The sequence below is a fragment of the Peromyscus leucopus genome, chromosome 10 (genome assembly GCF_004664715.2).
Source record: "Peromyscus leucopus breed LL Stock chromosome 10, UCI_PerLeu_2.1, whole genome shotgun sequence".
NCBI lineage: Eukaryota > Metazoa > Chordata > Mammalia > Rodentia > Cricetidae > Peromyscus > Peromyscus leucopus.
The window spans coordinates 16,309,301-16,381,389 of NC_051071.1; the positions used below are offsets into that span (position 1 = coordinate 16,309,301).

Consider the following 72,089-nt stretch of genomic DNA (forward strand, 5'->3'; position numbering starts at 1 on the left):
ATATTAAATTATAAAAGGCTTAAAATCTGTACAGTATGTTTAAAAACAAAAATTTTTAATGGAAAAAAAAGATACATCATAAGACACATTCTTTATACCTTTTAATATCTGAAGTAAGGATATATCCTAAAAGAAATGCCATGAAAAAAATAAAATTCACAATATTCTCTTTCTTAGTGGTACATGAATAATGATAATTCTTGGGCTAAGGATGTAGGCTGCTGGTAAAACATCTACCTCATACACACAGGGCCCTGTGTTCGATCCCCGGGAATGCAAAAATAAATATCTAAGTGAAATTTAAGGTTAGAAATTTTAATAATTGATAGCTTCTCGGTTTCAAGGAAACATGTTAAATAGTCAATATTATTCCATGGTATAAAATGCCATCTATGAGTCACCTATAGCAAACAGATGTGGCTTCTAGAACTGTTTGTCCAGTTCATTTGTTAACTGTACAGTCCCAAACATGTTGTAACACAAGGAGAGGATACCCACGACTGAGTCAACAAATAATACATTTTAGTTTCTCAAAAACACTAGAAGTCGATTTCTCCAGTGGCTTTTGTTTGTTTGTGCTTGTTTTTTGAAGAAGGATTTCTCTGTGTGACAATTCTAGCTGTCTGGAACTTGCTTTGTAGGCCAGGGTGGCCTTGAGGCCTTGAACTCACAGAGATCTGCCTGCCTCTGCCTCCTGATTGCTGGGATTAAAGGTATGAGCTACCACCACCTGGCTCTCCAGTGGCTTTTTAAGGAATATAACTTGATGGTTCCAGTCAGCGTCCCCATTGCTATTCCTGACACTGGTTCAATTTATTTAGAGAGAACTGTTTAAGTGTAACTCCTTCCAGAGTATTTAGAAATCATTCTTTTAAGTTCAGGTTTCAACCTGGAGTTTGGGGAATGACAGGAGTTTAACATACGAGAGCGGTCTTTACACAGAAAGAAATAATGCATGGATTATTCTGAAGACAGTAAATTTTTTATCACAGTTTTTCTGTGACTAAGGACCTTTAACTGCATTGTTTCCACTGAGTCATTCATAGTGGCCCCAAGAAAATGAATGCTTCAAGACTGCTATTGGTTCTGGGCATCTTGGATAACCTGATGTTGGTCTAGACAATGCTTTATCAGGTCCAATGTACGGCGCCTTCCACATGCACGGACATATTCTGTCAGTGACACCCAGTTTCCATGTAGATGAGGGCCAGTCTGGCCTCTCATGGGTAAACACTGTTAAACAAATAGCTTCAAAGTACACCATGGAGTGTTATTAACAAACAGATGGGCAATGTATACATTCAAGTTTCCTGGCTGAATTTGGTTGCAACCCTTGCAGATCAGGTTAGCATGTGCAAAGATTCTTTCTTCATCTCTGCATGAAGCAGCAGTGTACCTATATACCTTTCTATGGCACATCCCAGGTTCTTTTAGAGAAGTACTTCCATACTTACTCTCATCTCCGAGACACCAAGCTCTATGCATTAGAAAATTAGGATCTTACTTCCAAATTTTTATTTTTGAATATTTCTTCTTGATGTAGAAAAGTGCATAACCAGGTGTGTAATGGCAGAGGTCTAAAGTGACAGCACTCAAGAGGCAGAGGCAGGAAGATTGTCACTTAAGTGTAGATGTAACCAACCGTCTTATTAAATAAAAAACACAGAACCAATGCAAAGAAGAAAGCCAAGAGGTCATAGATAGGAGCTAAAATCTTACCCTTCCTCCTGCGGTGGTCCTACCTCTCCGAAAGAGAGCTACTTCCTGTGTTAAAGTCTTTATATAGACTTTCTGTTCTGCCTTCTCATTGGTTGTAAACCCAAACACATGACCACCTTGTCACTGCCTGTATGTACAGATCTCTAGGTCTTCTATGGTTGGTATTGAGGTTAAAGGCGTGTGTATCCAATGCTGGTTGTATCCCTGAACACACAGAGACTTACTTAGCTCTGCCTACCAAGTGCTGGGATTAAAGGCGTGCACCACCACCACCGCCCAGCTTTCCTATGGCTTGCTAATAGCTCTGACCCCCGGGCAACTTTATTTATTAACATACAAATAACATTTTAGTACAAATAAAATATCACCATACTTAAGGCCAGCTTGGACTTCATTGCAAGACCTCATGTTTTTGTTTTTTGTATTTTTTAAAGTTCACAAATGATAAGCCTAGTGAATTTTCCTTAGGTCAATCTCTCACTGTGTCCAGCATTCTGCGGACCCACAAAACCCAACTAACCAACCAAACAAATAACCAACCAACCAACAAACAAACAAATAAATGAACCCCCCTCCCCAGGACATGTTTAGCTCTTCGGTAATGTCCCTTATATTCTCAACTCAAGCATCCCACTAGGAACTTCAGCTGCACTCAATTTTATCTCATCAATGAGCTTCATCCACATTTTGCCCCATCCCATTCATTAACTCTTCATTTCCAGTAACTGAAATACCAAAGCTGTCCTGTTACTTCTGCATGTCTCAAAAGTGTCTCTGAGGAGCTGGTAGATGTGAGGGGAGGGAGAGATCCCAGGCTTTCTTCTCCTGGAAATCTGTGGCAAAGTGTAGATACAGGTTTCCACCAAGATCCTTTCCCATGGCTGTAACTTCATGTTCTGGTTTCAGAAAGAGACTATTTAGAAGAAATAAGGTAGGATATTTTGGGAACAACTCTGAAAATGGAGGAAAGGGAGACAAAAGGATTCTACCAAGGCAAAAATACAGAGGTATGGATTGCTGCAGGTGTCTGAGTTCCAGCCGATGTAAAGCTGGGATTTTTCTGAGTCAAATAAGCAAGCCTTTAATGCATTAAATACTGGAACATTTATAGGTAGAAAAAAAAATCTAGGATAAATAGCTCTTTGAGTGTCCAAAGGAAATGTGAGCCTCTTTCTGCAGCCACAAGTCATGTAGTCTACATGTGATCAATGCAGTGACTGGAAGAATTATGTCGGGAAATAGTTTGAATTGCCTTTCTTTCTGCTGTTAATGGGAAACCGAAGAGGAAGGGAGTGGGCAGACAGGGAAGGGAGGTCAGTGAGTCCCAGTCTCCATGCTGATGGGTGGCCATGGAAGGAAATGGACTGGAACCATAACCCCTTTCCAAGGGCTTGTCAGCTCAAACTTTAAAAAAAATAATTTGAGAGATGTTACTATGTGACTCCAAGGCTTTCAGCTGTGTACAACCTAGAAACGGGGGTGGGGGGTGGGGGGCAGGGCAAAGTCTGCCACTGAAACTCATAGTAGACGCATGTCTCCTGTGTTGAGAACTGTCTCCCTGCCTGTGTGATTTAGCATGACAACCGGATTATATTTATACAATTAATTAATGTTTGCTTGGCCACTTTTATCCAATTTCTTTCCATAGCACATAAAACAGAACCTGACATAAATTTTTCTTTCAAAACAATTGACTTAGCAACTGCTGACCTTCTGGTCTGTCATTCTAAGGATTGATTGGATATTGTTGAATTGTTTCACTCTATAGTAATTAAACATAAAATTAATTATGCCAGTAACCCATTATTTCTCTGACTGAAGGACTAAGTCATTCATTTTCGCTTGGATACTCTGAAAAATCTGCTGCTAGATGCTTAGGGAAAAGAAAATAACACTATTGCAAACAGAAACTGTGCTTTAAGACACATTTTAGTGCCTCAAATATAATCTGAAGGCTTCTAATTTCCATATGCACAGCATACTGAATTTGTTTAATGTAATTTAGGCTATAAATCTTTTACCTTATGATACGGTCATTTAAATATTTTCTCATGTGACTAATCATTTGGAAAACATGCCAAAGAAGAATATAAGTTAAGAAATGGAAAGAGAAAACAGGAAGCTTTGGTAAAGCCATCACGAATCTCTGATTCTTGATTTGGTTTACTGCTCATCTGAAAGGAAATTTATTTTCTTTGTTAGTTTTGTGTAGAAAATGCTTTAAATTACCGTGATTTTTATGAGCACCGACTCTGTTCTGGGGTGGGGAGCACAAGCCTGACAGGACTAAATTATCAGAATGCATGTGCTGATAGAAACCAAAATAGGATTCTGCGGTTTTCATTAGTGCAGGTCATATTAATTTAATTAACATGATTGAAGATATCACCGGATGAGCCACTGGATCCCCAGCCTTGGCCTATTACTCACTCACAGGCAATGAAATGATGCTCCTGACAAATGGGTGTGCTAGCTTATATTTTTCATATTTGGAATTTGCCTTTAACTGCATTTCCCTGGGGATGTAGAAAATGTTGTGCATGCCATTAGATGAAATTCTTGATGCTTTTCAAAACTCACAGCCTGATCAAATGTTGACCAGATTCTTGAATTATAGTCACACTTCATGCCATTTGAACTGGCATAGCTGTTATTCAGCACACGGAACATCCTATCCCTTGTTCTCACAGTTATGTCTCCTCCTTACACTGGACATTTTCATCTACTGGATTCTAGTTGGGGCTATGAATTATAATACCCCAAACATGCTGGCCACAGAGGAGAACATAGGGATCACAGAGACCATATGAGCCAATCAATGGCTTTTCTAAGAATTTGTCTAGTTGGAAAATACACATCAATGTCCTCATGGCAGATAAATTGTCCATCCAATATTTGTTCTGTCAATTTTTCCCTTTTGAAGAAATATATATACACACACACATATATGTATATATATTTGAAGAATGGCAGTGTGTCCCATTGGAAAGAAATATCTGATATCTGTTTCAAGTTTGATACCACCAAGTTTAATGCTATCATTGTCCTAACAAAAAAGATCAAACTCAGTGAATAAGTGATTTTGGCCCTTTGCAGTTGACTTTTTCTGCCTGAATTTGCATGCCAAGAGCTTCTCCTAAGCTGGCTTGTAGCAGGCTTTCTTGGACTCCATGCCCCCAAATCATGACACAGAGATTTATTAGTAATTACGAATGTCTACTCTTAACTTAGGCTTGTTTCTAGCTAGCTTTTTTAAAAATTAAATTAACCCACTTTTACTAATCTATGTGCCTCCCAAGGCTTGTTTACCTCATCTCCATACTGTCCTTCCTGCTTCCCTGCTTCCTCCATGTCTGTCTATCTGGTCCCTGGTGGGCTGACCCCTGACTGGCTGGCTGATTCCCCTTTTCTCTCTACCCACCAGTCCTGCCTATTCCTCCTCTGCCTAGCTATTGGCTATTCAGCTTTTTACTACACTAATCAGGTGCTTTAGGCAGGCAAGGTGCAACAGCAACACATCTTTACATAGTTAAGCAAATGCAACATAAACAAATGCAGCACATCTTTACATAGTTAACAAATATTCTATTCCACAACCAAGAGTGGTGGAGTAGAAACTGGAAGGACCCTGGATAACTGAGGCTGGCTCTGTAGTGGTGCCAATCTTGTTTTATGGCTTTCAGAATATTGCTAAATGAGATAAAGAAAACTTCCACTTGGTAGGTCATCATCATATTCAGTATGGCACAGTTCTAAGTTGCAATCCTTCTTCAATACTAACCTGGCTTTATGAAGAACGGAGAGCCTATAAATGAGGTCAGTTTACAGTTTAGAGTCAGGAAATCAATAGTAAGTTTTGCTTTCATGCCCAGAGTTTCTGAAGCTGAGGGTTGTGTTACCTTTTTCTGCTGATGTTTCCTAGAATTGGCTTTTTTTCACTTGCACATAAAATAATTCCTGGAAATGTGATAATTCAAATGCATTCAGCATGCAGTAATTATCCCAAAGCTATAAAAGCTTCTTTTTGTTTCCTGTCTTTGGGAGCAGTAGGGAGAGGAAACAGAGATTCTTGATCTTACATTTGAAAGTGCTGATTTGGGCCTTTTGAATCACCTAGTGTTTTGACCCTTAGTTTTATCATCACTCAAAGGCAAGCTGATTAGATCTCTGAAGTTCTTCCAGTTGTTTTCACATGAATGAGCTGGGAAGAAAGGAAGATAATGTATAAATTTATGTTGAAAAATACATACTAAGAAATATCCCACAGTCATCCATTACTAAAATTTAATAAGTAAGAATGATAGAATGTCAAAATTAGTCAGAAGAGATGAAGGTAACTTCATATTGACTAGGGGGATTAATCTATTGAGAGCATATTAAAATTCTATATGCACCAATTATTAATATACTCAGCTTCATAAAACAAACACTACTGAATATAAAGACACAGATTGATCTCAATACAGTAATAGTGGGTTGCTTCAGAGCTCCACTAAAACCAATAGGTCATGCAAACAAAAGAACAACAATATCAGAGTTAAATGATGTTATAGATCAAGTGTATTTAATAGATTATATAACATTCATACAAGCACTAAATAACATGGAACTTTGTAAAATAGAACACATGCAAGGACACAAAGCAAGTCTTCATACAAGAGAATTGAAGTAATTTCTTATATATGTATCACAATGGAATAGAGTTATAAATTAGCATTAAGAGAAACCTACAGAAAATTAAAAATCATGGAGATGTAACTACACACTACAGAATGATAAATGGGTCATCGAAGAAATCACAATGGATGCCAAAAAATCCTTATAATCTAATGAAAATGAAAATACAAGATATTAGAATAATGAAAGAGGTTCTAAAAGGAAAATTTTTAGCTGTAAATAACCACATTAAAAATAAACTAAAGCAGTTGGATTTAGTGATGCATTCCTTTACTCTCAGCATTTAGGAGGCAGAGACAGGTGGACCTCTGAGTGTTCAAGGCCATCTTGCTCTACATAGTGAGTTCCAGGACAACTAAGGCTACATAGTGAGATCCTGTCTTGAAAAATGAACAGATAAACAAAACAAAAACACTAAAGAAAATATCAAATAAATAACTTAATGGTGCACCTCCAGATTTTAGAAAAACAAAAACAAAACAAACCCCAAGCCTGCATGTTGAAAAAAATAATAAAATTATGGCAGAAAACAACACAATGAAAACAAGGAGAGCAACACAAATAATCAATGGAACCAAGAGTTGGCTCTTTGAAAAGATAACTAAGATTAACAAGCCCCTTCATCAAACTACCCTGTAAAGGAGAGATAATATTCACATTAATCAAATCAGAGATGAAAATGGAGTCATTACAACAGGTACCAGTATTGGAGAAATTATTTTGGCCACTCCACGTAGTTAAAAGGATATTTATTTAATGGCGTAACTCACAAATTAAGTAATGGGTAGGTCGCAGGGTCTGGGGAAGGTGTCACGCAGTCCAGCGGTGTTCTCCGGAGCTCTGCACAGTCCACCTTCACCGTTCAGCATCCCGGGGAGAGAGAGCACACAGAGAGAGCGCTCGCCCATCCAGCTCTCGGGTCCCGTGTCGTCCCGTCCCCCCCCCCCCCTGCGCCTCCCCTGGCCCCGCCTCGTAGGCGTGACAGTTGCCAGAGTCTCAATGGGGGTTGGAACTTCCAGATCCAAGCTGGAATGGCTACCCACTACATACCAGTATAATGCAGAGGACCACTAAGACATACTTTGAAAGCTTAGCTACAATAAATTAGAAAATCTAAAAGAGATGGATCAATTTATAGTCATATATGACCTACCAAAATTAAACCAAGAGGATGTAAACAACTTAAACAGATCTATTATAAATAATGAAATTAAAGCAATAATAAAAAAGTCTCTCAAGACCCAGGCTCAGATTGATTCACTGCTGAATTCTACCAGACAATTAAGGAAGAGCCAACACTAATGTTCCCCAAACCATAATATAGAAAGGGAAATAATCCTCCCAGACTATTTTTATTAAGCCAATACTAGCTTGAAACTAAAACCAGATAATGAATAACAACAACAAAAGAAAATCATAGGCCAATCTTCCTCTTCCACACAAAAAAATTGCAGAAATTCTTAACAAAATAATTACAGGCTAAAATTAACTACACAGCAAAAAGGCCATTCAAAACATTGACAAGTGGGCTTCATTTCAGGATGCAAGGATGGATGGTTCAACATATCCAAATCAATAAATGCAATTCATTACATTAATAGACTCAAGGACAGAAATCACATTATCATTTCAATAGGTTCAGAGAAAACATTTGATAAAGTTTAACATACTTTCATGATAGAAATTCCAAAGAAGCAAGGAGCAGACTGAACCTCATCATAATGAAGGCAAGATTGGACAAAGCTATAACTGACGTGCTAATGGTGCAACACTGAGAGCATTTCCTCTAGAGTCTGGAATGAGACAGAGGTTCACTCTCTGCTCAGATTCAAGAGTGCTTTCAACCTTGCCTAGAGAGATGAGACAAGAGAAAGATGTAAAGGGACACAAGGAGGAAAGAAAGACATGAAGTTATTCCTGATTTTAGATGCTATATTCTTGTAAATAAGAGACCCTAAATACTTTACCAAATGACTTTAAGAGCTAATGAATATTTTAAGGAAAGTAGAATGATATAGGATCAACATACAAAATCTACTAGCATTCCTTCATATCAACAATGAAGATGTTGAAAAAAGAAACCATGAAAATAATTTCATTTTCAATAGCATCAAAATAATGCCTAGGAGCAATTCCCTCACAAGAAGTGACCTCTGTAATAAAAAATTAAAATACTGAGCAAAGCAACTGAAGAAGATGGAAAGACAGTAGAAGATGGAAAGACCACCCATGTTCATGGATCAGTAGAATTAATATAAGGAAAATGGCTGTTACTGAAAGTGACCTCTGGATTCAGATCCAATGACATGTTCAGAGAACTAGAAAAAACAATCCTAAATTTCATATAAAAACACAAAATTACTAGGTAGCCAAAGCTTTCCTAAACAGAAAGAACAATGTTGGAGGTATCATAATATCCAACTTCAAGTTATACTGCAAAACTATAGTAATGGTGTAGTCCTGTAACCAAAGCAGACACATAGATTAATGGAATGGTGTAGAGGACCCAGAGTAAAATCACATAACTATAATCATCTGAATTTCGACAAAGACACTAAAAATATTCATCAGGGGATGGGGGAAGATGGCCTCTTTAACAAGTTGTGCTGGGAAGGCTGGGTATCCATATGAAGAAGAATAAAAATTGGTCCATATCTTTCAGCCTACACAAACAATTCAAAACAGGTCAAAGACATTATTGTAAGATCAGAAACCGTTAGAGTGAAAAGTAGGAAAACCTTTAAGAGATAGGCAGAGGTAAGGACTTTCTGACTAAGACTCCCCTGTTCAGGCAAAAAAGCCAGCAATCATGACATTACAAAGCTTCTTTCTAGCGAAGGAAATAGTTATCCAAGTAAAGAGGTGGCCTGAATTGGTAGGAAAGCTTTATTAGACATATATCTGACTGGGGATTAATATCTAGAATTATCTAGATTATTTAATGAGACCTAAACTAAATACCCCAAACTCCCAAAATCAAACCAACAAATGGGCTAATGAATAAAGGGCTCTCAAATGATGAAGGACAAGAGGCCAATAAACTTGAAAAAAAAATGTTCAGTATCTTTAGTCACCAAAAAATGCAAGTTAAAACTACATTGAGATTCTGTTTCATCCCAGTCAGAATGGCTATTTATTTTTACTACGAAACCAACAAATGCTGACGGAGATGCTGGCCACATGGAACCCTTGCATGCTGACGGTGGGAACTGGTACAAGTGCTGTGGAAATCAGTATGAAGCGGCCTCAGAAAACTAAAAATAGAACTACCAGATGAGCACTTGTGGGTGTTAAGCTAAAGGACTCTTGAAGTCAACAAAACCATGTTTACTGTAGCGTTAGTCACAATAGTCAAGTTAGGGAATCGGTCTACATATCTGTCCATAGATGAACTGACAAAGAGAATTAGTAGTAGAGTTTTATTTATCCTTAATTATGTTGTTTGCCAGGAAATAAATGTAATTGAAAATCATCATCTTGGGCAAATAATGCAGACTTGGAAAGATCGATTCCACACTTTCCCTCATTTATGGATACTAGATGTATATAAACACACACACACACACACACACACACACACACACACACACACACACACACACGAGACAGCAAAGCACAAGGGGGACTTGGCAAAGGAAAAGAACTGTCAGAATGGTGGAATCTGTGGCCGGTCAGTGTTCCAAGGTCCCTGGAGGGAAGCATGGGAAACTGTATGTATCTAGTGAGGACAGAAATAATCAGAGGTAGATAGCGTCTTGTTTTATATCCAAAGTTTGAAAAGTGCTGAAAGTAGACTTTAATTAAAGAAGATTTTAACTAAAACTAATTTGTTTCTTCGGCTACTGAACTTGGTTGTTTTCATTTTCCAATGGGTTTCTCTGAACATTTGGGCCCATATGAAAATAACTGTTGGCAGTGTTACTGAGTTGATGTCTGGGCTTTGTTTTTTTTTTTTTGTTTGTTTGTTTGTTTGTTTTTTGTTTTTTTGGTTGTTCTAAGAGGTGGTTGTCAGCCTCTTGGTTTGGCGTCTTTTGGCACAGGAGGTAGAGCACCAGAAGGCTGATTTATTTTGCTTTGAAGAGAAGGTATAAGTGAAATTATTTCCAGTCACTCAAGTGAGAGCAAACACTTGTAACTCAGGGTGGGGATTGGGAATGAAATCTTATTATCCTACTTCCCCAAAGGTGGTAGATCCGTCTGGACCCACCTGAAAAATGACTGCGGTGCTGGACACAATCCTTTTTCCTTCTCCTCAGTTCAAGACATGGACATTTTTGCAAACATCCAGGGACACAGATCACTAAAATGTCCTCTTGGTAACCCTCTTAGCCCATCTCAGTGCTTAATAACCCTTTATATAAGCATGCTTCCCTCCAGAGCAAACTTAAATCATTCATCTGCTGGCTAATTCCATTTCCTCTGTTTTCTCTTGTGAGGAGAAAGAACAGCTGTTCATCGTCTTCCCACAGTAGAATAGAGCACACCTGACTGGGGCAGGGGTATGCATCCAGCCACCCTCAGAGTCTCACCATCCTGGCAAGATAGCACACATGTGTTAGCCTTGCTCAAGGGGTCTCTGAACGGTGGGGGCAACAGCTTCTGGGAACTTGCAAGGAATGCAGGTTCTTACGCCCCAGCCCAGACCTACTGCATCAAAAATTTCATAAGTAAGTTTGGCAATTGGTGGTTTATCAAACATTCTAGAAGATTTTTATGTCCCCTGAGGTTTCAGAATTATTGTGTGGTAGGTCTCTTTATCAGTAATGGGAGAGTATTATCAATTACTCTATTTCTGTATTTATATTTGTATAGATTGGATATGTTATGTAGATTCATGTGGGTTTTTTTGGGGGGTAGTTGTTGTTGTATTCAGATTTCTGTGTAATTGAAATCTAATTGACATTTACAAAGGTATCTTTTATCCAGACAAAATGTTAAAATTGGCAGTATGGCTTGTATTCAAATAATAAAAATAAAACATGAAGAGAAAGAAAATTCCTCTAAATTGATGACACTACTTTCTTTTGTGTGCTCTCTTGGACTTCTGTATCTTTTGTAAAACAAATAGATATGTTCTCTCAGATGGAAATGTATTATATGTCTGGTCCTGTAGTTTATACTTTGTACTAAATAGCCAATGAATGCCACCGACCAATCCGCAAAATACACACGAAGAATAAGTTTTCATAGCTGGATCACTGGTTGCCTACTAATTAGGCCTGTGAGTTATTTACAATTTATGGTGATATTTTATTTATTTATTTGTTGTATTCAGATTTCTGTGTAATTGAAATCTAATTGACATTTACAAAGGTATCTTTTATCCAGACAAAATGTTAAAATTGGCAGTATGGCTTGTATTCAAATAATAAAAATAAAACATGAAGAGAAAGAAAATACTGAAATGTGATTTTATTTGTATATTAATAAATAAAGTTGCCTGGGGGTCAGAGCTAATAGCAAGCCATAGCAGAAGCCGGGCGGTGGTGGTGCACACCTTTAATCCCGATCACATGACAGGTAGATCTCTGTGTGTTCAAGGATACAGCCAGCATGGAGACACATGCCTTTAATCTCAATACCAACCATAGAAGACCTGGAGGTCTGTATAGACAGGTAGTAACGAGGTCATGTGGTTGGGTTTACAACCAATGAAAAGGCAGAACAGAAAGTCAATAGAAGACAGACACACAGGAAGTAGGTCTCTTTTCTGAGGGGAAGGACGACAGCGGCAGCAAAGGGTAAGAAAGGTTTTTTAGTCTCAGCTCTCAGCTACTGCTCTGACCTCTTGGGCTTTTAACTCTGCATTTGGCTCTGTGTTTCTTATTTAATAAGACTGTTACATCTACAACAATTAATCTTTATTTTCTTGATTTTTAAAAACTATTTCTGAAGACTGCAGTTCGATCATACAATGAATAAGGTGATGGAATAGACATCACTGTGCTCAGTCTCCATATGGTTGAGAACTAACTCAATAGTGTACAGAAGCTTTATAAAGAGTTTGGAAGTTGTGTTAGCTGGGTTTCCATCTTGCCCCAGGATCCTCTGTGTTAAGAACTGGGTCTCAGGTGTTAACTTTGTTTATATGTAAACATGATCAGAGAAACTTTCTTTGAAAGTACATTCTGGACAGGAACAGTGCTGCCATTCTTATGATGCATTTTAAAAACTTAACTGATTCGTTTACACTTTAGCTGTTTCACTGGTACATTCCTTCTGGTTGGTTGTATCTGCAAACATCTTTTTAGAAGCAGTGCTTGGATTTAAGATCAGTTATATTTGTGAGATATGACAGAGTGAAAAGGAGAACTGAGTTTGGGGCTCTGACCTCAAGAGCACACAATTGGAGAAGGACGTGAGGCCAAACTTGAGTGTGAATGGTGGTATGCCTTTGGAGGTTCTACTAGATCTCCACCCCCCCCCCCCCCCTCCCGTCTCCTAAGATGTTCTGCCCAAGCACACAGGACCACTGAGGACAAATCTTCCTTATTTTAAGTTTCTTTTGGTCATAGCTAGGTAGACTTAACTAATCCAATTTTCTTGTGCTAGGTAAAGGGAAATAGTGAAAGACTGGGATTCATCTTTTGCTTTGCTATTCAACTGAATGAAATTTTTTATGATGAAGCCATAGAATTTTCTGACTTTATTTATCTATTGTGGTGACTCTTGTTCCACACTATTACAGAAAAATATAAAAATCAAATCAAATCACCATGGTTTTCCACCATATCTGAACTTAATGTGGTAACAGCCTCAAATATCCCCCCAAAGGAGGGGATCTAATCCTATTTTCAACTAAAGTTGGCCAAGAAAGCTCACACAATTAAGTACTGGAATTTTAAGGATAGTTTCAGTGGAGAAAGAGAGTAAGGTTTTATGTAATTCCTTTCGCACAGTCAACAGTTTGCAAACAGAAGCAGAAAAATATTGGAATTGTTCAACACTATTTAGTGGAAAGAACACAAATATAAAGCTGTAAAGTTTTGAACTTTAATATATAAAAATCGTATGCAAATAGAAATATTTTCCAATTTCATATTCTTTCACCATACATTAGCAAAGACTGCTTTCATAGTTTTGACATATGAAGTTAGTTTTACTTCCTCTCTTTGCCTATAAAACTATTCTAAAGTTTTTTTTGTTTGTTTGTTTGTTTTGCAAAATTGTCAAATTTTTCTGTTTTTCAATTTGGAGATTACAAATGTCTCCAAACAGTAATTAAAACATATTTCTAAAAACTCATGAGCCAGGAATGGTGGTGCATGCCTTTAGTCCCAGCACTCAGAAGGCAGAAGCAGGCAGATCTCTGTGAGTTCCAGACTAGTAGCCTGGTCTGCAGAACTAATTCCAGGACAGCCAGGGCTACACAGAAAAACCCTGTCTTGAAAAATCAAAACCAAACCAAATAAACAACAACAAAAACAAAAACCAAAAAACTTTTGACATACATAGTATTGGTATATGTATGACCTCAAGGACATATGTACGTGGCCAGTGAATCCTCTTTTCGGTTTTTTATTTTCCTTTCAATCTTTAAATGAAGTTGCTATAGCATAAAAGTGTCTCGAGCCAGCCAGGCAGATCATGGACCAACTTACCTGAATTTCCAAGTTGGTAATACTCTGCTGTGGAATCATGGGCTGGAAACATCAGGCTGAGGAGGCATGGGTGGTCAGGGATTGGGAAGGTGGGGCGGGTGGAGAGCAGTGCAGGCAGGGAGCAGGGTGTTCCACTGAGCTGCTGCTGTTTCCAGATTAAGATGGGGGATTAAGGAATTTTACTCAGCAATTTGAGATGCTTTGTTAGGACTGAGGAGATTTGAGCCGCTTTGTTCTCAAACCACATGTTAGTGAAAAAGCAAACAGGCACTTAATCCTGACAGACAGCAGAACTTGACATCAATTTGCCCCTGGGGAGGTGACCAGGAGTTCTCTGTGACGGTTAAAATGGCCAGCCCTTGTTTTTGTGGAGCCCTGATGCCAACATTCTATCCCATCCTATATTTCTTAGCAGTGTGACCATGACTTAGTAGAGCAAACCAAGAGTTTCTAGGTATTGGAGACTCTAGCATTTTTTCTAAAAACCAAAACCAATAAGTCTCTTAAATGCAAACAACACACAAGGTATCAATATTTAAATAGCTTTCAAACAGGTCTGATATTTGGGCATGACATCCTGAAATGAAATGTAGAAAGGCCGAGATCTTTTTTTTTTTTCTTTTGAAAATAATGGATAGTTTCTCCTAACAGTAAAACCACAGGCAACAGATGAAGTTGGAGCCACACACAGCTGTGAAATGAAAATCAATTGCCATGTGGGGTTTTGAGAGAGGCCCTACAAGTAACTAGTTAGACTATGAGACCATGCTGTTCAAAGTCACTGGAGTGGGACGAAAGTAAACAAAGTGAATAGAAAAGAAATTGCTGGCTCCTTGAGTTGGATTTCATACGTCAGTAAACATTAGGTGTGCAGAGTTCTATGGTCTGGCACAGAAACTGGAATGATACGAATCTTTCCATCTTGAGTTTGACTCAGACTTAATCCACTGACCTAAAGTGCTGTTTTAGTAACTTATTGATTTAGTACATGTTGGCGTGTGTAGGAAAGCCATTTTTAAAATCAGAATTGAATTAGCTAATTTATAAAGCATGTTTTAAAACAATTCTTTTCTTTTCTTGTTGAACATTAATCTAATCCATAGCACCCATATTTTGTAAAAATCTGTCACATTTTCATAATTTAAAGCAACAGCAAGCTTCATCACCAGAGTTAGGTTGTTACACTACTTAAATACAACTGTAGGCCAAGCCACACCTCTGCTTGGCCAGCCCTAATCCCAGGTATTACCATACAAAGCAGGAAAAACTCCTCCTTTACACGAATATTGTAGGTGGTTTGCTCCATCCTGCAACAACTGAACATTTTCTTCTTGAGTTACCATAGAGTTATTTAAGACATCTTCTTGTTGGGATTGCAAAGCTTCTTTATGTTCAAATAAGACCAGGCTAATTTTCAAATGACTGTAGACAGATGACGATAGAGTGTCTTACATAAGAAAATTGATGACGTCTTACATTTCCTAAGATATATGTTTGTCTTTTTGACGTTTTAGGGATTTTTTTTTGTTGGTGGTGGTGGTAGGGAGAGGGATACCTTTGTGGTGGCTACTAGAACAAATGCATGAAGGTTTTGCTCATGCTTCACTGACAATTGGCAGGACCAGAGGCCATTTCCAATATTTTGCCTGTCCTTAATTCTTTGTTATGAAACCTGTCGGAGAAGAAGTGGAAATTTAAAATACTATGAGATAACTTCATTTAAGGCTGCCTGTGCTGACCTCTACATGACTTTTGAGTGACACTCTCTACTTTTGTGAAGGGTTACCAGGCATATCGTCAGGATCAAACACAGGGGGAGGTAAAATCAGAAGCCCACTATTCATTCATTTAATTCTGGTACAGTAGAGCAAATTCAGGGTGACTCAAGGGACACAATGTCTTGTAAAACATATGTACTTAATATAAGGGTCATAAAACTTATTAAATTAAAAGCTAGGTTAAAAATAGGAAGAAAATTTATGCTGCCGTCTAAAGCAGCCATAATTTCCTCTTGGCCTTTCCCTTTCTGAGTGATGTGGATCTGGTCAGGAGTGTGTGTGGGGGGAGGGGGTGTCAATGTACAAAATCTTCTTTTCGCAGCAACTAACGCAGATCTCGTTCAGCCACACGGTGCTGATGAACAGGCAAACGACAAAGCCACACTGAACACAGCAAGAAGATAAACTGGGGGCCTGATGGTGCACTTGCCTCAAGAGGTCAAGGACATAGCTGGGATTGCTCCAGAGTTCAGACATGAACTCTGGAGCGTGTGAAGGAAGAATAAAGGATGGGGAAATTGGGACAAACTAAAGAAATATCTTTACACCGCTTACCTGGCTGTTGAGAAGCCGGCCATAGGGTGGTGTGAGGCCTGAAGTGTAGACAGTTCATGGCTGTTCAGTGACTGTACCACAGTGCTTCCCCTAGCAAAGCACAAAGCATGAATTCAAAGTCAGGGAAGTCCAAAGTCAAGTTGAGCCTCCCATTTGTGCCTTACTCTGCTGCCCATGGGCCATGCTGATGTAGATAACAATGATAAGTGACTCCAAGGGTTTAGGAGCAAGCTGGACTCTAGTTTTTAAGCACTTGAATTTTTTTCCTCAATTCATTCAGCTAAAATAATTTGAGTCCATTCTAATGTTTACTTTCAACACGGTTGCTATTTTCCTAGATGTTGATCCTTGGTATAGTGCGTTAGGAATTTGAAAACCAACTAAGTGCACATTTTTTTTTGCATCCTGTACTCACACGGGCATTTGTTTGGAATGTTATCTACACACAAGTCTTAATTGAGTCTGCCAAGAAGGGGTCTGTGGTAGTTATTGATCTGTTTGCTCCTAGGCACATGGTTGGCCTCTCTTTGCTCTTCAGTATGGCAGAGTGCTTAATCCTTCAAGGGGTTGTGCTGTTTACCTTCAACCAGGTTCCTGCCACTGAGGCACTGACTGACAGGAAGGAAGGAGGAGGAGGAAGAGAAGGAGAAAGAAGAGTAGGAGGAGGGGGAAGAGGGGGACAAGGATAGGAAGGGGAGAAGGGGGAGGAGGCTGGCACATCAAACTCTTACTCTCCAACCTACATGGGGACGGGTCTTACAATGACAACATTCCACTGCGGTTCCAGACCTGCCATATGCTCTCTGGCTTCCCAGGGTTCATGGCAGGTCTGCACACTCCTGGTATACTCACAGCCCCTGTCTGGGCTTTCGTTTCTTCCTCTCCACCTTTATCTCAGGATCCCTGTTTTAAATTCCTCTGCTGCAGCACCTGCTGTTTGGAATGGGCTTATCTAGAGGAGCTGTGGATGTTAGGAAAAGGAGGCCTGGAGAGTGGGGGCACCTCAGACTCAGACCGAAATCCTTTGACAGTCCAAATCTTGAAGGTGAACAGTCACAGGGAGCAGGAGTGCCCTGCACTTGAGGGCTTGCCTCTGGTGTCTCCCTGGATAGCTGGGCTGAGCCCAGACAGTTCTGCCACTGATGCTGTTGCCAGTCGGGATGAGGGAAGGAGAGAATAATGTGTGCTTCCAGTTCTCAAGCCCTTGGGCATCCCTCACCCAGCAGGCTCACACTGGCCTCAGCCATTTTCCTCAGGCCTGTGGTAGGGACTGGGAGATGGTGGGAATGAGACGCTCTCATTTTGTCAAGTCTTGCCCTAGCCAGGTTTATGGAACTTAAGTGCACTGTTGCTTATGTAGTTATAGATGAAATATTAGGAAAGGGGACTAATTACACACAACGCACTAAGCCCAATTAAAGCAGCCCGTCCCGGATGCAGGCGCATTCTCTTCCACTAATAGGGAATGCTTTTTTGAACAGAGAATAAAATTGTTAAATTGGATATGCTCGTAGAGATTATAAATCTACTATTAGCATATAAAATGAGGATCAACCTTATTTAATCACCTTGTGTCAGATCATCAGAAGCCATGTTGCACTCTTGTGATATTGCTGATTACATCCTGCAAAATAAAAACAAAAAACTAACTGATAATAAGCATAGCTCACTGCATGTTATTTTCATCTGCTAAGTCAAATGTTGAAGAAACTCAAGGATTCTCCTAATTGTTTAACAAAATACCAAAAATGCTTTATCCTATTCATTGCAGTATTATGGCCTGCCAGTGACTGAAAAGGTGCACTGCCCATGCTAAGGCAAATTAGCCTACTTCAAAATAAATAAAATATACAATCTATTCCAACTAGCACCACAAGTGACCTTTTGAAAATGTAAATTAAGTGATTGAAAATACCAAGGGTTTGTTCAAGATGAAAATGCTTGGGTTTGAGACATAGTGCCACCATGACCTCTAGTATTAATTAGCAGACTATGAATCTGGGTTATTTGTCTCTTAATCTGGGTCATAGGAAACTCCATTGAAAATATATCTGTTGATTTTGCAATAAATATGCAGATTTTGGCTGAGCAATTTATAAAGTTTAGCAACAATAAAGGGGGCGAGGCTAGCCAAATTCAAACAACACCCTAGAAATATATAACATCACACTCACAAAAACCAATGAAGCAAAGTTGAAGCCTTTGACATGCTCCTAATTTGAAGCATTTATTTTTAAAAAACATCACCTTTTTGAGAGAACCGTTCCCCTTACTTTGCCTAATCGTGAGAATAACCAGCTGAGCCAAACTGAAAACTCAGAGTATGAAAAAGATTACGCACAAGCAGAAATAAGATGCGAAGGGGAAGCATGCTGCAGAACCTCAGGAGCCTATGTGAGTTGAGTACAGGCCTGAATACAAGACACCAGAGCACAGAGGCCTGCCTGGGAAATTGATATTTGATATATCAAATGCTAGATACAAAATGTGACTTGGTGACATCATGTGCTTCAACAATCCAGTTCAAAGAAAGCAAGCCGATTTATGTGCAGTATGTGCAGGAGAAAGCACAGGAAACTCAGGGCTCGAACTCCTCATTCACGTCAGTACCATGTGCTATTTAGGCTGTTATTAAGGTTCCTTGGCTTTGAAAGTGTGTGTGTGTGTGTGTGTGTGTGTGTGTGTGTGTGTGTGTGTTATGACTTTTTTATTCTATAGAAAGTATGACCTGAATACTATAATAATAATTTACTTTTTAAATGTTTGACATTTGTTTTGTTTTTAACCATGCATCTGTATGTAGGTATAAGCCCAAGAGTGCAGGTGCCTATGGAGGCCAGAAGTGTTGGGTCCCCGGGAACTGGAGTTACAGGCTGTTGTGAGCTGCCTAATGTGGGTACTGGGAGCTGGGTTCAGGCCCTCTGCAGGAGGAGTAAACCATGCTCCTGACTTCTGAGCCATTTCTTCAGCCCTGAGGACCACTATTTTTGTTTTTATTGATCAAGCCAGTGACTAAGAGTTCAGCTTTTGTTCCTTATTGTCTTTAAACTTAATGAAAAGGTATTCTTGCCTTTCAAGAGTCATTTTTACCATTTACTTAAAGTGCTGGGCAAATTAAAGAAAAGCCTACTCTTTTGAATGTTAGACAAGTTTGTGGATTTGTCACGACAGTATCACTTTAAATAGAATGATTCTCTCCAGATCTAGTTTGCATAGCAATTAAGGGTTGCCTCAGAGTTGGTAAGTTGTGGGTAAATGGTCAGGTCATAAGACAGTATCATTTTGGCTTTAGAAAAGCATAGACAGTGTTTAGAAGGGGGAGAAAGATGTTTATTAAAATGATCCAAAGGGACACAAAGACAAAAGCTGACTTTTTAGATGTAGAGATGGGGATCAGGCCTCCAGCACCCGCCCCCCCCTTTTTTTTTTTTTGCAATTCGTTTCTTCCTCCATGCCTGGTGATAGAATTCTTCCACAAGAGACAGACGACTTTGTCAAATTGTAAGTGAAAAATATCTCAAGCTCTCCATGGAAATATATTCCTTGATAGTCCACACATTATTTCTGCTAAGTTATAGTAGCTCTCATTTCCCGTAACTATCCGAGAGAACTTAATTCAGCTCACACCACATCACTTTACAATTGTATAGCTCTCTTAATCAACCTTTGTATCAGCCACAAATGTGCAGTATGACCTAATTTGAAAATGTCTCAAAGTGCTGACTCAAACTGTTAGTGAATAAAGTCTAGTCATTACCATCATGACACTAATGGGATGCAGAATAAAATTGAGTGGCATCAGCTGAACATTAGTTTGCAAAAATATTAGTGATTGAATCCATGTTCTGTTCATATTTTATTTCAACTTACATACATATATACACAGAGTTATTTATTATTTTTTTGAGTTATTTATTTTGAGCCTTTAAACAACAACAAAGAAATTAAGTACAGAGAAAGGAAGCTGCATTTTAGGACTGAAAAAAATCCAGTCAATTAAAGACAGATCGTATGTTTGTATATATCTCATGGACCCCCTCCATCTTTAGAAGGATGGTGTGTTGGTGAATTCTTATGAGAATATGTATACACATATAAGCAATAACATATGAAAATTATCATCATGCCAATGGTGTCAGATTCCAGGATTTTTAAACAACTATAATACTAATTCTTTGTATTGCTAAAAAACAAAAAACAAAAACTTCCAACTTCATGTTTTGGAAAATGTATTTGAGATTTCTTTCTTTTCTGGACTATTTCTGACATTCTTACCTGTTTTTTTTTTTTTTTTTTTTTTTTTTTTTTTTTTTTTTTTTGACACAGAAATACTCATGTCCAGCTCTGCTCATTAATTGTGATGAACAACACAGAAAGTGTTTAACCTCACCGCTACTGAACAAACGCGATGGAACTCAGTGTAAATGACCTGCTTGGGTGTGTGGGGTTCAGCTGCTGAAGAGCAGAACTCACACGTGCTAACGCGACACTTACACACTGTCCTTCCAACTCTCCCCGTCAACTTAGCAACTGAAAACAAACAAATGGAATTATTTCAGATCAGAGACATGATCTCAGTGGTCCATCAGCATTATTTTCTTGTGGTCTGCTTTAACAAACCAAGCATGCAAAACACACAAGGGCTAACGTGGCTTATCGAGGACAAGGAATTTTGGCTATGAAAACCTACCTAGGCTGTGTCATGTCATTAAGGGTCACTGCCACACAAGTTCAGTAGTACATGTTGATGAGTTAAAATGCTAACAAATGTATGCATCTGATTTTAGAAAAACAATTAAAATATTACAGCAAGAAGTATACAAATTTTCTACTTTGTGATAACCTTACTATGTTAATCTTTTTATAGTACATGATGTATGGCTTTAACAGTTCTTATGACCTTTTTTTTTTTTCATATTAAGACAATTTATACGACACAAAAAATTTCAAAGCCGGCTTGCTAAAGCCAGTATTCAGAACATGCTCATTTAGTCATGTGAGCACAGACATATTTTTATCTACCTCAAAGATGAGGGTCACCCTTTGTAGCAAACGCCATACTTCTTTCTTCAGGTGTGTGTGGAGGAAGGTACGTGGGTGTGATGGCTGCGAATGGATTTGCAGCCTTTTAACAGTTCATCAGTGTTAAAGGATAGGAGTGGAGTAGCACCCTTCTGAGAAAAACCTCTCGTGTAGATTTTACTTCGTCCATGCCAGAACAAATCGTGTGCGAAGTTGGAATAATTTTGAAATATAAGACACCTCCATGACGGTCCTTGTAGGGACAAGGAGTCCACAACCCTCTTTGGAAGACAACAGAGAATGCCCCTTGGCCTACTAATTGATGATTTACTGTGCTTCCCCCCGGGGGCCACAACTGATGATCTGTAAGCGTGTTGAATTTTGAGGCAAATACTAAATATAATCAATATATAAAAATTTTAAAAAGAGAGGAAAACATGCAATGAAAATTTATGACCTTAACATTCTTTTGGGTCAAGCAATTTATCAAATTCTCTCACTCTCTGGTTTCAATTACAGAGCCGTTGTGGAAGGAAGTTATTTAGCGGGTTCATTTGCCTCAGTGGGGAATGCAGGACTTTGGCCCAACGCTTCACCTTCAGCACAGTCCATTTGAGCCTGAGAACAAATACCAATCATCACTCTTTGGGCAAAAAGAATCTGCATGGGCGTGGCCTGTTGGAATGGAGTTTCTGTCCAGGGAAACGGTTGTCAGCGATGGCTGTGGTAGAGTAACGATAAATCCCATTTTATTGCTGAAAAATTCCAGCTTCTCTCCATGCCTGACAGCTCTCCACAGTCCCATACCCATTTGGGCAATTTCTGCACCATGTCCATCTGGTTCTCATTACCTTTCAACCTGCCTATGTCTGATCTAGAAAAAGTGTAGGTCAGAAATGGGAGGGGATGTGACCGAAGTGATGGGCAAAACAGAAAGCTGGAGCTGGGCTGTGGGGTCCCGTTGGAGGTAAGAGAGCAACTGGGGGTGAGCGGCTGCCAGCTGAGGCTGTGGCAACCTAGAAGGGCCAAGGAGCTGTGGATGTGAGAGAATGGCGATCACAGAGCGACCTCAGGCGCAGGCTTTCAGAGACACCTGTTTCAGGTTGTAGGCGAGAGAGGGAGAACACCGTGGGTATTGAAGGGTGCCAGCCAGAGGACAGCAGAGCCTCCCGGCTGTTCTAGAAGACTTGGAAGACCACATACAACGTTATCAGGCTTACTACAGATAGGGGCCAAATCCTGCTGGAGGTTCTGTTTCGATTAAGAAAAAACAAAAACAAAAACAAAAACAAAAACAAAAAGCAAAAACAAGAACAAAAAAAAAAAAAACACCGTGTTTTGAAGGAGGAGCTCGTTGTTTATGTTCGCTTTTCCTAAGAAGGTGAATATTGAAACATTACTGTGCCCTAATCACCCCATTTTGGACATTTTATTCATGGCCTAGCAGGGCTGCAAAAAGTCCTGTTCCTAAGTCTGCATGTGATACTCCTTGGAACTGCAGGGTGTTTACAGCTTCTAAAAACTGCTCTTCTTCTCTGATGGTGAAACCTTTTAATTACTTAGATCTAAAATTATCCACAGCAATTATTTAGGTCACCATAGGATGCCTCTTGGGGACAAAATAGGAAATGTATATAGTAAGTGTCTAATAAAGATATAAACAATAAATAATAACTACTAGCTGGAATTAGACCAGGATGAAATGGTATAACTGTACATCTAAAGTTTGTGCTGTCATTATTTGTTTGAATGCTATCCTAATGCTATGTATAGCTACTACTAAGAAAGATTGTGGCCGTGCAATGAAGCACAAATAAAGAAGATCTGTGAACTCTTTGTAAAATACAGGATCAGATAAATGGGTTTGCAGGAAGGAGTTGTTTGACCATCTGATATGAACTCAAATTCTGCATGTGGATGTCCTAAGACCAGGTACAACTATGTAGTCTTTGCTTAAGTCTAGCCGTGGTCTTGTCACCATTCCCAGGTGGGACAACCTGTGGTAGCCAGGTTTAGGAAGAGCAGCTGTCACAGTGTCCCTTTCCTCAGAATTCACCTTTGCGAACCATCACTGCTCTGAACACTTGCTCTATTTTATTGGTTTGACTCTAATAATCAAATGTTGCTAAATTTTGACTGCTAATCTGAGACCCTTAGACAAGAAATACTGGCACCGTTATTTGGGATTAATTCTAAATGTTCAAGACAAGACCATTCGGAGGGGTTCTAGGAATCGCACCTGGAATTGTGAATGGGCAATTTTGCGCCAGCGTTTAACTGGAGAAAGTAACTGTTTATAACATTTTAAAAACAACTTGGCAGGGCTGGAGTAAACTACAAATGACCAGAAATGAAAGTGCTATTCGAAAACGTTCTATTTAAAGTGCCTTTTTCAGTCTACACATGCAGTGCTAATGCACACGTGAAAATCGTGGACATAGTTCAAGGCATAAGCCTTTAAAGTCTGCCATTTCCTAATTTGGAACTAATATCAGGTTCTTGGCTAAGAAGGATTTCCATTAAATTCTGCATTTCTGAGATGTACACATATTAAAATATGATCATTTAAATTGTAAAGGATGTGTGATTCTTTTAAGAATATCATAGGGAATTAATGGTGCGGGGTGGGGGTGGAGTGGGGTGGGGGAGGGAGGGTGGGTGACAACTTGACACTCAATGGCTAGGTGCTCACCCCTGTGTGCACAGGCTTCAGTGTGCTGTATAAGAAAGGGGCCCTAAAGGGACCGATGACTCACACAGCTGGTAGGGGACTTGAGACATGGGATAGAAGGTGTTGAGGAGGCTACTGTGATACTTACAAAATAAATCATTAGCATTTACCTTTTGCCTCTGTAAACCTGTAAGGCCTACCAAAAGACTGAGCCAGTTTAGGCTAGCTATTTTGGCATTGGAAGGGTTAATGGCATTATTGCTTCAAAAGAGCCTATTGGCTCCCCCTCAAGGATGCCCTGCAGTTGTTGTTACAGTCATCAGATGAAGCTGGTCTTCTCAGCTAGCCTTTAGATTTGTCTGTTAACAGTAAAAATGCTGTAATAAATCGGTAACATATGTTGCCAGGCAGGAAAAAGTGATACAAATAGAGCCTGGGAGACCCAAGCCAAGTACAATGTGAAAAAATTCAAATTTCAATCTATGCCCTGGCTAATTACCATTTGAAAAGTAATTTGAAAGTGTTGTTACTTGCTTATACTCTTCCTAATTTTTCTTTTTTTCTCTTCAGATTGCTTTCTTACTCAAATTATCTCCGTGATTGCCTGCCTTGCGGCTTTGGGGTAAGTCCTAGTTTTCCACAACCTTAAGGAAAAAAAAAATGCAGACCATAAAAGACGCCAGGAAGACTTATGGGTCCTAATGTGTGGGTTTTGTGAACTATACATGGGTGTGTTGGGGAGTGAACGATGAAATAAAGAGAAGGGGTTAAAGTATGTGACAGTGTGCATATGCAAATGAGGTCCCCCCCAGGAAAGCCACCCTGTAATGAAAATGACAAAGCTTGGAACACACACAATCAATTATTTTCACTAAGCATTTAAAATACAGAAAACAAAATCTGCTTTGGGAATTGACTGAATATTTTATTTAGCTTTTTTATTGAGACATCCTTTGAAAAATGGCACAATGCAAATAGTTTTACAAAGCAACAATATGATCAATCTCTAAACCAGAATATAAATCTGAGCTTTCATTAACTGCTGCTAGCCAGTTTAAATTGTGGTCTTGTCCATAATGTCTATCTATCTATGTATGTCCAAGTTATATTAAAAACCTTTAAATGGCTTTGTAATATCAGCTATATCTAGCTATTATAATAATTAATGGTACTGTTTTATAAATCAATACATGTATTCTTGATAAATTCATATCCAGTTAATGGTGTAATTTAAATAAAAAATTAATGTAATAAAAGACATACAGAAACAGGCAGGAAATCTTTAAAGGTTAAGAGCCAAATTTGTCTAAATTCATTCATAACCTGTTTTGGAAAAGTTTATATTTAAGGCCAGCTGAGTTTTACCTTGTCTCTGGAGAATGAATCTTCCCATTTATAGGGTGGGATCTAGAACTGAATTTGTAACATATTTTCTTTTTTAGCCATTAAATTTTAAACACATAGTTAGGATATGACAAGTGTCTTCCTGCTATTTTTCTGTTTTGTGATTGTTAAATATTCTTCAGAAAAATAGAGCAAAACAAACTGTAAGCCTTACCCGGTTATTTTTAATACACAAAAATGAATGTAAATGTCTTTTAAAAATATAAATGAACTGTCTGGAAAGCCCCAGGGTTATACACACATTTTATTTATGGGGAGGAAGGACTGATCAATTTGGTGAATTTCAATTTGTATGAGTCCAGAATTTTCTCTGCTTTCACCCCAGAATGAACATCCCAAGGATTTTAGAAAGAAGCAAAACAATTCCTGGAAGAGTCTGAAATGCATTTTAACACTGCCCATGAGTAAAGAAACACCCCAGATTAGAAGAACACACTATTGCTTTAATTTTAAAAAATACACAAATACAGCATCAGATCTGAATAAAACTTCCTCCGGTGTACAGAGTAAGCACTCTACATAGCTTTCGGAATCACGCGGTCCAGTCTGTCCTGCTATCCTTCCCCTTGTGGAGCAGAAACCATCCTGTAATCCGCTGAGTGTTTTCTGACATTTTTTTCTTCTTCTTCTTCTTCACGTTTCTCATCTTTATTTCCGAGGAGCAAAAGGGACATGTGCAGTAGCCTTTGACACTGATGGGTGTTTGAGAATGGGAGGGGGTGGGGGAGGACCTGCAGCCGGTCATTGCATCGACACCGCTACACGAGCAATTGGTATTTGCTGAAAGTTTACACTTCCAACGAAGCTAAATTGTAAGGAATTCTTCTTAAGAAAGCTGCTTCATGACATGGCAGAGAGGAGATTGTACGCCAGTGACTGTGCACTCGGGTCCAAGCATTTAAAATGTATTGTGTTTTTTCAAGGGAACCTGCAGCAAAATCACTCCTAAGAGGCTTAATTTAGGTTTTATAGGAGGAGCATAAAAAAGACCAGGTTATAGCAACATGCTGAAATATGGGGTACATTTTAAATATCTTCATTTAAAAATGTATGTTTATTTTCCCTCCTGGGATCGCTAATGGTATGTCTCGACAGAAAGCAAGGGCATGTGACATTCTTAAAAAATTATCTCTTGGAAGGATCACATTCCAAGACAGGTTTGGGCATTTTTATTATTACAGATAACCTCTTAATTACATCTCTCCTTCCACTTGTTAATCAGGGACAGCCAACACCGTTAGCCACAGAGTTGTTGCCTTTAGATGACTACATTATTATTAAAGATCAGAAACACATTTTATTCCTGTCATTGAATCATTACATATATGATTAGCACCGCTCAAAAGCTCTCTGCTTGCTTTAAGTACATACCACCTAAGAAAATGTCCGGCTGTCTCCAAGTGTCCTTATGTCAAGCTGTGCAACCCCAATAAAGCTTTTAAGAACAGATCACTTTCCCTCTGTCTCCCCAAGCCCCACACAGCTCCTATTCAGATCAATTTGAGATTTCTTCTGCAGCCGCCAGTGCTGAGAGCAAGGTGGAAGTGGAGTAAATAAAATCACCGTTGCTTTATCAACCCTCCTAGGTAGTTTTTCTGCCAGCCAGCCAGCGCTGTTAAGATCCATAAAGTTATGCAATCGCCACTTCCTCCAAGGTTCTCTAATCAGATAATGGCTGATGTTAGGAGAGAAGGGCCCAAGGCGGTGTGGCTGGCACTTAACACTGCGGTTGGTCATTACTAGTCTGGTAGAGACCAATAAACAACTGATTACTATCCTATAAGAAGCCAATAGTCTACATCCATCCCATTTCCTTTCCCCCCTTTTTCTCTGGACTTCTTTTTGCAGCAAGTATTTGTCAAAAAGATCAGTGAAAAATAGCCTCCCAGGCACCGTAAAAACAGGGATTTTGCTAGCTGAAACAATACCTTTTTGGGAAAGGTGAGAATGATTCTGGTTTTGCAAGAACAAAGCTTACAGTGGCTTGTTTCAGCTGTGGACACTCCCAGACCTCACCCCTCCCCGCTCTGCTCTCCTCCAACCCCTTCCTCTCTGCATGGCAGGCTCACCCGATGCAACCAAGAGGGTTTAAAATGCAAATATTTATATTTGAGCTCAGGCAATAACAGGGCTATTCTGCTTCCTCCGTAAGTCTGTGATAATTGATGCTTCATATCTGGGACTATGTTTCATTTATCTCTTTACACACGAAGATAGTATATAAATACAAAGTAATTTATAGAAAGGAACTGGCCATTTGAGATAATAATCCTAAATTTGACTATTTGACGATAATATTTCAAAGCTGCAAGAGTCAAGGATGCAAAATTCTAAACTTTTAAAGAAAACTTGACTGCAACTGGAAAATTATTACTTTTTTTTTTTTTAAATAAAAAGCTTACTGGATTTGAATGCTGCACAGATCAAGACTGAGTAAGGACATAAGTAATTCAAGAGAAAAATGTCGAGTTTTACATATTACACGTTTCAAACCAATGCATTCAGTCATATATTTAGAATTCTTGTTATAATTTTGACTTTATATTTAAATTTAATTTCTTACTAGCCATTGCAAACTACAAAACAGCAAGTCTTATAATGCCAGTGACTGTCCTGCTCTGGCATCCCGCTTCCAGAACAAACAGAGGTATATCCATAAGCCCTGGACCTTGATTTCACAACCTCATACAAAGGCAGGCAATTCTTGAGCCAAACAAACAAAGGGGGTGTGAGTGATTTCATTTATTTTGATAATCCTCTGCCTGCACAGGGCCACTTTGCTGTCTTTGTCAACGTGAATGACAACAATTTGGCCAACTCTCTCTGAGCTGCACTCAACAGTGACAGGCAAATTATCAGAGGCCCTGCACTTCTTATTATCAGAGGAGAAGCCATCAGGGGGACGCACAGAGGATGCCTGTCCCTTGTCACTATTTGTCAGTGGGACAAGGGCCACTGCTATGGGTAGCTGACAGGTAATTTCAACAATAACAATTACTCCTATTACTGGCGTCATAAACAATTCGTCCAAGGCATGACAATAGCAAAGCTCTATAATTCAATGCCATATAAATAAATGCCAGCAGGTAACAAGTAATTTAGCTCCAATCAAGCTTTCACCCCGGCATTAATATTGTTATTGCAAGAAAATGGAAAATTGAAAAAATTCAATATGTTAATGAATTAAGAATGGTTCAAGGGCTACACACCAGAAGTTGAAAAGGGAAGCCCAAATTATGATGGTGTCATATTTGGTGGCAACCTGGGGCCAAATGGCAGTATAATGACTTTAAGACTAGATGGGGAGCCTGGGGTGCCAGCTGAGATTTGGGCCTGAGAAAATGGGATGCGTGGCACGGTCTCTGAAAGTCAAATGTGTCTCTCTCTAGCTTCTTCAGGGTAGAAGCAGAAATATGAGGATGTAGATATAACATAGCATTTGCTGGATTTTTTTTAACCTGAAATATTTCATATGAGCTGGAATAAGAAGGGAAATTTCCATCTATTTAAGGAAATATCAGCAGCACCTGCTTGCTTTGCGTTGAGTGACACAATGAAACTACTTTAATAAGGCTTGAAATTTTATAATCCAGGGTGGAGGTGAAGCAGCTACCTTCACTTTCTAGCTGAGCACCCTTCGGAGGGGACAGGGAGTGTAGTTCAGCCTTTATATATGAAACTTCCTGATCAAACCAATTTGCAGTTTTCGTATTCGTCCAGCAAGAAAGTGCACCCTCACAGCGACGGCAGCGAAGGGACTGGAGAGTCTCTAATTAGGAGAGCTGCCGAGCAATTAAGGCACGTCAGATTTCACTTCAAGTGCCACTCCAGTTTTTCCTCTAAAAATGAATGGACTTTTCTCCCCTTTTGGTGCGTGTATCCCCTTAAGGCGATGTTGATTCAAATCTGCTCAAGATGCAGTGTTGCACAGCTAAGCATCTTCTTGATTACAACCCGCCACACTCCTAACTGCGTTCATTCTCACTGCCACGGATACTTTGTCAACAGTCAAATTACACCACGCTGGTAACAATGCATAATGCTCATTCTCCTCCCAGGCCGTCAGGAGGGGGCTCAGGAACATGGCATGTTTTCATCTTCCCTGTTTCAAAAGGAAGCTGGTGTGACCACCCCCACCCCCCATCCCTGCCCCAAGTCAGGCGTTCCTTCCCAAAATTTAATTAGGTAATTTAAAAAAAAAAAAAATTGTAACAGAAGGATGATGTGAAAATTCCTCATGGCAGAGGACACAGACCAGGAACCAGTAGATCTGCAGCCAAAGCTGTGCTGAACACTTTGTTCAGAGATGTTTTCAAGGGCGCTACTCTTGGTTAAATACCAGCTTTTTTCCCTCTTCACTTATGGACTGTAAACACTGGAAGCCTTTCTTGAGCAGACAGTATTTATATTGTGCGAGAAGTTTGTTTAATGGCCACATTTGCCAGAATTCTCAAAACAGCTCAGAACACAGAAGACAAATGACTTTTTTGGGTGTGTGTGTAGGGGGCGTGGGATTGCATATTGCGGATAAACATTGACGAATTTTAACTGTTATTTATCCTACTCGTTTGCTGCAGATTGGTGTGTCCCAGTCATCCTCTCACTTGAGAGACATTTCTCACTGAAAAATGAAAGACATGTGGATATTAGAACAGGATTGCTAAACTCAGCCTTTTAAAAGTGCAGCCAGACATTTTCTAATTAAAAAAGGTCAGCTGCTCCAGAACAAAACCAAGGAAATGAAACAAACTGTTAAGGTATCTCTTCATAGTGTCTTTAGAGTGCCAGCACTTACCTGGTTTGACACTCTAGACTTCTGGGTACAGAAGTATACTTTTGATTGTGTGTTCTGAAAAATTATATGTGTTTAGCTAAAAGAATATAAGTCTGTAGACTATATACTTCATTTTCAATATTCAGGTCAAATCCCACTCTTCAAACCACACACACACACACACACACACACACACACACACACCCTAAACTGAGTTCAGCATTTCGTGTGGCTTGCTGATAAATAAAGGCATTTTGATAAAATCAAACTCTGAGTCTTTTAAAAAATAAAAACCTAGTGCAATCTCATACTAAAACATTGCCAGAGGATTGTAAAGGGAAATTTAAGGAGAGAAAACTTGATTATATAATGCAATCCAGCAGTAATCAATTTTCCCTTCAATATCTTGCTTTTGTTTTCAAAATGCTAAATAAACAATACATAATGCACCCCCCACCAGCCAAACTATGGAGGCTCTGTGCTCAAATAACAGGAAACATATTCAATTTTCCTAACAGAAGACAGTTCATTAAGCTGTGCCACATCAAATAAAACTTTAATTTCTCCAGCATCAGAGACGCAGGGAAAGCAATTGAAGAAGATGAGCCATATGGTACTTCTATCAGCAAACACATATTGCTCATTCCCCCAAAGTTTTCTAATTCTGCTCCCCAGACCTGTGTAATAGAGATAATGTGCTTGGAGAGCAGCAACCATGAGCTATCTAGTGTACACTTCTAATACTGTATTTAATGGGAAATAATGAATCATAAAAGCCTAGAGAAGATGGCTTTTGCTAACCTAAATCTCAGCTGTAATTTCGTTGTTCTGTGCCTAAGATGCTGTTTGCCCTTTCAAACAACAGCAGTTGAACATAATTACGCTGCTTCAAACCTGAGCTTGAGAAAACAACCCTAATATAACAAGTTTCTATTAACTCCTGAAATTCTGAATTTAATGACGCACTGACACAGACATTGGGTTAACGGAGCACGTGTCCTTTTCAAACCCAAACACGAATTTTTCTTCCTCCTTCCCTCTGGTCCGACGGTTTAATGCTCCCTTCTCTAGCCCCGGCTTGGTTCTACCCCACCCCCACCCAGTGCAGCAGGAGTGGCATGGGAAAAAAATGAGGTTTCTTTTGTTATTAGCAAATTTGACATTTGCCTGACAAAATGCACACAAGATGGAAACCACTCAGTTACTCAGAAGAAATGCCTCCACTCTGATTGCAGCTACCCAGATGAGATAATTCAGGCAAAGAGAGCTTTAGGACGCCCATCCACGCTGGCTACAGAAGGCCAAGAGGGTTATCAGTGAGAGAACCAAAAACCGTGGTGCCTTTGGTGACTGTCCTGACAGACGTGTGGCAAGCAGTGTTTCCTTTCTCACTTTAGCTGCTTCTGACTCGTCACCGAAACAACACACACACCCAGGCTCAAATGCAGCGATTTACAGCAGCCACAAGCCCAGCCTTTTCCGAGGGAGATCTTGGGACCTGAGCTTTGTTCATCTTTCGAGAAAACTGTTGTTCAACTCCCCCAATAGGTTGATGACTTCCCCTCTTCCGTTTTTAAAGCTCATCAAATCAATATTTTACAAACACGATGCTAATTTAAAACACCATCAAATAACACTGTGGATACATATTGAAAACATATTTTAGTGGTTTTGTTTGCTTTGGAATCATATGAACCAAGGACGATTAAATTAAGAAGAGACTTTTAAAAGTTAGAGATTGCCTTTTTAAAGCTTATTAAAATCAGCACGTTCCGTGGCTGCCTCTGAAGCTTTGCACACTTGATTGCCGTCATTAAAACTAGTTGTTTGGGTACTGCTCCAAGCCCACTCATACTATTATTAACTTGAAATCTCTCTCCCTTGAAATGGGGAAAAATTAGAAAAAGAATCATTGTAACTAGTGGGGGAAAAAAAAAGGTCGCCAAACCGTGTCTTTGCTCAGGAAGACAGTGGCATTAAACCACAAAGAGACCAACAGGTAATAGAACTACAGCAACATCTGAAACACGGTCAGAAAAAAAAAAATGTCAACAACAAAGAAGCAGTCCATTGATTCTATCTCATGAATGCCTTAAAACAAATGTTTAAGCAGTTTTTGTGGCCTGGTGCAGCAGCGAGGCCTGCATGCTCCACTGGCCTGTGATGACAACGGACTATTGCAATGTAAAACACGCTGGAGGATAAAAAGGTGCTTTTTGTTACCATTTTATCAAAGCTGTTCATCTTCGAGCTGCAGGCAGCACTTTGCTGGAATTGCAGATATTTCTCTGTCCAGGCGTCTCTGTTTGTGCATCTCATTTGCATATATTTATCTCCAGCTGAGGGTGCTTCTGCTCATTAAGGCCTCCCTTCAGATTATTTTGTAAGCCAGCTGCTAAGAGGGATTTCACCTGTGGTGACTGAGAAAAGAGGGGTGAGAAACCAAATTCTTCATGAAAAAGGAAATCTTCTGAGCCTCTTCCCCTATAAATGGGCAACATTTGTGTTAAACAGCCTCTTGTCGTGATAGATGCCTCCAGGGGTCAGGGGTTAAAGTTGATTTGAAGGTCAGCCGTAAAACAACAGATAAACCAGACGCCAAACTGGTTTCTTAGCTGTCGGTGAGAGCTGTGGTACAACCAGGTCCTGAACCTTTTTCAACCTCTAATAAAACAGGGGATGAATCTGAAGTGGATCAAGCAGGCCCCGGAGGAAGCCGTGCAGAAAAACACAAATAATATCAATATCAGGCAGCCCCGGGAACAATGGGGCATTTCTCTCCGCTGATGCCTGCTGCTATTGTTTCAAGGGCTGGGGAATTAATTCCACTTATTTATTTAAGGCGTGTCAACTCGCTGCCTAAACCTGTTTCAGTGTCAAGATGAATAAAACTTTTATGGCTCATAAAATAGAGCCATTCATCTCAATGTTCTTTGTGGTGCGTGGATTTTCTTTCTTTCTTTCTTTCTTTTTTTTTTTTTTTTTTTTTTTCCTGGCACATTGAGCTAGGCCTCTGTTCAGAAATGGATACCTCGGAACCCACTGTTGGTATGATCCATACCATATTAGAGACAAAAATTGCCTCACTGGCAAACGAATTTCAACAGAAATGAACCACAACAGCGTCTCTGCTGCCATGCACAGGTCCCCCAAATTCTCCCCGACACCCTGCTTGGTGTCACATTGTTTAGAGTGCAAGGTTTCATTATCTTAGAGGAAGTTCAGAAAAATGATCGGAATAAAAAAAAACAAACAAACTAGTGTGCTAGAGGATCAGGTGTCTCGTTTGGATTTTGAAGAGCAGCTCACCGGTCGTTTGCTGTTTCACCCTGTTTTGCCCTCATTGTACCCATGCATTTCTTAACTCTGCTGTTCTAAATTTTGTGTCTGATTCTCAGCACAAATGAAAAATAAAATGCATTCTCAGGACTTTTGCATTCTACGTTTTTGAAGTTCAGTTGTAGAACTATGTTGTATTTCGGTTCCCTGACCACTGATTTTCATAGGGGAATACTGATGAGCAAGCTCACTCACATCTACAAAGCATCACTGGGCAAACACATGTGTTTCTCATGCAGCTATTGGAAAGGAGCCCAAGTCACATGATCTGCAATATATTTTATTTAAAATGAAAAGCTGGAGTCAAACAACATCATTATAACAGCGAGTTCTGATATCTTTAATAGGAACATGATTGCCTCAAGAGGAGTTAAAGAAAGCCATTTGGTGATGCTTCATGAAGTTTTCAACTACACCCCCGATGGATGGTACCCTTTGCTGAGTTGCAGTGATGGTTGGGCTGTGGAGGATGACATCAACTTCCTCTGTACCCATTTTAATGGGAAGTGTTTGAGTTCCACATGTGGGCTGACCTCGCTTTGCATATGGATTTTTAAATGAACACCGTTGTCTTACAATTTTTGATTTATTCAGTTTGGTGAACAAGGTTTCCCTTATGAATTCAAGTTTTCCTAGCAAAGAAATTTGCTTGAGAATGGCTTCACACACAGGTTGCCCTTTCACAGATGGCCGTTGCATACACCTCTCAGATTTCCCCTGCTTCTCGAAGGGGTGGTCCACCTCGAGGAAGCAGCCCTGTGTGAAAATTCAGTTGCTTTCAAATGGGCCAAGAGAGCTAGAGAAAAATATCTCATAGCAACACACCCTCATTTAAGCACGAAGCCAAAGATTTCTTTTCCCCTCTCCCCAATTACAGTGTTCTAAAGGAAAACAGAAAACCCACACTAGTCTTATTTCACAGAAGGAGAGCTCCACATGTGGTTGGGGAAATTTTCTGACTTATTAAATGTTGTTTATAACCTCATTTCTGTAGACCCTCCGCCTTCCCAAAGCAGTTTATAGCTCCCTCAGTAACTGACTTATCAATTTTCTTCTGACCTGCTTTAAATTTAACCCCACCCCTACCCCAAACTCAGAACCTTCAAGGATCCAGGATGAAGCCAAACTGTAGTTTACTCTCTGGCTCAGCACTGAAACCCCCGTTTTCCTTCTAATCTAATCTCTAATTCTCAAGCTTGGCCAAATAGTTAAAAATGTTAAGTGCCAGCAGAACCTCCCCGCCCCCTCATAGTTGTCTCTGTTTATGGTAGGAGTCCCAGTTCCCTCCTGTTCTCCCGCAGCCCGGGGTCTTCAGGTCAGAACACTGTAAATACACACAGCCTGGCTGGATCCATAAATCTGAGTAAAGGGCAGGCGTATATATTCAGATAAACGTGGGCATGCACAGAGACATGGGGTTGGGGGTGGGGTTCTGCAGCTATGTTCAGAGAAAATTAAACTGATCCAGAATTCTTAGGGAGAAAAAGAATTACATCGGAAACATTTCTTTTTTCTAGTGGAAGAGTTTGGAGCTGCTTCCTCTTCATTTATTTTAATTTTCCCCACCTTGATTATATTCCCATACTTACCACATATATTATCTCAGGCAATCAAAGTAAGTGATAAATTTTATTTAGTTATTTCCATTGTCTTTTTTTCTTAACTGCATTTGCTTATGTTTTGATACTTGTGTGTGATATGACTTGGGATCTTTTTACCAGTTCTTTACTATAATTTTTCAATCCCAAGGTCTTTGACTAAATAACCTTGTTGTTATTCTTCATATTGAATCCCAAAGAAAATATGTTGAAGGGAGGAAGGTATGACAGAGCGATAAATAGATGGTTACAAATTGTTCTGTCTCAAGGCTTCTACTTCATTATGGGGCCCAAGTCTTTTCCGCTTTATTTTTAGATCTTAAAATCTCTCAGGACCCCTGAAAAACCATCCTTTTCAGGGCACGTGCCCCTGTCCCTCTTCCTTATGGTATGAAGCAAAGTTGGAGCTTATTAAGAAGTTTTATATAGATTTAAGGATGGTCATTAAGACAGAGAAAGAGAGAGAGAGGTGAAAAATAAAACAGACAGAGAAAGACAGAAAAGAATGCACACACACAAGTGCTGTGTGTGTGTGTGTGTGTGTGTGTGTGTGTGTGTGAGAGAGAGAGAGAGAGAGAGAGAGAGAGAGAGAGAGAGAGAGAGAGAGAGAGAGAGAGAGAGAGAGAATGTTGTTTTTGTCTGTACTGGGCATTGAACTCAGGGACACTCAGGTGCCTGGGCTTGCTAGGAGAGTGGTCTATCATGGAGCTGTGTCTCCAGCCCTCCAGCCATTTGGGAACATTCTTCTACTCTGCTTCTATTCTTTAGATGAAATGGACCACGCCACAGCTTTGCTTTGGGCATATAGGAGCTAGGAGAGTGTGATGTTTGACTTTGTTTTGAAGTTGGCATTATTTAATTGTATATACTTAAATGCTTTACCTGGTGTGCTGGAGAGATAGCTCAGTGGTTAAGAGCACTAGCTACAGTTCCAGAGGACCCACATTCAATTCCCTGCACCCACATGGCAGCTTACAACTGTCTACAACTTCAGTTATGGGAGATCTGACACCCCACACAGACATAAATGCAAACAAAACACTAAGGCACATAAAATAGAGGATAAATAATTATTAAAAAGTGCTTTCTCTGATTTCTCTAGGATTTTTCTTTCTGATAATCTATTGTTTTTTTTTTGTTTGTTTGTTTGTTTCAGGATGATTTATGTCCCTCAAAAGTAGCTTCTTTGCTGGGATTGAAAACACGGTAAATATTTCATGTAGCTAATAGATGTCATTGGGGAATGGCTGAGAGTAATAGGACCAGGGGCTCCAATTTCTGTCCACACTATTCTCAATGGTAACAAATCCCTTACATGATGATAAAGATAATAATAATTATTATTGTTTATTGGGCACTTACTTTTGGAAAGTGATGCATTAACTGCTTCAGATAGTTATAAATGCTCACCTTTACAAGTGGCAAAGGAAGGGTCATTGCTTCCCTTGCCGATGAAAACCTCTGATTTGAAAAGGAGGACCGCAGGCCAGAACATACATCGCAGCTGAACCCTGAGTCTTGGGTCTACCGGACAGCCTTCTTCTGAGCTGCCTCTGATGGCCTTGGATTCTGCATCTTCCAGACGGTCTTGGGTACAATGATGTTTGCTTACTGTGTTGGCTGGTGGTGATTGTCAGCTTGAGAGAATCTAGATTCACCTCGGAGACTGGTCTCTGGGGGATTTCTTTGTTTACATTCACTGATGTGGGAAGAAGCTCCATCTTAATTATCAGTGGACCCATTCTTTGGGCAGGAGACCCTGGCTGTATAAAATGGAGAAGAGCTGAGAATCATGACCACATTAATTGTCGTATTCTTCTGACTATGGGTGTGATGCAGCCAACTGCTTCAAGCTTCTGTTGCTTTGGCTTCTCTGCCATGATAGACTGTACCTTGTGCTGTGAGCCAGACAAAACTCTTCCTCCCTAAAGTTGCTCTGGCTGAGCTATTGTGGAATATTCGTTTAAGATGTGTTACATTTGTTTATGCCACGGAACATCTGCTTAATGATGCAAAGATGTATTGCATTCTTTTATGTTGCATTTGTTTAATTCTGTAAAGCTGTGTTACTGTGCCTGTCTAAATCACTTGCTTGGTCTAGTAAAGAGCTGAACAGCCAATAGCTAGTCAGGAAAAAGAACATGTGGGGCTGGTGGGCAAAGAGAATAAATAAGAGGAGAAATCTAGGGGAGAGAGGAGTGGGAAGAGAAGAAAGAGAGGAGGATGCCTGGGGCCAGTCACCCAGCCACACACACTCTAGCCATGGAGTAAGAAGGAAAGAATATATAATAAAGAATAGTCTATATAAAGAATACATTCTGTATATAGAATAAGAAAGGTAAAAAGCCCAGAGGCAAAACATGATTAAAGAGAATTGAGATAATTTAAGTTAGAAAGGCTGACTAGAAATAAGCCAAGCTAAGGGTGGGCATTCATATGTAAGAATAAGTCTTTGTGTATTCATTTGGGAGCTGGGTGTGGCCCCCCAAGAGTAAAGAAAATACCAACTACACAAAGCAACATAGAAAGAAGCTATGACACTTAGCAATAATAGTTCACATCCAGGTTGGCTTTCTCCGTTCATGCCTCACCTGAGTTTCAATATTGCAGTTTTGCCAGCTGCCCAGTATCTTGACTAGGTCCCCAAGGGTCCTCTGGACCTCATATCTGAACTTGAATACCCATAGTCTCTACTTGCCTGCTTCTCCTCAGTGACCAGGTAGCATTTAAAGGGATTGTCCTCTATTCTGGAGTCCAGGCTAGTGGTTATCTAGCTGCCTCCACTCTCCCCTGTCATCTGCCATGATTATCAGTCTGTCTGACAGAGTAGTGAACTATGCAGTGACCACCACAGTAGAACTCTCTGAGTTCAAATCCTGGCTCTCCTATTAGCATTAGACAAGCCACTTTATTCCTCTGCTCCTTGATGGTCTTCTATGTAAAAAGGGGATCTGAAAGAGTACTTCCTTTAGAAGGTAGCCTACTGTAGACACTTAGTACTGCTTGAATGAATGATTACACTGACATCCATGCTGCTATTTCTGCTGTCAAGCTCTTCTACCTGCAAGCTATAGCTTCCAGAGTTTCAGACTGAAATGAACAATAAGCTTAAAAATCTTCAAGATTTCCTATTGCCCTAAATCTAACTATTGAGTCAGGCGAAGACCTTTGCAATCTGCCTCTAAGTGGCCTTTCTGGGGTCATCTCTTACTGTGCCCTTTAAGTAATTTGGATCTTTAGCAATAAAAGAATTATACCTTGCTATTTTTTTTTATAACCCAGATTCTTGACCATGCCTTGCCCTCTTCCAGGAAGGCCTTTCTTTTCCAATTCTATCTCTTGAGAGTGCACTTACCTTGTACAGTTCAGTTCAAAAGTCACCTGTATTTTAGAGCAGCATAAGTTGAGTTAGTCACTTTTATATGTGCTCTGTTTTAGAATCTAACATTATATGCTTTGTATTTATTTGGCTGTAACTGGGCCATTGTCTTTTGTTCAAAGATCTCCATATCGTGGGAGTCCCCAAGTTTAGATTGGCATGTGTAACATGACTTAAAGCATATGTCAATCAAATAGCTATAATGCTATTACCAAGTGGAGTTGACTCCTGTAAGCTTAAGATAATAAAGGCAGTGAAGATGTAACAAAATTAAATTAAAAATCCAAGTGCAATTATATTGTTCTGACTGTCTCCAAAATGAAGTCATCAAATTCTCTCCCAGTACATGTGCTACATTTTCTGACAGCCTAAGAAAGTCTGAGATGACAGTCCTTTGGAGTATCTACTTGATCTAGAGTGTCTATATTTAATTCAATATTTCATTGGAAAAGAAGCCTGTCTTTTTGCTTATCTACTCTGACTTTAAGCATATTATTTCTTGGGAGGGAGGCAGCAGAAATGGTTGAGAGCATAGCCTCAGGGTTCATGCTAGACTGAAATGCTGGTGTTGTCCCAGCCCCCTTCTCGTCCGAAAAATGGGTAGCACAACAGCATTCTGCAGAGTGGTTATGCAGGTGACAGGGGTCAGCACATCCAGTGCAGAGATGGGAGCCTGATCCATGACATGCACTTCACAAACACCAGGACCATTTGTTAATAGGTAAAGCACCTGGACTCTTGGTAGGAAGGCGAGGGCTTTTCATCATTGAGGAACAGTGTGGTTGGAATAGAACTAGATGGAACAGCCTAGCAAGTATGAGAGATTTGGCCCTTTGTCAGGGGAGCAACTAATTTATGAGCTTCTGAGATCTCTCCAACACTTGAGCAACTTTTTGCTTCATTTTATCACTTGACACATGGAATGAAATCTAGGAACAAACCCCGGGTTTAACTGAACAATCAGGAGACTTAGCTCAGAAACTGTACTGTCTGCATTTGGATCCCTTCACCATGCCAACTGAATGTGAGTGTGGAGACAGTAGGGAAGTGATGTGAGTGGTGTGAGTGTGGGTAAGTGATGCAAGTGGTTTTGCTAGTGTAAGATTATCTCCTGTGTTTTCATGGGTTTAGTTAACTTCCCGGGGTTAGAGTTTTTTCTTTTAGCACCTCATGTAGAGCTGGATTTGTAGATAGACATTGTTTAGATTTGGCTTTGTCATGGAATATCTTGTTTTCTCCATCTATGGTGATGGAAGGTTTTGCTGGGTATAGAAATCTGCGCTGGCATCTATGTCTGTTAGAGTCTGCAGCTTGTCTGTCCAGGCCCTTCTGGCTTTTAGAATCTCCATTGAGAAGTTGGGTGTGATTCTAATAGCTCTGCCTTTATATGTGACTTGGCCTTTTTCTCGTACAGCTTTTAATATTCTTTCTTTGTTGTATATGTTTAATGTTCTGGTTATTATGTGGCAAGGGGACTTTCTGTTCTGGTGTAATCTCAAGTGTTCTGTATGCTTCTTGTACCTGACAGGCATCTCTGGTGATGGTCAAGGCACCGATCTGTAAGTATAGCAGAATCATTAGAAATCATTTCATCGACCCCCCACCCCCCATTTTTTGCTACTCATGTTTGGTTCTACCTTAGATATCTGGGCTATCCATCTCTGGTGCCTGGCCATCCAGGCAGTGCAGGCCATGGGGTCCCTTTCCTGGCATGGGCCTCAACTTAAACAAGACATTGATTGACCACTCCTACAAGCTCTTGGTGTCCTCCAACCCTCTGGCTCTCGCACTCTTTCCACCTCCTCTTCAGCAGGCTTCCCTGGTCCCTGAGGAGGGATTTGATGGAGACATTCATTTAGGGATGAGTGTTCCAAGGTCTCTTGTTCTCTGTGTAATGTCTGGCTGTGGATCTCTATAACTGTTCCTGTCTGCTGTAGGAGGAAGCTCAGAGAAACTTCTTGCAGCAGATGGGAGCTAATGCAGAGACCCACAACAGACAATGGGCAGAGTTATGGACATTGTCATTCCTTGGGATGGACACTCAGTCCTAAATGGGATGTCTTCATCAAATCCCTCCTCAGGGTTCAGGGAATCCTGGTGAAGAGGAAATGGAGAGTCTAAGAGCCAGAGGGATGGAGGACACCAAGAAAACAAGGTCCCTAAATCAACATGAGCAAAGCTTCCATGAACTCACAGAAGCTGTGGCAGCACACAAGAGGCCCACACATGTTTAAGCAGACAAAAGCCCAGTGCTGAGAAGAGGAAGCGAACACAAAGTTCCATCCCTACCTAAGAAGTTCTTTATAGTTCATACCTGCTGGGAAATGGAAAAGCAGTTTTCTCCAGTGGAGTGACATTGAGTACATCAGCCACACTCCAGGGCAGGCCCCATGCTCAGGGGTAGTTGGCCAACACAGAATGGGCTCCATGTTTTGCTTTATTTGTTTGTTTTACACTTTTGGTATTTTTTGTATTATTTGCTTTTGCTTGTTTTCACTTTCTCCCCCTCCCTCCCTTCCTCCCTCCCTCCTTCCCTCCCTCCCTCCTCCTTCATCTCTCCCCCTCCTGTCCTCTCTCCCTACCTTCCTCCTTTTCTCCTTCCTTCCTTTCTCTCTCTCTCTCTCTCTTTCTTTCTTTCTTCTTCTTCTTTCTTTCTTTCTTTCTTCTTTCTTTCTTTCTTTCTTTCTTTCTTTTCTTTCTCTCTCTTCTCTCCTCTCCTCCTTCCTTCCTTCTTCCTTCCTTCTTTCTTTTTTCTTTCTTTCTTTCTTTCTTTCTTTCTCTCTCTCCTCTTCCTTCCTTCCTTCTTTCTTCTTTCCTTCTCTTTTCTTGAGAGAGAGAAGAGAGAGAGAGAGAGAGAGAGAGAGAGAGAGAGAGAGAGAGAGAGAGGAGAACAAAGTTGCATGGGTTGGGAGGTGGAGAGGATTTGGGAGAAATTGGACAAGTGGGGAAAGTCATTGAGAAATCAAGGAGTCATTGAGAAAGCTTCAAAGATAAAGATGCTTGCTACCAATCCTGATGACTGGAGTTCAGTTCCTGGGACACACATGGAGGAAGTAAAGAGCTGGCTCCTAAATCTGCCTTCTGCCCTGCTCATGCTTACCTCACCATATGCACCCCCAAACACATATGCGCACGCATACACACACACACACACACACACACACACACACACACACACACACACACACACTGAATAAATCTAAAACTAAGTGCAAAGACAGGTCTGTGTTCTGTATTCTGTAGTTGTTTGGTCAGTAGAAGACAGTAGAAGAGGGCTATATGAGTTTCCAAAGCTGGGCTTCCCGTAACACATCCTCTTTCTGTGTCTTAAGATGCCTCCTCTTGCATTGCAGCCGTCCTACTGTGAAGAAGCCAGGCTGCTACCCACAGCCACAGCGGACGCAAGCCATCCTTTCTTAGAGCAGTTGCTCTAACTAATACTGAGATAAACAGCCTACCAACCTCTTCCCAAACTGCAGAGATATGAGAAAAGTAATGTTGCTTTTAGACACTAAAATAAAGCTAAAAATCGCCAGTGCCTTAGTGGTACTTCTGGACTCTCCTGAGTACTTTGGCATCCTTCTTCTCGGGGAATTACTGTTCTTCTCATATGCTTTAGTTAATAATTTTAGTTAAATAAATGTACTTCTAAATGATCTGTTATTTATCTTTTAAGAATATTAGACTAATGAAATTACAATGTACATGTCTATATTTCATGTCTTGCTTCTGACATTAGCAGGCACCTGGTCTGCTCTCTACATTCTAGATCTTTCAGGGTCCTGGTGTGTAGTATTTCAATACACTGATACCCCACACCCTCTTTGTGCCATTTTTCTACGGACAGTGCTTGGACTGTTTGGTAACTTACTGCTGTCACAAACTCTGCGCAGAGCATTCTTTGACACATACCCTGATAGGAAGATGAACGATTGACAGGTTTTTTTTTTTTTTCTTCAGATACTACAACCGGGAATGGAGTTACATTTTTCTAGGCTATGTGACTAGCCAGACTCAGCAGGTGATGGTTTTCTTAATTGGAGTGGTTGAACGAGAATTTTCTTTTTCTTAATTTATGTTCCCTTCCTCCCTCTTCCTTCTTTCCTTCCACTAAGGATTAAATGCAGGTCCTCTACCAATGAGAATACCCAAACCCCTGAAGAAATTTAGATAGGGGGTTATTATGTTCATATTTTGGGGCTTCATAAAAACTACCATGCATGGTCATCGACCAGTATTATAGGTTTTACAGTTTTTAGGGTAGGATCTAAATCTCTTCTCTTAGAATTTTTTCTTCAGTGTTATTTCTTGAATTGTACCAAAGCTGATCTGTGGACTAAAGAATAAAGTGAAAGTGTTGGTAAGATTGAGGCTGTTGACCCTGTTTGGGATAGCCTCTCTTTTTTTCTCCATCCTTTGGATCTGGCACTCTGGGGAAAGCAGCCGCCATACTGTGAGCAGTTCTCTGGAGGGGTCCATCAAAGTGAAAAACAGACACTGAGCAACTGTCACAGTCTCCTGCCAGCAGGAAGGTGAGTCCAGCTCCAGGGTATTGAGATGACATCGTCGCTGTCGCATCACGAATGGCTGATCCAGCATCATCTTGCTAATCTACATCTGGATACCTGACTCATTGAAACTGTGTGAGTCAGGAAGTATCTGTTGTATTATGTTAAGTTTCTGGGAAACTTTTTAATGCATTTAAGACAGCTAACAGATTCCAATAAAGGGCAGGAAATTAAAGTGTTGTGGCACATACCTGTAATCCCAGCTGGAGGGGTGTGAGTTGGAGGCATGTTTGGGCTACATAGTGAGTTTGAGGCCCTCCTCAAACACTGTAGTGAGTGAGACCCTCTCTCCAAAACCAGAAACAACCAAACAAAAGGGGCAGGAACTTCCAAGCATTAAATGTATTTGGAAGCAAAGAACAAACTGTTGGGCCAGCAAAGATAGTCAGTACCTAGCCAGCAATATAAAGAAATACTATAAATATGGGGGACCAAGGAAAATAAGTGATTTGTACCTTACAGAAATGCATCTTTGTCTTCAGCTTTCAAAAATAATCTGGCTCTGTAGTTATTAGATTCCTTTGATGTCTAATAAGTGATTATTAAAGCAAATCACTCATTAGAACATAATGGCCCAATGGAACCCACTTAATCCACAGAAATTACAGAACAGTTCAGTCATGACACAGTAATTAAAGTATTATAAAGCTATGGAAAAATTTGGCAAAAAGTGTGTAAAATTCTCCACATAGTGCTTTGTGGATGTAGCGAGATGTGTGTGACGAGCACATGGAAGACTGCCGTGACTTAGGACAAGTGCTGACACTTGCATTTGTTGGCTCCCATTGTAATTGGCCTCCTTTAAACTCTTCTTAGACTTTGTAGATTCTCTCTAATGAACACTTGCTAATATTTTTATTGCTTAATATATTTAATACTCCAAGAAGTCATTATTTTTGGGGGGAGGTTTGAGAGAGAGTTTCCTCTGTTCAGCCCTGGCTGTCTCAGAACTCTCTCTGTAGACCAAGTTGGCTTCCAACTCAGAGATCCACCTGCCTCTGACTCCTGAGTGCTCTGAATAAAGGCATGCGCCACCACCACATGGCTAAGAAATTATTCTTTATTTATTCTTGGTGCTGAAAAGACATGAGGACCATGAACTTCTACCCTCGAATTAGAGTCATTTACAAACTCCAAAAGAGTAGGTAAGAAAAGATGATTGGTGACTGAAACTTTGGGGGGGGAGGGGCTTTTAGATTCACACCCATTATAAAACCACGCTCACATTTCTAAGACAGAAACTATTTTGTTTCATCATTCAAAGCAGCAACCACAGCTATTTAAGGCAATTAAAAAAAAAGACTTCTGCTATAATAAGCATTGCAGTGTGTAACTTGGTGGCTTCACAAGATCCAATCATTCTCAAATCACACTTGTAAGTATTACTTCATTAAGCACTCCATTTACAAGGAATCTTAGAGCCAGTACTTATCGTTTGTTTGGATTTTTCCAATGCCCCCATCACTGGGGTCTCTGGTTCATGTGTAGAAGATTAGGAAATACAATAAACTAGAAAGAATAGACCAAGCAAAACACACCAGACTAAGGCCAAGCTAAATAAATACGTCTATTTCTGAGTTCTGGAGTTCATAAAAAAACAGAAATAAATTCCTATATAAGATGAGAGATATTTTGTGAGAAAGAGACTTCAGCCTAAATTTTCTCTGAGCTTGCCTACTAAGCAGCTGTTTATCTAAAAGCCACTGTTTAGTTTAGATATTCTAATCATGCTTGTGCAAATAATACAGGCCACGAGAAAGCACAATGAGAAATTAAAATTCCCCAAAGTGTGAATTAAGAACTAGGCATATGCTTCCTACTCAAAACAAATTACTCAAAATCTCATTTGAATCTGCTGTTAATAATATCAACAGAAACATAACGCAGCCCAAATGCAATTTTCCTTGGTGTTGACTTAAGAGGCAAACTCCCTGGTTTCAGTTGATAGTGATAATGGATGACCAGTCACCTTTGTGTGCCTCAGTTTTCTCGCCTGTGAACCAGAAATAATAAAGGTATCCACCTCACAAAGTTACTGGGAGTACCTGTAAGTATGTTTTGGTTTTGATATTTTATTTTTGTTTTTTATTTTTTTATTAAGAAAATTTTTGTTCATTTTACATACCAACCACAGATACCCCTCTCATCCCTCCTCCTACTCCCCCCCCAAGCCTTCCCTCCCAGCCCATCCCCATCCCCTCATCCAAAAGGTAAGACCTCCCATGGGGAGTCAGCAAAGCCTGGTACATTCAGTTGAGGCAGGTCCAAGCCTCTCCCCCTACATCAAGGCTGTGCAAGGTGTCCCACCATAGGAACTGGCCTCCAAACAGCCTGCTCATGCACCAGGGATAGATCCTGTTTCTACTGCCAGAGGTCCTTTAAACAGACCAAGCCACACAACTGTCTCCCTTATGCAGAGGGCCTAGTCCAGTCCTGTGCAGGCACCACAGCTGTTGGTCTAAAGTTCATGAGTTCCCATGAGCTTGGTTTGGTTGTGTCTGTAAGTTTCCCCATCATGATCTTGCTCATAGAATCTCTCTTCCCTCTCTTCGACTGGATTCCTAGAGCTCGACCTAGTGTTTGGCTGTGGATCTCTGTATCTGTTTCCGTCAGTTACTGGACAAAGGCTCTATGATGACAATTAGGGTATTCACCAATCTGATTACTGGGGTAAGCCAGCTCAGACACCCTCTCCACTATTGCTAGTAGTCTAAGCTGGGGTCATCTTTGTGGATTTGTGGGAACATTTCCTAGCACCAAGTTTCTCCCTATTTCCATGATGTCTCCCTCCATCATGGTATTTCTTTCATTGCTTTCCCACTCCATCCCTGATCCAGCTCAACCATCCTGTTCCCTTATGTTGTCATCCCCCATCCCCTAACCTCTATTGCCCTTCCCCATACACAGTTTACTAAGGAGATATCATCTGTTTTCCCTTCCCAGGTCAATCCATGCATCCCTTTTAGGGTCCTTTTTGTTATCTAGCTTCTTTGGAGCTATGGGTTGTAGTCTGGTTATCCGTTGCTTTACATCTAATATCTACTTATGAGTGAGTACATACCATGTTTGTCTTTCTGAGTCTGGGTTACCTCACTCAGGATGATTTTTTTTCTAGTTCTATCCATTTGCCTGCAAATTTCATGATGTCATTGTTTTTCTCTGCTGAATAGTAATTGTGTATATGTACCACATTTTATTTATCCACTCTTTGGTTGAGGGGTATCTAGGCTGTTTGCAGGTTCTGGCTATTACAAATAATGCTGCAATGAACATAGTTGAGCATGTGTCCTTGAGGTATGATTGAGCATTCCTTGAATATATGCCCTAGAATGGTATCATTGAGTTTTGAGGTAGATTGAGTCCCAGTTTTCTGAGAAACTGCCACACTGATTTCTAAAGTGGCTGTACAAGTTTGAACTCCCACCAGCAGTGGAGGAGTGTTCCTCTTGCTCCACATCCACTCCAACATAAGCTGTCATTAGTGTTTTTTATCTTAGCCATTCTGACAGATGTAAGATGTTATCTCAGAGTCTTTTTTTGATTGCATTTCTCTGATGACTAAGGATGTTGAACAATTCCTGAAATGTCTTGTGGCCATTTGAGATTCTTCTTTTGAGAATTCTCTGTTTAGCTCTGTAGTCCATTTTTAATTGGGTTGTTTGATATTTTTAAGTCTAGTTTCTTGAGTTCTTTATATATTTTGGAGATCAGCCCTCTGTCAGATGTGGGGTTGATGAAGATCTTTTCCCATTCTGTAGGCTATTGTTTTGTCTTATTTACTGTGTCCTTTGTTCTACAAAAGCTTCTCAGTTTCATTAGGTCCTATTTATTGATTATTAATTACTTTCAGGGTCTGTGCTATTGGCATTATATTTAGGAAGTGATCTCCTGTGCCAATGCATTCGAGGCTACTTCCTACTTTCTTTGCTATCAGGTTCAGTATAACTGGATTTATGTTGAGGTCTTGTCTTTTTCCTGATATTAGTGGAATCTCTTTGAGTTTCTCTCCATTTAATTTAATGTTGTCTTGATATAAATTGCCTTTATTATGTTTGGGTATGTTCCTTGTATTTCTGATATCTCCAAGATCTTCATCATGAAGGGGTGCTGGATTTTGTCGAAGGCTTTTCCAGCATCTAATGAGATGATCATGTGGTTCTTTTCTTTCAGTTTGTTTATTTGGTGTATTATATTGATAGATTTTTGTATGTTGAGCTATCCATGCATCTCTGGGATGAAGCCTACTTGATCATGGTGGATGATTTTTGTTGTTGTTTTGTTTTGGATTTTTTTTATGTGTTTTTGGATTCTGTTTGCCAGTATTATGAGTATTTTTGCATCAATGTTGATGAAGCAGATTCATTTGTAATTCTTTCTTTGTTTCATCTTTGTGTGGTTTGGGTATCAGAGCAACTGTAGCCTCATAAAAAAGTGTTTGGTAGTGTTCCTTCTGTTTTTATTGTGCAGTACACTTTGAGGAGTATTGGTCTTAGCTCTTTTTTGAATTTCTGGTAGAATTCTGTGCTGAAACCATCTGGTCCTGGGAATTTTTTTGATTGGTAGACTTTTAATTACTGTTTCTATTTCCTTAGGGGTTATAGGTCTATTTAAATTGTTTATCTGGTCTTGATTTAATTTTGGTATGTGGTACCTATCCAGAACATTGTTCATTTATTTTAGATTTTCTGATTTTTGTGGAGTATAGGTTTTTGAAGTATGACCTGATGATTCTCTGGAATTCCTCATTGTTTGTTGTTATGTCTCCATTTTCATTTATGATTTTTTTTTTTAATTTGGATGTTCTCTCTCCGCCTTTTGGTTAGTTTGGATAGGGGTTTGTCTATCTTGTTGATTTTCTCAAAGAACCAACTCTTTGTTTCATTGATTCTTTGTATTGTTCTCTTTGTTTCTAGTTTATTGTTTTCAGCCCTCAATTTGATTAATTTTCATTGAATTTTAGAAAGTCTTTAATTTCTTTCTTTATTTTTTCCTTGACCCAGTGGTGATTCTGATGAGCATTATTCAGTTTCCATGAGTTTGTAGGCTTTCTGTAATTTGTGTTGTTGAATTCTAACTTTAAGCCATGGTGGTCTGATAAAATAAAGGAGGTTTTACCATTTTTTTTGTATCTGTTGAGATTTGCTTTGTAACAGAGTATGTAGTCAATTTTAGTGAAGGTTCCATGGGGTGCTGAGAAGAAGGTATATTATTTTGTGTTAGGGTAGAATGTTCTATAGATATCTGTTAAGTCCACTTGAGTCATAAAATCTGTTAGATCCCTTATTTCTCTGTTAAGTTTCTGTCTGGCAGACCTGTCCATTGGTGAGAGTGGGGTGCTGAAGTTTCCCACTATTAGTGTGTGGGATTTGATGTGATATTTAAGCTTTAGAAATGTTTCTTTTACATATGTGGGTGCCCTTGTATTTGGGGCATAAATGTTCAGAATTGAGATTTCATCTTGATGAGTTTTTCCTGTGATAAATTTGTAATGTCCTTCTCGATCTCTTTTGATTAATATTAGTTTGAAGTCTATTTTGTTAGATATTAGGATGGCTACAACAGCTTGCTTCTTAAGTCCATTTGATTGGAAAGTCTTTTCCTAACCTTTTACTCTGAGGTACTGTCTGTCTTTGAAGTTGAGGTGTGTTTTTTGTATGCAGCAGAAGAATGGATCCTATTTTTGTGTCCATTCTGTTAGCCTATGTCTTTTTATAGGTGAATAGAGTCCATTGATACTGAAGAATATTAATGACCAGTGATTATTAATTCCTATTTTTTTGATGGCAGTGTGTGTATTTCCCTTCTTTGGAATTTGTTGCTTTGGAATATCTATTGCCTGTGTTTTTATGGGTGCATCTAACTTCTTTAGGTCAGGGTTTTCCTTCTAGTGTTTTCTGTGGGGCTGGATTTGTGGATAGGTATTGTTTAAATCTGATTTTGTCTTGGAGTATTTTGTGTACTCCATCTATGGTGATTGAAAGTTTTGTGGGGTATAGTAGTCTGGGCTGACATCCATGGTCTCTTAATGTCTGCATAACACTTGTCCAGGACTTTCTGGCTTTTGAGTCTCCATTGAGAAGTCGGGTATTATTCTGATGGGTCTGCCTTTGTAAGTCACTTTGCCTTTTTCTCTTGCTGCTCTTAATATTCTTTCTTTATTCTGTATGTTTAGTGGTTTGATTATTAAGTGGCAGGGGGACTTTTTTTGGGGGGTAATCTTTTTGGTGTTTTGTAAGCTTCTTGTATCTTCATAGGCATTTCCTACTTTAGGTTTGGAAAGTTTTCTTCCATGATTATGTTGAATATATTTCATGTGACTTTGAGTTGGTATTCTTCTCCTTCTTCTATCCCTATTATTCTTAGATTTGACCTTTTCATGGTGTCCCAGATTCCTGGACATTTTGTGTTATGACTTTTTTGGTTTTAGTGTTTCCTTTGTCTGATGAATCTATTTCCTCTATTGTATCCTCTATACCAGAGATTCTTCCATCTCTTGTATTCTGTTGGTTATGCTTGCATCTGTGTTTTATGTTCTTTTACTCAGATTTTCTATTTCCAGCATTCTCTCTGTTTGTATTTTCTTCATTGTTTCTGTTTCATTTTTTAGGTCTTGAACTGTTTCCTTCACCTATTTGATGGTTTTTTCTTTGTTTTCTTGACTTTCTTTAAGGGATGTACTGATTTCTTCCATTTTCTTGTTTGTCATTTCCTCAATTTCTTTAATGGAATTTTTCATTTCCTCTGTAAAGGCCTCTACCATCTTCATAAAGCTAATTTTCTTCTATGTTGTGATGTTCAGGTCTTGCTGTTGAAGAACCCTAGCTTCTGGTGGTGCTATGTTTCACTTCATATTGTTGCAAGTATTTTTGCACTGGTGTCTACCCATCTCTTCCTCTAATTGGTGCAAGTGGGGTGTATGACTTAGGGAGCTGCTCTTGGTTCAATCTGTGCTGGCTGTGTCTGTGTCTCAGGGGGCCACTCTTGGTCCAATTGGAGCTCTTGGTCCAATTAGAGCTGTCTGATTCTTTGTCCCAGGGGGCTGCTGGGGAATGGGTGGGTTTGGGGCTAGGAGTGGGTCTTATAGATTGCAGGGTCCAATGTGGGGTGTGGGATGCCTGCCTGCTGGAGTCTTCCCTGCTGGCTTGCTGGCTTGCCCCTGGGGCAGAAATGGGTATGGGTAGAGGGGCATGGGTTAGTGCCTCAGAGGCCTAGGTCTTAGAGACAGGACTCTTGTGCTGGGAGAGCATAAGTATGTTTTGAAAAATAATGTCTGGCATGCCATAAGTGCTATATAAATAGTTGTAATTGTATTAACAATAAATCAAAATACTGTTGGGAATCATCTCATTTCCTTTTATTCATTGACAAAAGAATAGCTCTGCCCACCTTTATAACTTTCACATTAATTATTTTCCTAGAATCTTGACTCCTTTTAGACTTCTTTCTTGCTCTTTTTAGAAGTCTCATCTTTTTGACTCACCCTCTTATAAAGTAGAATACTATAGTATTCTGGGGCCAGAATGGCTCAAGGCTACTGCATTTTTCTTAGGAGATTTGTGTTATCTGATATCCCAGAATTAACCAGAGACCTGATCAGAGAGGGAGAGGGAGGGAGGGAGGGAGAAGAGAGAGAGAGAGAGAGAGAGAGAGAGAGAGAGAGAGAGAGATAGATATTTGATTGAACATCTCATTTTGCTCTTACTTCAAAATGTACAATGAAAGATGCATTTTCTGCCTGAGGAGGACCATGTTGGAATGACCGTGCATATGAAATGGAAGAGAAGATGTTCATTTCAGTGTCTTCACTGCACTTTCCTCCCTGGTGCAGCATGGTTCTAACTGCCGTTCATTGCAGACTCTGTTACTAGAGTGGTTGCTTCAGTTTCCCAGCCTCAGCTGCCTTGGCTATGCAGACAGCCCTTCCTACTTGTCCGTGGATTCTGACCTGTGGAATCCACCAACCATAGATGGGAAATATAGTTGGGCTTAAAATCCTTGCACATGTATCATGTATAGGTTTCTTTCTTGCTATTAGTCTGTAAACAACACATTATTACAACCATGTATAATAATTAATAACTTACAGATGATTTAATGCATAGAGGAAGACATGAGCAGGTTGTATGAAAATACGTTATTTGCATCAGGAAATTGAACACGCCAGACTTTTGACAAGACAATCCTAAAACCAATCTCCTGAAGATCTTAGAGACAATTGTGCTGTGTGAACTGTGCAATCATGTAGAGACCTGGTCCAGTGTCACTGTGAGGTCCCCTCCTACCTTAGGTCTCTGATATTCAGCTGACTTGTTTTTACTTCGAGAGAATTGCAATCTGTCTTGTTTGTGACATTTTTGGAATTTAGTGCTCACACTAAGAAATTTCATGCTGTGGCCATTCTTTCTGATCATCTTGCTCTCAGCTATGGGGCTTCAAAAACTTTCTCAAAAGAAATATTTTCTTCCTCCCACTGTTAAGGTGATCCTTCTAAATGCCATTTGGATTGTGCTGTTTCTCTGCTTAAAAAAATCCTTTAGTGGCTTTTCCTTCGATGTGAGTGAATATACGTATATTTGGAGGCTCTCAGGAGCCTTCATGGGGGCTTAGGGGTCCACTGTCCAATGATACCCTGGAACTCTGACACTGATACTTGACACTTTCTGCTTGTAGTCTACCTCGCATAAGCCCTGGCTCTAGATAGATAGTTTCTGATGGGGTTTCTACTCTTCTTTGCTTTATTTGCTTGAATCAATTTCTCCATCTATGTTAAACTCAGGCATCTTGTTCCCTGGGAAGTCTGTGAGGAACTCTGGGCTGAGCTGGATGGTCCCCTGTGTGCCTAGCTGGCACTCAAGCATTTTGTACTGCAGCACTAAACATACTGTCTCTTAAAGAATTGTTTTTCTTACCTATTGGTTGAGCATGTTGTCTACTAGTTTGAAAGCTTCTGTGGGTATGGACTGGATTTCTCATCTGGGCCATTCCTGTTCCCATCCCTGACCCTTTTATACAGTAACAAGTCAGCAGTGTTTACTGAGTAAATACATGAATAGAGCTTAAGTTTGACAAAACTGCTCATATGATTATTAGGGACTGCACAAACATAGAAAGAATTATAATTTAAGGCAATTTATAGCAAGATGAAAACTTCCCAAAGAATTTAGAGAAAGAATGCCAAAATCAGATAATATATGTGTGAATTCTATGAATTAGAAAATAAGACTCAGCGTAAGGAGCCAGAGAAGGGGTTTGCAATGGGGAGCAGACCTGAATGGCTCAGCTTTGAAGTTAATGAGGTATAAAATGCTTTTTTTTTTTTTTTTTTAGAGCTAAAGGTTCCTTTAATGAATACAGACTGTGAGTGGAGAACTTGTCTGGAAGTGACTCACAATGAGGGGAAACTTGGTAGATGCTGAGCTGCCTAATATTACTATTGCTATCATAGTTTGTGGAGCGCCTAGTAATTATGTGGCATTTTCATTAGATGGTTTAAAATAACAACTTCATATAATTCAATCCTGAGAACATCTCTATGGAGTCAATAATACTGAATTGACTTTGTGAACGAGAAGCCTAAGACTACAGGAGATCAGATGACCCACTCAAGGTCACAGAACATGGACTCTGAAGGTCTCTGATTGAACCAGAAGCTATATTCTGTACTATCAGATCACAAAGGAGGGCTCTGCTATGCATGGCTGTTTTCAAGATGGCTGTGGACCAATTAGAGTATATTCTGAAAAGAGACGACCATGAGGATTGGTCCTCCTTAAATTACCAGACCACCAGGAATATGCAAAAACATCATCGAAATAGAAATTCAATAGCAGCTTTGCCAGAGGAAAACTGTGCCGTGCTTAAGAGTTCTCATGCTGTGCTCCTAGGCCAATCACAAAAGGGGGCTACCAGACCAAAGGTTCATTTGCTAAGCAGAGGCCCAACCGCTAAGCTCCTCAGCACTGCCAGGGAGAATGGCAGACTCCAGAGGCAGGTCCCACATGGAAGACCTTATAGACCAGCAGGATGTGGCTCTCCACACTCAGTGAACATCTACGAGATTCAGCACCCATGTCCCCCAGTCTCATTTCTACAGGCAACAATGAATCAGTGAGTGCCAGAGGCATGCAGACTGGAGGAGTAAAGCCCTTGTCTCTAGCCATCATCAGGATGCTCAGTGACCTACCAGTGGGATCAAGGGGCAGGACACGTGTGAAAATAAATGTGTGTGCCAGATTGGCTAGGGTATGGGGACAGATGTTTGCTCAAATAAGGACTGAAGTGCTCCATGAAGGCAATGCTTCAGATGTGACTGCCATTTACATGAACAGACTGAGTAAAGCAGACATGTTTGGGTGATATGAGGGCTCCATAGCCAATCAGTTGAAGGCCCTAGGAGCAAACATCACATTTCCCAAAGGAGAGGAAATGTCCTTCCAAATTGCAGTACCAGCTCTTGACTGAAATTCTAGCCTGCTGGTAAACTTTAGGCTTATTCCCTCAAATTGTATGAGAGTTATTTTCTTAAGCTCAATCTGACTATTATTGTGTGTGCTCTCTATCTCTCCCTTGAATACATTTTACACACCCGTATGCATGGGCATGCACACACACACACACACACACACACACACACACACACACACACACACACATCTCCTACTGGTTTTGATTCACTGCAGAAGCAAGCCTGCTTTTGAGAGGTTCAAACTGTAGTCATGGAAGCTGTGTTCACAAATGCCCACAGGACACACAATTGGGCTTATTCAGCGTGTCCATCACTATCTCAAGACTCTTTGAGCATCCAGAATGTTTTAAAACAAGCTGATGACCCTTGTCATTGGTGATATAGAAAATATTCATGTTACAAGAAGGACAGTTTAGATGGCTAGCTGCTGTCTGTTAGGGGCCCATCAAAATGTCTCAAGGATGGTATTACAATATTAAGCAATTACAATGGCATTCTTCACAATTTTATGCTTTTGAAATTGATCTGAGAATATAATAATAACAAATTATAATCAAAATTTCAGCCTCAACACACTTTTTTATTTTTCCTATTGCTTTGTCACTGTATAGTATACTTCTTTAGTTAAAATACTCACAATTTATGCCTCCCATATTAGTAATGTTCCACTATTACTTGGTTATTTAATTATAGATTAAAACACATAGTTCATAGGATCTTTTGACTAGAACTAAGCAAAAAATAAATAAAATACAAATGAGAAAATAACTTCATTTGCAAGTAAAATTTCTCTGAAGTCAATTATCTTATTTTTCAGAGGAAGCACATTTAGACACAGAAATATATTGAATTCAGCTGAAAGAACAGAAGAATTATTATATTATAAAATACTGTCTCTTTAAATCCTAATGAACACCAGGTTTATTATTTCTAAAGAAAATTTTATCTTTTTTATTTTCTTTTCCACTGGAAAACATTACTGACTCCTGTCTACAAAGAACATGGGCCTGAGCTCTGAGCCTGCCTGCATAACACATCCAGAGAATTGATACTGGTTCTACCTTCTCACTTCCTAATGTAGTTACATATGCTCCTCTTTCCTCCTTGAATCATCTGTCAACATCCTTGGACTTGGCAGCCTAGATACAGTCACGGTGTCAGGCCCAGCTGTTTAACTCTGCCCTTGTGCGAACAGGGGAATCTTTTTGGAGTCCTGACACCATTACCCTGTTCAGAGTAATGTGCAGGACAGAGAACATGAGCCTGGGCAGAAGACATCACAGGAAGGCAGAGCTGAAGGGATTAAAAAGCCTTATTCTCGATATCAATGTTGAGAAGAACCCTCAGCAAGCACTGAGCTGACAGGCTCACCTCTTTGGTACTGTATGTGTCCTGCACGGTAGAGCCAACAGACCTCCACGTACAGTTGTGTTTAGTTGTCAAAGTGTGGCCCAGTGCACTGAGTACATCAGCAGTTCTTGGGAACTTGTCAGAAATTCAAATTTTTCAGGCCCACCTTGATCTGATGAACCAGAATTTCTACAGTTGGGGACAGTGTTTGTTTAACAAATCATCAGGACATGCTGATCAGTAGTTCTCAAACTGCCAAATTTTAGCTCTCAAAACCAAATGCATAAACATTTGAGTGTCTTGTGATAAAATGCCATTTTTCTTGAGTATTTCCTTCATAACGAAGGTTTTGTTCACACTTAAATAGTGACCATCCACTGGGTAGGTGGAGAAATGGTGGTCAAAACTGATCATAATGGCCTTGGAAGCAACGCCAAGATAGTTTCTAAGAACTATCTGAATCAGTCTGTGGGTTGACATTCCTAGATACTTTCACTGTGGAGTCTCTTGCCTTCATGGGACAGAAGATGACCTTGCCTGGTCTTGGGGCAGTGTGGCCTCACAGTCTTTCACATGAGTATAGTAAGACAGACATCTTGCTTCTGCTCCTCTGAGGGAGCTTTCCTGGAGTTGATCCTGCCATCTCTCTCAGGGAGAACTGGATTGGGTTGGAAGTTTGTCCACGAGCCTCAGACTATTCCCACAGTGCTGTGTGACTGTAGTATGGCCCTCTGGGCCATCTGTGGTGAGTCAGACAGCTGAGTGGCCATCCTAAGATAATAAGCAGGGGTAGGACCCACTTATGCCTTCGTCACAACTTATTTCCACTGACTTATTTAGGTACATACGGTATTGCTATGCAATCCATGTTGTGATTGCATTCAACATCTTGCCTCAGCTGGAATCCAAATGTGTACTACTACGGCCAGGTCCTCCTCATTCTTCTGTAAATGACCCCTCCAGCCAACAAACAGCATTTATAAAGCCCATGCCTATGATCTCTAGCTTCACTCCCAGTTCATAAGCTTGATAGCAGGAGTCATGGAGGGTAGGACTGCCAGCCCGTGCTGGTGGGTTTCACACATCCTTTTAAAGGGCTGGCACTTCCTCTGAAGGTTTGTTTTCTCATTGTAAGCTTAGTGAGTCTATTTTTTTTTATTTCGTAATATATTTCTTGCTACAAAGAACAAATGCACAAGTACAATTATACCCAGATTACTAAAGTCTCAACTTAAACATTACCAAAAGCTATAATTTTGACACTCTTTTATCTATCCCAAGTTAATAGCAGTTTTGCATGTCTTTATATTATTTTCATCTGTGCCTTTGCCTCCCTCCCCTTCAGTTATTGTCTCTGGAATATGTACAGGCTTGTTTAATTTTAGTGCTGAATTGGGGATATGGAAGAGATTATTTTCAATTATATTACTTATTTATTGAATCATAATATATTCCTACAGACCTCCTGTGCTACAGAAGCGTCACACTCTTTTGTGAAGATGTTGCCAGAATGCTGCTGAAGTGAGGATTGACACTAAGTAGGGTCATAATCCAAAGCAATTCTGCACAATCTATCCTTCAGAGTCCCAAGGCCTACCTCTCAATGACTTCCTTCCATATGAAACATTTACCTGCTTCGGTAGCCAGCAAGGTCAGGGCTGTTTTATTCTACAATTCGACGAATCTGCTTGGTCCCTTTAAAAAAGTCTCTGCTGTAGAGCTGTGAGCTCTAACAAAGATTTCCGTCCCAGGGAGATTAATGTGTATGGAACCCAGAGGAGTTGAAGGGCATTTTCTACCTTGTTGCCCTGGTGATTACAACCCTGTCTCTTACTGCACCAGGTCACAGCACAGCCATAATGACTTTAAATATATATAATATTAGTGAAGAAGAGAAAATAAATCCTTGGCCAAGCTATTACCTAGTAGAAAAAAAAATTCCATCTCTTTGAGTCTCAGCCTTGACTTTGCGGTGTTTTTTTGTGCTGTGCTGGTATCAGGTTCAGGAATTAGAAGCCCCTGACATTGCATGGTGAGCTATCAGAGGAACGAGACCCACTGCATGATTTGTGGGGCTGAGTACAAAATGAAATTGTGCAGCTTCATGCTCAAGGGTTATTTAGGATTCAAATGACCACAGCAGAGTAGTAAAGCAAGTGATTCTCCCTTCTGTGCTGGGGCCTCTGGCCCACTCACTGTACAGGCTCCAGGCCCTGGCTCAGGAAGACAATCTGCTACGGACCAACAAGGCCCTGTTTCCTCTCTTGTTCTTCAGTCCAGTGTTTCTTCCTTTTCACATTTAGACTCTGTAAGCAACATGGACAGTATAGTGTCAAGCGAGTCCTGTCACCAATGCACCCTCCAAGGCCTGAGGAAAGCCATTGGCGAGGACCATGGAGAGCTGCCCTTGGCTCCTCAATGAGGCTGTCCACTCAACCTTAGGGGGTTACCTCTGCAGGTTCTCTATTACATTTCTCAGTTACAGAGCTTTCTCTCTCTTGAGTCTGACAAATCCCTTCTAATTCTTTTCAAATGTTCCAGGACTATTTATTTTCATTTGTTATCACTGCCTAGCAAATGTCTGAGAATCCCCTCTTGTCTTCACTGTAAGTAGGCCCCCTTCTCCTCAGCTGTGACACTGTGGCCACAGTCTGCAAGTAACTCCCTCTCCTCAGCTGTGACACTGGCTACAGTCTGTAAGTAACTCCCTCTCCTTGGCTGTTGTTGTACCCAGAGTCCCCCAAAGACCACCAAGAGATTGAATCCGATGTAAAAGCAAAGTTGTGTAAGCAAGATTCCTATTCATCTTCCCCTTCACTGTTTGATTTATAGCAGACATTTTCTATAGGCTAATCCATAATCTATAAAGACTTAACTCCACCCCGAGAGTACAGCCAGCATATCTTTTCATCAGCTTGATACGGTACAAATTCTTATACTAATAGTGAAATGTTTCACTAAAGCATGCCCAGTGACTGGGCAAAACCAAAATTTATTATAAGCCACAGTCATCCTAGGGTCCACTCTGCTAGGTACCTTCCCTGGATCTGTGGGTCTGATTGTCCCTTTGCTTTTTATCTAGTATCCACTTATGAGTGAGTACATACCATGTTTGTCCTCCTGAGCCTGGGTTACCTCACTCAGTATGAAATTTTCTAGTTTCACCCAATTGCCTGCAAATTTCATGATGTCATTGTTTTTCTCTGCTAAGTAGTACTCCATTGTGTATATGTACCACATTTTCTTAATCCATTCTTCAGTTTATGGACATTCAGGTTGTTTCCAAGTTTTGGTTATTACAAATAATGCTGGTATGAACATAGTTGAGCATTTATGATTGCTCATATGATTGAACATTCCTTGGGTATATGCCCAAGAGTGATATCATCGGGTCTTGAGGTAGATCCATTCCCAAATTTCTGAAAAACTGCCATACTGATTTCCACATTGGCTGTACAAGTTTTTACTCCCACCAACAGTGGAGGAGTGATCCCCTTGCTCTGCATCCTCTGCAACATAGACTGTCATCAGTGTTTTTGATCATAGCCATTCTGACAGGTGTAAGGTGGTATCTCAGAGTCATTTTGATTTACATTTCTCTGATGACTAAGAATGTTGAGCAATTCCTTAAATGTCTTTCAGCCATTTGAGATTTTTCTTTTGAGAATTCTCTGTTTATCTCTGTAGCCCATTTTTTAATTGGATTGTTCAGTATTTTGATGTCTAGTTTCTTGAGTTCTTTATATACTTTGGAGATCAGCCAGATGTGTCAGATGTAGGGTTGGTGAAGATCCTTTTCATTCTGTAGGCTGTCTTTTTTTGTCTCATTGACCATGTCCTTTGCTCTACAAAAGCTTCTCAGTTTCAAGAGGTCCCATTTATTAATTGTTACTCTCAGTGTCTATGCTACTGGTGTTATATTTAGGAAGTGGTCTCCTGTGCCAATGCATTCAAGACTACTTCCTACTTTATCTTCTATCAAGTTCAGTGTAACTGGATTTATGTTGAGGTCTTTCATCCACTTGGATAAGGGTCTTTGTATTGTTACGAAGTTAACTGGGGACTCTGTCCATCTGATGCAGCAGCAGAACAGGAAAGACCTCAAGTAGCAATGGGACAGGGTTTTTAAAACGGGGTGGGGAGGTTGGGGTCTACAGACTACATAGGAATAGTCTCAGGATTGGTTTATGGCAGTGGTAATCATGTTAGTAGCTTTTAATTGGCTAGGCTTAGTTGGGGGTTATAGTTACCATTTTGGGGGCAGGCCTGGACAATTCCCAGACTCTGTCCTTGAGCTGCCATGGAGGCTGGCTGGCCCAGTATGTACTTATGATGGGGGCTGACTCAGTGGCCCAGGCTCTGTCCTTGACTCATGCATGTAGCTCTAAGTTGGTGAGGGGTCCCAGACAGTAAACAGGTGACTGAACCTTGAGCAGTCAGAGTACATACAGAAAGGGATCTACTGCAAGGACTATGTCTTTTGTTCATGGCCCTCCCAGAAACTGCTTGCCCAAATATCAGGAAACTGAGACTGATCTCTGAGAGAAGACTGAGCAGCCTGTTATGGCGTCTGCTTGGTTCTTTCACTGTAACGTTGTGGCTACAGTTTCTAGGTAATTTCCTGTCCTCAGCTGTGACACTGTGGCCTCAGTATGTAACTCCTTCTCCTCAGCTGTGACATTGCGGCCACAGAGGGAATAGGATCTCAGCTGCCTGCTTTCCTTCAGCCTCCTGTTCTTAATGAATTCTAAATCCTGCTTTCTAGAAGTCCCATTGCTATAAGATGAATTGTTTAAGGAATCTGATACCTAGCCATCAAATGCTCTATAAAAGTCACCCCGTGGAGCTGGAGAGATGGCACACTGGTTAAGAGCACTGATTGATCTTTCAGAGGACTCTGGTTTGGTTCCCAGCATGCACATGGTGGCTGACACCGATGTGCAACTACAGTTCCAGGAAATCCGACACCCACTTCTGACTTCTGTGGGCACCAGGCATGCATGTGGGAAAATCATTCATACACACAAAACAAATAAATAAAAAAATATTCTAAAATTCCCTTGCTATCATCACTCATTTAACCCAGATTCTGGCTTCTACTCACCAAGAAGGTTATTTCTGACATTATTTAAATTGGACCTTCTGTAGTAAAAATATCAGAATATTTGGAGAGTGTCAGCTGTAAAATAAAGTATACCATTCTTGTGCTCTGAGTCTACCAGGAGAAGGCTGTGGGTTTTCAGACTATTATTGCTGAAGGATGTATGAGCCATTGAGGTTCCCAGACATTAGCATGTGGGTAGTTCAGTGAAAAAGCTTACAAAGCTAAGTTCAGGACTCGTCAGCAACTCTGACTCAGAAAAAATGGACAGATGCACTGAAAATAAAAATAGATGAAAAGGGTGTGTGCCTATGACTTCTGTACCATTCTCCTGCTTCTCTGGGATGGCTCATCTCTCTGCACCTCACTTCCTCCTGTTGGCAAGCTGAGCGTCATGCCGGGTATATGAATTAGAGGAATCAGAAGCATCAGGTCAGGTTTTCCTATGTGCCCAGTCAAGCCAGACCCCTGGGTGTCTCAACTTAAAACACAGAAAAATCCTGTAATCTTCATTCTTTTACCTTTGCTGGGAGTGAAGTCACCACTTTCCTCTCTAGATCTTATCAGATTCTCTATTCTTTTTGGTCATTTTGACAGACAAGCATGAAAAAATTTGAAGTTTTCACTGTGTTTGCAAAGAATATGTAAAATCAGACTTAGGTTTGGATCCCATGGCTGCTTCACAAGGAAGTTTTCTGGTGTCTCCAGAACTTGCTTTCCACATACTAACCCGTTTTGATATAAGAATGTGATTTAGATGTTCAAGAATTTTCCAGCTAGTGTCTGGGCTCACTGTCCTGGCTGGGAATGGTTATCTTCTTTCTTGTTGTGTTTTATAGGAGTGGACCCATGTGCTGGATGTGAAAAGTGAATCAATGGAATTCAAGACCCTGGGCCTGTATGTAGACTGTTTTCTCAATCCCAATAATTGCTGTGTAACTGTTGATAGCAGCTTCATTAGTCTCCTCAAAGAAATGGTATTGGAAGGAGACATTCCCATGGCTACTGCTGCAACAGTGGAGTATCTCAGATAAAATAATTTTGTATATGGATCAAATAATTTCCCTCCCCCTTCCTCTCTGTTGTCTCCATTCTATCCTTCCCCTTCTCTCTATTCCCTTCCCACCCTTCCCTCCCCTTCCTCTTCCTCCCTTTTCTTCATGTTGGCAGAGTTTTGCTTAATGGCTGAGATTGGCCTGCAGTGTATCTGCACAGTCCAGTTTGAGCTCCAGCTCACAATCCTCCTGCCTCAGCCTCCTGAATGCTGAGGTTACAGGCGTGCCCAGCTCCAGCAACTTCTCAGTCTCTTTCATCTTTGAGACTGTTCTCTGACTGTCTTCCTTGCTGATCTTCCTTAAGTTCTATATTGGTGTGTTGGGAGACAGAGCATTGTGCAGTGACAGGGATCCCAGCATCACCTTTGGCCGTTCACTAACTGCAGAGACCTTTGTACCCTGGTGCTGTGTCCTTAGTCACACAAGAGAATCAAAAATGGTACATTGACTACAAAGCTGTCTTGCAATGATTGTTTAAGCTGTCAAAAATTGGTTTTGGATATTTTTATGAATGTGTTCATTATTATTTCAACAGGTTAATTTTTTTAAAGTTTTATTTTGATAGATTTTTACCAATTTATGCAAATGATACATACTGTATTTGTAATTTAAATCTAATTAGTGACTCATAAACCATATGTTTACTCTCTTTCAGTGATGGTTATTGGTGTCAAATAAGATTTTGGCCTCTTTTCATCCAAAAAATTTAAGGTTGGAAATAAAAACAGAAATTATAAGGAAGAGTCTTAAATATAGTTCAGATCCAAAAAATGCTAATTAACACATTTGTTTGACTTTGGAACATCTGGAGAAGAAACTGTGTACTAAATCTTTTAAAATGATTGATTTAAACATTTATACAAGATTCAGGTGTGTGATTTTAATTGCACAATTAATTATTGGTGAGATCCTTTTATTTCTTCCTGATGGAAATACACATAATAAAACATTGTATAAATTATTGCAGAAAAGAAAATTAATAAATGTAATTGCAGTTTTCAATTTTGTTTATGTATGTTTAAACCATTATTTTTTCTGTTAACTAGATTTTCCCTTTCTTCCTTTTCTCTCCAGTCATTTCTCTGACCTCCCTTTCTTTATTTTTCTTTTTGTTTTTCTCCTTCCCTTACTTCCTTTCTTCCTTCATTTATATAAACAAAACATAATTCTAAGGCAATGCTACATGGAAGGACTTGCTGTAAAATATTTAAGTCCTGAACAGATGAAAGTGAGAACAAGGACAGCATTGGCTTTCCGTCTGCAAATTGATCAGATAAACAGGAAAAATATCATTGATGTTACATATATGTAACATAGACACACATGTGCAAGTGTATATCTGCATGTTTATTAATGTACAGTCCTGCACATTCATGTTCAAAGAAGAGCTCATTATCTTCTGAAGGAAAAAGCAATGCTCTTAGTGATTATGTCTTATCTGTGTAGATGAGCTGTTCTTGATTTTTACCAGACTTTGAGTAAATGTTTCAATTTTAAGTTAATAAAACGTGTATTTGATGTCCCTATAATCCTACCATGATAAACGTCCTCACCTAAGGAGACAGTTTTAAGTCCCTTCCCTCCATCTCCCAGTGTACTTGGTATGTGGATGTCTTCCATTAGTTCATTCCCTCCATCTGCCAGGGCACCTGGTATCTGGGTATTCTGTTAATCCTCTCTTTGGGTGAAGACTTCAAGAGTTTCTGGCAAAATGCAAATATTCTCTTGAGGAAAGTGTGCCGTAGAACACACATTAATGACTCGAGTGGATGCCTAGCAGCAAAAGGCAGGCACAAAACCAATTAAGTATGGGGTGGCAGGAATCCCAGGGGTCAGAGCATGGGGTGGGACAGTGAGGGCCTTGGGAGGTCTGTATGGAGGAAGATCTGACAGGGCAGGACACTAGAGACAGGACTCATCCTCCAAGGTATCTTCGATGGCGCTGACTGGAAAAGCATATCCCTATGATTCATAGTTGGAGGATGTGAGCTGTTTTAAGTAAGAGCTTTGCAGCCATGGGATTTCCCCTCCCCTGATGCTCAACAATGAAGTAGAACAGATACTAAAATTTCTCAGGCTGCTTCTTGTCCTCCAGGTGTATACTGTCATATTGATTTTGCTAGAGAGAAATCATGAGTAAAGGAAGTACTAAGCATAGTACTTTGTCTTCAAGAAGCACATATATAAACTGTGTATCTACAGGAATATCTACATTGCTGTCTGATTTTGTCTCTTAGTATGCCTTCAATTGCTGATGACATAAAAATTGGATTCAAACTTAATGATATATTTAAACCATAGAAAGACTTACTAGCTTCCATAAATGGGAAATACAGCAGGTAGGCTTGTGTTTGTCATTTAATAAAATTATCAAGAACTACTCACTTTGCTTCTCCCCACTTCCCTTTCTATTGTTAACTTTATCCCAAGGCTGGTGTCTTCTTGTGGTTTGGAGATGGCCACAAACACATGCTAGATCTACTTGTTCTCCTAAAGGAAAACTGAGAAGTCGGTGTGCCTAAGACTCACCTGCGACTTTTCCATCCAAATCATCAAATGCAATGTCTTTATCCAATCTAGAAATTATGAGCAAGGGAAGGGATTATACCGTTGGATTTAGGACTTGAGCACAAGCTCCGTTTTTTGATTATCATGTGTTAACAGCAAATCGCTCAGCAACAAAGTTGTTGTTTTCCCTGTACACTGTTCTGGAAGAAGGGAGTCCTGAGTGGTAGAGGGGGCAAAGGATTCTTGGCTAGTTACACAGATATTGAAGAACAGATCTTGGGACGGACCCATCATCTCAGCCCAGGGAATATCAAGGGCAATGTTGTGGACAGTTTTGGGAGTCTTGAATGTCCATTTTCATTCATGAATCTTCATTTCAACATGGTTCACAACATCAAATTCCTAGAAACCGATACTTAGTAGTGGAGAAATTTAAAATACAGTATATTCACAAAGCTAAAAAAAATAACCCTCAGCTGTATGGCTCCAAATGTGATGAAAATTTTTGTATAAATGTTTATCAAGCTATAAGTCATAAGGGAAAGCTATTCCTAGAAGATGATGGCATTATGCTCCTATTTGTGAGTGCTAGTTTGTATGGATATGCTCATAAAAAACTTATATTTACTTATGAATACCAAAGAAACTACAGATGCCAGTTACCATGGGGAAGGAAGCTGTGAATGTCAGAGACAGAGATATTTCCACAAACTGATATTTTAAAAATATTATATGTGTCCAGGCAGTGGTGGCACAGACCTTTAATCCCAGCACTTGGAAGGCAGAGGCAGATGGATCTCTGTCAGTTCGAGGCCAGCCTGGCCTACAAAAGGAGTTCCAGGACAGCCATAGATACACAGAGAGACCTTACCTTGAAAAACCAAACCAACTAATCAACCAACCAAACAAGTCATATGTATCATGTTTTCACTTAAAAATACTACCTAAAAAGGACTAAGATGTTGGTCTGGTGGCACAAGTCTGAGATCCCAAATACCCAAGAGACTGAGGCAGGAGAATTGGGAGTCCAAGGCTTACATGGGCTACGGAGAATATACAAGGCCAGCACAGGCATCTTAGTGAGTCCTTGTTTCAAATGAAGGTTTAAAAAACGAGGAGCTAGGATGTAATTCAGAAGTAAAGTGTTCCCCCTGGGGGGTGTCAAGTCTCAGTACTTTCAAAACAAACCACAAGAACCAAACAAGCAAGACCTACTCTCTAGGTTTCAGAACATGGGTCAATACAGGATCTGTTATCTCCCAGTGTCCTGAATTGTGGTAAATTGTCATTTCTTCACACCTGAGTGTCCTCATGAGTATAGTAAAGGCGACGATGTTCATGGCACAAGACAGTCACACAGACTAATGAAAAGGACCAGTGAAGGGCTTTCTAAGACCTTTGGATGATGGTAACATCCATGTGGGAATGCTTCCTCTTCATTATCCCTATCCCACTACCTCAAAGAGAGTTACTTTGGTATTAAAGGGAAAATAATCTCAATAGCATTTAAAGCATCTGGAGTCCTGAGTGAGAAGCTGGCTGAGGAGCTCAGGGAGGGTTTAGGGTGGCATCTACAGGCCTTTCTGCCACTCAACCCTGACATGACCCGGAACTGGCATTCCGAATCCGCACTGCATCCTTATCTGTCCAGAAAACAGGAAAAGTCTAATTGCATTCCATTTCCCTTATTTGTCCAACTCATAGTTAGTGAATGCCAGCTGCATGCCAGCGTGTGGGTTGGGGACTCAGGCTAATTCACCAGTCCCCGGGAGTTGAAATAGGAGCAGGCTCGGCCAATATCTGTTGACCACTGTGCACAGCATCCCTCATTTATATTAATAGAGGATGAATCCAGCACATAGTCACTAGCTGCTGTGGTTACAGTAACAACAAACAAAACAAAACAAAACAAAACAAAACAGCTTCAGAAAACCAGTTTCTACGTCCTCATTCCTAGTGCAAAAATGAATCCCATGTATGCTTCCCCAGAGTTTATGTATACATGTCCATATGTCCTAGATGTACTTTTCAAAATGCAACAATGGTCAGGGGCCAGAAGTGGCCAGGAAAGAGAGTTCTTCAAGAATTACACCACATCTTCTATTCTGGGCCTATGGGTTTGACCCTTGGCATTTCTAAGCATCTGCATGCTATACTATTCATTGGGAGAATCAGAACAAATAGAAATCTCTGCCAATAAGAAAACCTTCTTTTAGGACTCAGTATTTGGAAGGGAGCTTGGGAGGAGCAACAGCTCATTGCCAACTTCAGCTCTCCTTTCTTACAAAGATAGTGGCTGACGGGTAGTGGCTCCCTCCCCTGACCGACCCTCCTGGTTCGCATTTCCCCTGAACTTTCCTATTTACAGCAATACCTCCCTGTTAGTGAGGCTGGATTCAAATAACTCAGGTCTGAAAAAGAGGCTTCTTGTTGGAACAGACATCATTGACAATTAGCCAGGAATCTGAGGATAAAAAAGGGAGGCTCCAGTAAGGTAAATGCACTTGTGTTTATATAGCATGTGATGTGTTTTGAAGTTCCCTCTGAGGAGAGAAGCCCTCTCTCCTACTTCAAAAGCCATTTTCATGGTTTTGAAATTACTGGAAATTATGGGCTAAACCCCCTTCACACTTAATTTATTTCACCCAGTATCTCCTATTTTGTGATAACATGCAAATACCATATGCCGCACTTTCTCTTTATGGGTGGAGGAAGGGCAGAAGGAGAGCCAGCAGAATTATCACTAGGCTCTGCAAGCCCTGCCATTGAAACCCACATTTACCATGGTGACATTTACTAGCTATGGCAGAGCTGATCAACTGCAGATTTCCCGGCTGCTGAGGTTGAATTGCAAGCTGCTCATAATGTCATCAGATGCTGTTGTATTTTCAGCCAATGAGAACTTGGGGAATGCTCTCGTACCTCCCTGGTTCCTAGTGCATGAGGGCCCCTGTGCCGCTCCATGCATGCAAAGTCCACGCACATTTGACCCTGTTTGAACTTGATTGACCCCACAAGCTCCTGTCTGGAAAAATGCATCTCCCACCCCCTTAGGTGGTTTCCAAATACTTAAATCAGAACTCTCAGCGCATTCCAGGGCCTTTGTTTTGCTTTACTGAATGGGTATTTATTTGCTCAAATGAAATGGTCAATATCTAGGCATATATACATTATTTATAAGACTGAAGGAGGGGGAAAATACCCCAAATCTTACATTACACTATTCCATTTCATCTAAGGTAAAATGTTTCATGCCAGGCCAAGTGAGTCAAAAACACAAAGCTATGATTCAACTCATAGGCGGCCTCCATCATTCCTCCACCAACAATGGTGAAAAGATGCGAATTTACAAGCAAACAGGAAGAAAAAGCTTTCACCCACCTTGGGAATGTGTTTAAGAAGTTGATTTATGTTTCATGCTGAGTCTTACAGCTGCAGTTCAAGCTAACCCAACTTGGCTGCCCCACAGAGTCTAGTTTATTAGGTATCAAGGAGTCGCAAGAAGCCATGTAATTAAAACCGTAATTAACTGGAAAAGGAAAGTGCCACCTGAGTTTTGAGCGGCTGTCAATTTTATTTCCATTACAGCCCTCCTTCTGTTTCTTCTCCTGACTTTGTATTTTGCTTTGCTGGAGATGAAAACAATATATATGCACACCCTACACATAGAAGTGCAGGCATGCCTTTGGTGGGGGTGCTAAAGCTCATACGGCTGGCCATTTGTTAGGGAAAAGGTCGTTTAGGATGTTACCTGCTTTAGCCCTTGTAAATGAACTTGTTCATAGCAGAAATAGTCTACAAGCTCTGTATCCAATGCAGAAGCCACCAGCAGCTTGTGTGGCTGTTGAGCCCCGTGACTGTGGATCATGTGAACAGAGCTGAACTCTACCTGTCAAACACACCCTCAGTTTTGAAAATATAGTATAAAAACTATAAACAAAAATCACACTGGTTGTTTACCAAGTGGCATTATTTTGGTCACACTGGATTGCATATATAGTAAATATAAGTTTATCCATTTTCCTTTACCTTGAGAGTGGTCATTGGGATACTTAGAAGTGCTTATGTGGCCCCCACGACATTTCTGTGGGCAATGCCGGCCTGGAGCTGGGGTCTTATATTTCCTGCTGAATTATGAAACAATGGGCAAAGAGTTATTTTTCTTGTTCTTTCTGTCATTCCAAGAGCTGCAAGGGTGGTGTGCATGGAGAAATGGAATCCTTAGTGGTAGTGAGCAAAGGCAGCAGCTAGACTTAGAGACACATGCTGGCTATCCCTGGGTTATTTGACCCAGTTTCTCAATAAAGAGAGAGGTCTGGCGGCACGAGATGAGATCCTTCACAGGCTCTTCTTTCTCTAAGAGGCCCTTGGCAAAAGACAGCCAAATGCATTATGAAATATGAATGATGCTAAATGAGGAAAGTTACACACTTTCAATGAAGGTGCTGAGAGCAAGGTCTATACCAACATATGAGTCTTAATTTATGAATTAAAGTGCTGATGAGACAAGGTTTTGAGAAAGAGCTGTCTGCTTGCACTGCATTCTGTAAACATTCATCCCACATCATTACACCATCTACTGGAATCCCATCTTTTGAAGAAATGAAGGGGGACTTGTAAGAAATGTACACTCACAGGATCATCCATCCCTAGGCATGAAGGCTTTGGGGGCACAGTTTAAAAACTATGGCTCTCTTTTCAGTTCTAAAGGGTAGAGGGACATCATTTGGACACAGTAAAACCTGAGTCATTTTGTTATCTTTTTACCAAGATAAGAAGTTGACTACCAATTAACATCACCCCCAGGAAGCTGGAAGAGCGGCACACCTTTCTTCAGAGGGCGAGTGGACGGGGAATGTTTCTCTAGTTTACATGTCTTCCTACCCCTTCGCAGCTGCACATTGTGAAGACGCATTTATGAAATCATAAGCATCGCTGGTGTCTCCCAGTTCAGAACAGAAACGTGTCAGTGGGTAATTTTGGGAGTGAGCCTGAAATACCCAGAGCAGATGACACACAGCGCGTCGGTCCTGATTCAGCTTCAAGTCAGCAGGCCTCCCAGGACCATCTGCGCTCCATAAATTCCAGTAACACTGGCACATGAGGCTTGTAAATCACCACTGAACGGGTTTCACCTGTGACACACAACATGAACCCTGCTGTATATTCCAATAAACTCCCATAAACCATCTGATATAAACTTCGGATTATGTTTCTTCGGGGGTCGGAATACTTAGATTTCTTTGCTGCAAGTGTGAAGTAAATACACACGGCACATTTTGTTCCTTTACCCGGAGCCCGGGCCCTGCGCTGTGCTTCACACACAGAATTTTCCTTCTCGGCTGACATGTGCAATTTGGTGAGCTTTAACAGACCAATCCTTTTTGTTTTGCCTTCTTTAATAAACTCTTTCTTTCAACACCACTGTGAATGTCAAAGCCTTATGGTTACTACACATGGGAAATATGATTTATACACAGCAAATTAATGGCCAAATTGTCAGTAACCTAGCTCACCGAGTATTAATAAACACCCGCGATAAAGGGTCATATCATTAATATGGCTTTGCTGGACTAGGGCAACCTACATGGTCGTCTTCTGCGACAGATTGTGTGGGTGTACCGGGAGCAGGAGCAGAGAGAGATTTCAATTCCATTTAGGGCTTACACATAAGAGTCTCCAAGCAACCATTTTTGCTTTCTACACAGCACTCCCTGCTCATGGAGTCTGGCCCTTCCCCCAGCCTTAAGAACCCCCCTAAGCTCTTTGGTAAGGCTCCTCACAGCTGAATTACTACTGGCTCACATGCCGAGAAAATGTCAGAAAAGAATGCGAAATGAATCCTTCAGCAGACTCCAAGTTTTATGTTTATTAGAAATGATAAGAAATTTCATCCTACCTATTTTTTTTTAAAAACAGGAACGATTTCCTACAACAATATTTCTGTTTTCTTTTTTTTCATAAATATTTTGTTTCTTTAGAAAGTTTTATGCTCAGCATACTTTGAAATTGAATTTATTCCATTATGTCTGATAATTATGATAAAATTCAACAGCTTCTTTAGCATCTAGATTCTAGAGGATGATGTAATTTAGAAATAACTTTGTATATTATATTTATGCTGCTCATATTTAGCTCCAAGTTATACTAAATTCCCACATTCATTGTCCTTGAAACTCTGTGGACATTTTTTTTCTACAGGATCTTTCAAATACACATAAACAAATCACAATACTTTTTTAAAAAAATGTATTCAAGATAGAGCATTCATGTACACAAGAGGAATTTGTTATTATTTTCTCTATGGTAGCTCCTGGAGAAACAAACATACTAACTTTTCATAAGGTCTAAATTTCAAGCTTCCACTAAAAAAATGCCTATGCAGCTGGATATAATCGTCTTACTGAAAAAAAAAAAAAAGAATAGAAATTGTGGTCAGGCATACAGGAACACTACCATGAATTAAACAACAACATCAAACAAACAAAACACCTTCCAGAATTTTCTAAATACATAGTACCATTCTTCAATGCTCACAACGTATCCTGTGAATTAGAGACAGATTCATACTGACAGAAGCATTTGCAAATAACTTAGAGAACTTAATAATGTATCATGTACCTCAAAGGGCTGCCTTCAGTTTTACCTTTCTCTTTTTTAGCTGAAATCACCTTCTTTCAAAAATGCTTAATATGCTGAAATAGAGTATTAGTTAAATTGTTGAAAAGTCAGAAGGATTCAAGAAAGCAAATATGGACATTTTTTTGTTATATCATTTTCTTTCATTCATGCAATTTTGGATCAAATCCTGTGGGTTTCCTGTTACACCTGAATAGTTCTCATTTTTATTCAACATCAAGAGGTATTAATGTGGGTGCATCAAATCAAAGTTTGGACTCTTTGAAACTATCAAATTATTTTCCCTAAATATTTGGGGGTTTGATAAAAGCCAAAAGGCATGCCAGAAGCACTCTCCCCGTTAATTATTAAATCCATGTGCATCTGAGGAAAATCTGATCCATATGGATTCTCACTCATTTATGCTTTCCTCATCAAAACCCCCTTTCTTACAGTCCATGTCCAAGAAATCCCTCCAGTCCAGAGAAGTTTTTTTGAGCTCTGCCAAGATTAAACAAAGTTGAACACTAGAAGATTCAAATTGGTTTGTGACCCTACAACTAACGGATCATTTGTGGGCTCTGAAGTCAGCTGTCACACATGCTCAGAACACCAACCTGTAAGTAGCTCTAGACAGGGGCTTGAGGTCTGGAAAAAATTGGAAGTATACCAGAAAAATCCCCAAATGCAATGTCATTCATTAAAAAAGTTCAGTGATTGTTTTTTGTTTGTTTGTTTGTTTCTTTGGGGTACAAAGACACAGGACTGTGCACCACAAAAGAACTGGAAGATTAAGAGCTAGCCCAAATAGGTGGCCAAAAGGGTGATGTTACTAAAAATGTCATATCCAAGCTGTTGGGTAACAGTTCCTAAACACATGGTGTGCCTAATGGTAAGTGATTATGGGCAACAATCAACAGATGTTGCACATGAAAAATGGGAATATGGTTCTTGATGCATTTACTCAGCTTTTCTTTGTTTTTTTTTTAAATATTTTAAAGAATTTCAAATATGTATACAATAAAATATATAATGTAATCATATCTGCCCCCACTTTCCCCTCCAACTTTCTTTGTATCTCCCTTAACAGGCCCATGCCAACCTCATGTCTTTCTTCCTTTCTTCCTTCCTTCCTTTCATCCTTCCTTCCTTCCTTCCTTCCTTCCTTCCTTCCTTCCTTCCTTCCTTCCTTTCTTTCTCTTTCTTTTTTTTTTTTTTTTTTTTTTTTTTTTCTTTCTTTCTTTCTTTCTTTCTTTCTTTCTTTCTTTCTTTCTTTCTTTCTTCCTTTCTTTCTTTTTTTTGATAACCCACCAAATTCAGTTAATCTCACACATAAATACATGAGTATGTGGCCGGCCATACACTGCAGCACGGGAAACCCACCAGTGACCACATCCTCAGCAGAATGAGTCTTCCTTCCCCTGAGATACCCACTGCTAACTGCTCCTCCGTGTGGGGTCATGCCTTGAAGGTCATCTGCCCCGTCTATGCCTGGATTTTGGCTGTTTTGACCTTGGGCAGGCTTTGGGAAGGCAATCCCAGTTGCTGTGGGATTATGACTGCAATACCAGTGTCATGTCTGGAGGACAGCATTTCACAGCTCTCCTCCCCATCTTACAGATCTTCACATTCTTCCACCTCACGTTCCACAATGTTCCCCGAGCCTTGGTGGTAGTGATTAATGTAAAAGTCCTGCTTGTGGCTGAGCATTGAGTCTCTTATTCTCAGTGCTTTGACCAGCCATGCCTCTCTCTTTGATTGCTGTCCCCATATGAAGAAGTTGCTCTGACCAACTTGAGAGCAGCCTGTGTCTATGAGTATAAATGTAAATGTTCATAAGGGAATTTGTCAGTGTGGCCATTTAGCAAAATAACAACAACAGGCTCTACCCTAGGGACTTAGGACCT

The 72,089-nt window shown here is 40.1% G+C and overlaps 2 long non-coding RNA genes across 2 annotated transcripts; both read left to right on the plus strand.

The window, feature by feature from the left end:
• Positions 1-24,255: 24,255 nt before the first annotated feature.
• Positions 24,256-36,345, plus strand: LOC119088633. Its single transcript, XR_005092312.1, has 3 exons — positions 24,256-24,645; positions 33,888-35,155; positions 36,295-36,345. It is a non-coding gene; the product is annotated as an uncharacterized LOC119088633 (long non-coding RNA).
• Positions 36,346-42,725: 6,380 nt separating this feature from the next.
• Positions 42,726-60,898, plus strand: LOC119088634. The gene is made up of 3 exons (XR_005092313.1): positions 42,726-43,049; positions 44,170-44,230; positions 60,841-60,898. It is a non-coding gene; the product is annotated as an uncharacterized LOC119088634 (long non-coding RNA).
• The last annotated feature ends 11,191 nt before the right edge of the window (positions 60,899-72,089 follow it).